Source organism: Triticum dicoccoides, chromosome 3A, assembly GCF_002162155.2.
Source record: "Triticum dicoccoides isolate Atlit2015 ecotype Zavitan chromosome 3A, WEW_v2.0, whole genome shotgun sequence".
Lineage (NCBI taxonomy): Eukaryota > Viridiplantae > Streptophyta > Magnoliopsida > Poales > Poaceae > Triticum > Triticum dicoccoides.
In genome coordinates this window covers 110,675,568-110,747,656 of record NC_041384.1, presented here as the reverse complement: position 1 = coordinate 110,747,656, position 72,089 = coordinate 110,675,568, and the positions used below count along the sequence as shown (strand labels likewise).

The 72,089-nt window shown below is 45.4% G+C and overlaps 2 protein-coding genes across 4 annotated transcripts; both read left to right on the top strand.

Moving 5' to 3' along the window:
- Positions 1 to 26,527: 26,527 nt before the first annotated feature.
- Positions 26,528 to 40,842, top strand: LOC119267449 (probable RNA-dependent RNA polymerase 3). 2 transcript variants are annotated; one of them, XM_037548831.1, is made up of 14 exons: positions 26,531 to 26,887; positions 28,330 to 29,035; positions 29,164 to 29,299; positions 29,781 to 29,864; positions 30,625 to 30,814; positions 35,240 to 35,456; positions 35,851 to 35,944; positions 36,024 to 36,158; positions 37,307 to 37,351; positions 37,455 to 37,526; positions 38,160 to 38,266; positions 38,648 to 38,796; positions 38,976 to 39,396; positions 40,729 to 40,842. In XM_037548831.1, the coding sequence occupies exons 1-13, from the start codon at positions 26,644 to 26,646 to the stop codon at positions 39,209 to 39,211; spliced, it is 2,415 nt and encodes an 804-aa protein (XP_037404728.1). In that variant the 5' UTR covers positions 26,531 to 26,643; the 3' UTR covers positions 39,212 to 39,396; positions 40,729 to 40,842. The 2 variants fall into 2 exon arrangements, with proteins under 2 accessions (XP_037404729.1, XP_037404728.1); XM_037548832.1 differs by lacking the exon at positions 40,729 to 40,842 and having other exon boundaries at positions 26,528 to 26,887; positions 38,160 to 38,226; positions 38,976 to 39,117.
- Positions 40,843 to 41,884: 1,042 nt separating this feature from the next.
- LOC119267450 (probable RNA-dependent RNA polymerase 4) lies at positions 41,885 to 46,356 on the top strand. 2 transcript variants are annotated; one of them, XM_037548834.1, is made up of 5 exons: positions 41,892 to 42,001; positions 42,993 to 43,141; positions 44,302 to 44,449; positions 45,613 to 45,788; positions 45,922 to 46,356. In XM_037548834.1, exons 2-5 carry the CDS (start codon positions 43,016 to 43,018, stop codon positions 46,189 to 46,191), a joined length of 720 nt encoding a protein of 239 aa, XP_037404731.1. In that variant the 5' UTR covers positions 41,892 to 42,001; positions 42,993 to 43,015; the 3' UTR covers positions 46,192 to 46,356. The 2 variants fall into 2 exon arrangements, with proteins under 2 accessions (XP_037404730.1, XP_037404731.1); XM_037548833.1 differs by having other exon boundaries at positions 41,885 to 43,141.
- The last annotated feature ends 25,733 nt before the right edge of the window (positions 46,357 to 72,089 follow it).

The following is a 72,089-nucleotide window of genomic DNA, read 5'->3' as shown; positions in this document are numbered from 1 at the left end:
TCCAATTCCAATCCATAATCATTCGGTAACGGTCATGCCGCACTGGTCGCAGATCTTTTTGTTGATGTCACTTCATCCTGAAATGTTTCTGTAAGTACACATGACTAGGGCAAAAATATAGTTACAACAGTGAAGCGAGCAAGACAGACTATTTTGTACATGACAAAACAGGACTAACAATAATGTTACACATCATGAAGCATAAGCAGGTGATATTTTAAAAATTATAAAAACGGTAGTCTGTGTAGCCTGCATACAGAAATCTCTCTTAGCTCACCAGAGGAGCATGATGTTGGGGCCAAATCCAAAACACAGACAAGTTACAAATTTAGACAACACATTGTGTATAAGTAAGCAAGCAGTTGGCCATTCTATAGCTCAATTAAAGTCTTAGGGAGCATGATGAACAATAGAGGGATTCATACAAACCTACTACATCAAGCAAAGCTATGCAATCATTAGCCTAGTATAAACTAGATTGTGAGCCTCATGCAGTAATAGTTGGTTAATAGACTTCAAAGCATCAGGCACACTTAGCGAGAGTAATTAAATGATAAGGCTTTTAATTATGTCAACTAATAGTTATACAAGTACCCAACATCAGGCATCATTGTTTGGGCATCTCATTAACTGAGGACAAATAAAGCAATTGAAAAGAGCAAATTAACTATGCCTGAAACAAACAAGGAATTGAACTATTGAGTTGGATACAGTGACTTACCTTAACTGGTTGAACAGGCTCAGCGCTGCTCCTACTTCTCTTGCAAGGCTCCTTCCTAACATCTTGTACATGGAAACCCTCAATCTTATCTTCATTGCACCCACTTTGCAAGGTGACACAAACTAGTTACTCGTCTCCTTGGAAGATAAATATGCATACTTTCTAGTCTGTGAACAACACAAAAGGATGAGATTATAACAAAATAGCACCACATAATGAAACATGCCACATCTCTTGCACTTGCACAGAATGAAATGAGCATTTACTATGTGTCCACTATGTAAAAACTAGGCATACCTTCAAACTGGATCTCCAGGTACTCTTGGAGAGCCTACTTTAGTGTACAACCAAATATTTATGTCACCTATGAGTTAGACAAGCCCCCATTACAGCATCCCTTAGTGTTTAAATCGTTGGCAAGCTCTGTTAGAGTGTTAGGTCAAGAACAACAAGTAATCAAAGCAAACGGTTCTGGTATGGCTGGCTGATGCAAACAAGTAATTGAATAGATGTATCAAGAAAAGAAGCAAAGAAGGAGGCTTAAAGACCATCACTTGACTGACCAGATTTAAGGGGCATTTAAACATCATGTGCAACATATGAACTAACATAAACATTGCATATTCCAGATTCTACAATGGAATGCACATGTATTAGGTTATGCCATGCATGATGATGCCTAAATATACACTATAGCAGGCAAGAGTGATTCATCATTGCACGTACAATTGAATTGCAGGTTAAGGGCCAGTTCTATTCCGCCTTTTCAGAGCTTATTGTCAAAATAAGCCATAAAATATGTAAAAAAAAGTCATTTTTGAGTTATGGGCTTGGGCTTAACTTATTTCGCTTTGGAGGGGGTGTTTCGGGTAGAAGCTCACTAAAAATTGAAGGGAAGGGGAATAGTGAAATCACTCTGTTGTCTACCTATATTACACTCAAAATGCAATTGTCCTGCTCGCTTTCATCTCCTATCCTCTTTCCCTCTACCTCGATCCCCTGCCTGCAGCGCTAGGGTTCCTCCAGCGAGTCGTCGCCACTGGTCCCATCTGGCCTGGTCCTCGATGATGCTTTGTCCACCTAGGCTACATGGCCGGCGGGTAGGGCCAAATCTCCCCTGCTGCTCCTCCCTCTGGCACCGCCCCTCATTCTCATGGTCTCTAGCAGCTGCTCCACTGTGGTCCATCCAACACACTACTCCAGCGGGCGCCACACAACTACGACTGTGCCACACTGCGGCAGAAGGCACCTTATTCCCCATCCCCTCCTCCCAGGCCATGGCCTTGAGGTGCTGTTGAAGGATGAGCTCATCCAACAAGGTGAGGATCTCCTCTGATTTTTTGCCAAATTTTCATTCTGATCCACTATACGATGAATTTCTATGAGCTGCCTCTGTTGCTGCTATATGATGCATTGCTATGAGCTCCTCCGCCTTTTGCTATATGATGAATTGCTATGAGCTGTTGCTATATGATGAATTGCTATGAGTTGTTGCTGTTATATGATGAGTTGCTATAAGCTGCTCCTCCTGCTGCTATATGATGAATTGCTATGAGCTGCTTCTGCTGCTGCTATATGATGAATTGCTATGAGCTGCTCCTGATGGTGCTATATGATGAATTGCTATGAGCTGTTGCTGGTATATGATGAATTGCACATTGTTGTTGCTGCTGTAAGATAAGTTGCTATGAGCTTCTGCTGCTATATGATGCTTTCAGGTGGTGCTACTATATGATAATAACCAACCACTTGGACCATCAAATTTTAATAAATAATTGTTCTTCATTTAAATGTGGGTCATGTATTCTTCGTTTAAATTAGGCAATGGGATCTCTATGAAAGACACTGACCAAAGTAGATTGTGCCAAGTAGATGGTATCTTTGTATTTGCATTTTGAACAAATAGTGATTGTCTATTTTTCTATCATATTAATTACTGCAATGGGTTCAATTTGTGATGTTTGCAAGTCAAATTAATTTTCATATGGGCAGAAAAATGACAAAATATAATGCAATCTAGACTTTTCACTAATCATACCAAAGATAAGCTGAAAAGGAAGGCAATGAAAAGAACTCGTTGGCTTATTACCTTGAGCTTATATTCACATGTGCTTATTTTCTTAGGATAACTCATAATAACTGTCTCTAAGAAACTTGGCCAATAGAACTGACATACAAATAACATGTCATGATGATTGCAATGGAGGAGTGAACTACCATAGCACACTATATAGGCTCACCGCTGCCTCTCCTTTTTCGTGATGTTCCATGAAATTGCCACATACATCTTATACTTTTTCATTGTGTAACCCTATCTGCAAGTTGACACGGCTAATTTGAGACATCTCTATATGATAATACATTTCATATCCCTTGTGCATATTTAAACCACCAATTAACGATTGTGTGTAGCATAAACTAGCCATGACTCTGTGTGCTGGACTAGCATGCACTCTAAGAAAGCCTAATGTAGTGCACTGGAATTCCTACATGACACCTACGATTTTGTGTAATGTACTACCTCTGTTCCTAAATATATGTCTTTGCAGAGATTCCAGTTTGCACCACATACAGATGTATATAGATGCATTTTCGAGTGTAGATTCACTCATTTCGCTGCGTATGTAGCCTATAGTGGAATCTCTAGAAAGACTTATATTTAAGAACGGAGGTACGAGGTAGTGTCATGTATGACATCCACATATCTAATTTAGGAGCCAATAGTAGAAATCATTGTCTGTACAAAGGGATTACTGGTCAAAAATCCTAGCAAAGCACACTGGCAGGCACACAACAATACAAGAGAGAGACGCACTTACAAGATCATAGCAATGATGACGGGAAAATGGCGGGCGTGAGACACGCGTCCACGTCATTGATACAGAGTTAATAATTTAAATGCGTAGATGCATAATAAAAATAGGATCAAACATTGCAGGTACTTTATTTCCAGAACTCTTACATTTACATAAAAATTATGTTAATTACATCTCCAAAGAGAAAACCCCTGATTAAGAATTCCAACATATCTATTACATAAGATTGCAACACATTCCTATTACAATATGCTACAAGAAAATTCCTCCTCGCGATCGTCGATGCACTCCTGCTTGGGTACTTGAAGTTTGCTTTCATGCAAGTACTTCTCCATAATTTCATGTTTGATATGTTGGAGTATATATTTTCCTAACATGTTTAATTGTGGTCAACCTCATTTATATGATGGTGCAGAATGAAGGTTGGTTTTGGCTAGGCTTAGTTTTATCCTACGTTTGGTATATAGGATATGTATATATTTTTCTTTGGGAATTTTATATGACATCTTTGGTTTTGGTGGCATGGATACATGTGACATGCCAATTTTGATAAGTTTTGCATCATCACATTACTACTATCACCGCGCGACACTGATATGATGCCCATGTGTAGCGTAATGGACTGAAGCTTTCTGACACAATTTTGATGCTTTTTACAGTGCATATGATATGTGCCATATTTTGTTGACTTTGACTTCACACGGTATCAAAACTAACCACGCGGTGCGATGATATGATGCACATGTATAGCTTGACCCGAATGGAGTTTGTTTATGATATTTTTTATTTGTTTAAAGCCTATGTGGGCTACATGAAATATGCCTTTGCATGAATTTTGTATGCATATGTGGATGTGGAGTGAACTTATTTTTTATTAAGTTCTGCTTTACCTGTATTACTACTAACACCGCGTGGCACTAAGATAATGCCCGCGTGCAGCATAACCAAGCAAATGTTTGTGGAGCAATTATGATGTTGCATGAGTCATTTGACATTTGTCATTTTCATTTATGTTTGTACCTTACATGGCATTATTACTAACTCCACATAGTGTCACATCATTGACGCTCGTGTGTAGCATAACCCAAGTAAAGTGAGTTTGTGATATCCATTTATGCGATGCTAATAGTTTAGGCTCTTATAGCATTGGAGCATTTCATGCCATGTTTTATTTGACTTTCGACCAAATATGTGGCCTGAATATTCTGTTTAGTTTTCTCTCACTTGTATTACTACTAACACTGCGTAGCATTAAGTTAATGCCCGCGTGTAGCGTAACCAAGTAAGATTGGGTTTTTTTATGATGCAACATGTTTTATAATTCATCTTGCATGATTTTGATTTCTAGGTGTATATCATGAACACATTTTTTAATTAAGTTTTTTTTCCTGCTCGTATTACTACTAACACCGCGTGACATTAAGATAATGCACGCGTGCAGCGTAACCAAGTGAGGGAATATATTTTTATGCTTTTGTTTGTATTGCAACTAGCATGACACATAATGCCCGTAGTGTAACCAAACAAGAGATTATCATGAGTTCAGTTTAGTGCGTTCGTAATTTCATTCCAACTTAGTCATATCCTTTTTTATGATGACCAAACTAAGTCAATTTTATGAGGTTTTCGCACCTATCACACTCTCTTGATTCGTATCCATGTATAGAGACCAAACCAAGGAACGAGGTGTTCGTCTTAGCTTGTATCGCTAAAGGGACCGAACCAAGACGGGGATCAATAGGACAAAGCACACGTGACATTTAAAGAAACCGTGCTTACAAGAACCATGCATGCTCCTTGACTCGTACCGCGATGGCTGAGCCAAAGGAGAAAGTTTGGGATAGATATAATACGCTCCTTGGTTTGTACCGCGATGGCTGCACCAAGGACAAAATTTTAGGATGGATGCAACATACTCTTTAGTCTGTACCAAAATGACCAAACCAAAGACAAAATTTGAAATAGATTAAACCATACACCTTAGCCTGTACCGCAGTGGCCGGACTAAGAGCAAGAATTTTTTGGGAGATAAAATATGCTCCTTGATTTGTATCATGATGGCCGAAACAAGGACTAGAATTTTGGAGAGGGAGGAAGCATGCTCCTTGGTTTGTACCACGATGGCCGAACCAAGGACAAATTTTTATGTAGATTAAACATGCATTTTGGTTTGTACCATAGCGGCCGAACCAAAGGCAAGAATTTTAGGGAGATGAAACATGCTCCTTAATTTGTACCATGATGGCCAAATCAAGGGCTAGAAATTTAGAAAAAGAAGGAGAAGAAAGCTCCCTGACTTGTACCACAATGGCCAAACCAGGGGCCAGAGGAGAGCCATGGAATCTCACCTTCAATCAACAAGACGCAACACGCCTGCCTCTTTCTCTTCTCTTCTTTGTGAGTTTGTATGTGTGTGTGATTTTTAGCAGAGAAAAGGAACGAACTGGATGCCGACCCTAGAGCAGTCCGGCATCCTGGTATTTATAGGGGAGCAGAGGCGCGCATGCTGCCTCTCCGTTCCCGTGGACGCTGCGCTTTGTATTTGGCCACGTCGCCATCATGCAGATCGTGGCAGAACGTGGGCACGTGGCTGGTTGCCAGCCATCGAACGATTCTCACTTCCTTTCGTGGATATGCTAGTCCGTATGCATGCAGATATTTTGAGAGCTTCTCTCTTTTTTAGGCTTGGAACACAACTGGGCTCGGCCGCCCCCTTAGTTATTTTAGTGATTAATGGTTGTCTATCTATGGGCCCCTCTGTGTAGGACAACGTTTGCATGGGCTTCTTACCCATTGTTTAACAAGAGCAGCTTTTTCATATGAAGGGACTGTGTTGATTTGTTCCAAGAGATTAATGATTGGTTGTGAGGGCCACACCACATACGTTCATGCATGTACGCTGCCTAGCCTGCATGCATTAGCACATAACGCATGCTTGTGCTAGCTAAAGATTTAATTGATGCTAAATTTTCTTTAGTCACCAATTATATTGTCTATGCATTTTGTTAATATGCCGTGATATTTTGATGGCCAACGCCGACGACGCGGCGCCTGTGGGTGTTGTTCCTCCTTCCCGCAGGGTCGTCATGGTACTCTCCGGCCTTGTCCGTCTTCGAGGTTTGTCTTTGGGTGAAAGCCTTTTGCGCTGTTGTAGCAGGGTCGGCTGATGTCGTTGTTCTCGGGTCGCTTTTCCCTTATGGTCGTCATCTTGAAGACTAGTTCCCCTTCACGCTTTCCCTAGGGTGGACATGCAGAGTTGGTCGCAGGTAATCCTCCTGGTCCCGACGGTCCAGTGCGTCAATGGGTGCGCCTATGTTTGTTTCTCGCTATGACAGAGAAGTCGGAGCTGCGCGCGGCGGGCCCCCCGCGACAACGATGATTCCATGAGGGTGGTTTCAGCGGACAGTGCTCTCCGGAGATTGCGATGGACTAGGTCGTTGCGAGGCTTGCAATTTTCTCTTGCAATGTACATCAACAAAGTTGGAGCTGCCAGTCGTCGATGTCTTGGTTAATTGAGTTGTTGATTGATTTCTTTAAATTAACTCTTTTCATTATCGAACACTTTATTTTTACTGTTTTGAATTTATATTTTATACATTTATTTATCTCGGTCAAAATCCATGTCAACAAATGCCCCTCGAGGTCTGGGTTCAAAGTGAGATTTTTTTTACTCGGGCCCAGAGCTCGAAACTATACATATTTTGTTTAAAGCACTTCCGGTGAGTATAATGGGTTTATGATTTTTTAGACGACCGTGTGCCAGCTACGTACAGCTTTTTAACCATATGCTGCAAATGTGGAGGCTAAAAATCAGGCCACGTCTGGCTTACCCGGCTAACAAACTTTATCCTATGCCTTCCTCAACTCTTTTCCCAACAAACAAACTCATATTTCTCTTGGACCATCGGGGAGACATCGGAGACGAGGCTCAGCTCAATTCCGTCCGGACTGTGGCCGCAGCCTCGTACGTATTAAGATTTCCTTTGCATGATATTGTATACTGATTCACTAGTCTCTTGATCAATTCATTGGTTGACTACTCTGTTACTCCAATCGCCTAGATTGCTTTCAATCCTTCAATCCCCGCGATGCGTCCCCGCTGAAGCACGTGGTGACTTGAACCAGGTGTGATCAACTTTCTTTTCTCATTGAGCTTTTATACTTCAACGTCTAATGTGTCCGCTCATGTTTTCCTTGTATCTTTTTATCCTGCTGATGATGCAGGAGCCAGTGATATTTGGGTCACGGCTTGGATAGATCCGGCTTGGTGGACTTGCCTTTTGAACGGTATGACTATACCTTCCTTTGTGGTCGCATCTCTGTTCTTATTTATAGTACTGTCAAAGACGCAATTTCTGGTACGTATGGAAATTCGCGGAAGGTTATATATACCAATGTATGAGGCTCGTAATGCATTTGATCTATATCTATTCATCCGAAAATTGTGATCCCACGGTCGGCGTTCCGGGAAGCCTTTATCCGGGCTTGGTCCGTCGTTCGACTCGGGGATATTTTTTGTGAATTAGTAGATTGTTCACTGTTGGCGCTCCAGGAAGCCTATATATGGGTTTCATCCTTCGTTTAACACTCATTTTTTTTATTTTTTTTATCATGTATGTATATAAATTAGACTTGATCACTGTCGGCGTCCCGAGAAACCTATATATGGGCTTGGTCCGTCGTTCGACAGTGATTTTCGATCACCGTCGGCGTTCCGGCAAGCCTATATATGGGCTTGGTCCGTCATTCGACGGTGATGATTTTTTTTATTTGCCATATATGTATGAGTTTGATGACTCGATCACCGTCGGCGTTCCAGCAAGCCTATATATGGGCTTGGTCCGTCGTTCGACGGCGATGTTACTGTTCTTTTGGGGATGAGGAATATTTTCAATCACGCGCACCTGTTTTGTGTTTCTCATATTCTTTTTTATGCATCAAATTCAAATATTGAAATGTTTTTTTATTGTAGATACTATCTCTCGTTGCAGACTGCGTACCTCGGGATCATCTCTTCCACCTTGGTATAATATTTAATCTTGCACTTTCATGTACTATTTTTAACTTTCTGTAATTTCATACGTATACCGACATGCATATTTTCCTTGCATATAGATGGAGGAAGCCACGACACCATCTTCGTCTGAATCATGTAGAATACCTTTATCACAGTTGGCCAAAAACACCTATTTGAATCTGATATTAGTAAGCTAGCCAATCCAGTGATTACGAAGTTATGCGTACCACACGGCCATCCTGAGCTTGGACCACGTGGATGGACGGCAGGGCCATCTTTCTCAGCTCGTTGTTATCAACCTCCCACACCTGGGCCCAGACTTGATGAAGCTTCAACCCTTGGGACACATATGATATCCAAAGGTTTAGGCTAGGAGAATCATGCGGTTGAATACGCTCCAATGCCTCTTGGGTATCTTGAATGGGGTACTAATGTTTTGAAGAAATATCATACCCATCTGAAGGGGAGTGAGGAAGGTGTGGATTACGTCTATGGAGCCATTTATTGCTCTTTAGGCGGCTATTCTGTCTCCCCTTCTCTTTTATGGTCTTTATTGGAGAGATGGGATCCCAACACCAACACGTTTTTGTTCTCGTCTGGCGAGCGTACAGTCACACTTCTTGATATGCATCAGATCGCGGGGTTGCCCCTTGATGGTGAACCTTATGAAGAATATGTTCCCCTAGCTGATGAGTTGGATCCTTCGACTCTTTTGTACCCCAACTTCCTGCCTCGGCTCCTAGAAATTTGGACCAAGCTTGCTGTGGGTGGCAAAGTAGGTTTCAAGAAATGGTGTGACTTCTTTCACAATAGTGGAGTAAACTCCTTTGCTACCAAGAGCTTAGAAGACCAGCGCGTGTACACTGCGGCTTTTCTTGCCATATGGCTTTGCCGCTACGTCGTTGTTGGTGGTGGGCCATATATTCGCCCTGGGGTATTAGTGATGGCGGCATGGATTTCCCTAGGATGACGCATCTCTTTGGGCCCACCTGCTCTTTGCTCCCTTTATTACCCACTTCGGCGAATTTGTACTCATCCGATTGGCCCCTCATTCATACATAGGATTTGGCCGGTCCACTACCTTGCTGGATGGATGGGCGTGTACCTCAAGAAACCCTATGGAAACAGAGCAAAAATGCCAAATTTCCCGAGCTCCAGAATTTTGGTGGTACAACCTAATATGGTGAACACCATGTTTAAGTCGCCACGTCATTTTACTCCTAAAGAGGCACATGCTTTCCTCGATGACTCTAAGAATATTGTTTGGAACCCCTATTCTCTCACTATGGAAGGTGTGTTCAAACCCAAGAGGGCTTTCTTAATTTCTATTCGTCGAGGCATGCTGCCGTGGAGGCGTGGTACTATCACCGCCGATGTGTGTATAGCTGAACCATATCACCCAGATCGAGTGGCACGACAGTTTCGTCTTGACCAAGTTGTACCCTTTTCTCCTCTAGCGAGCCTGTATACTCAAGACGAAATTGGAATTTCCTATGCTTTTTGGTCACACCTATTATCCTTGGCCCCTGAAGAATTCCACTATTTTCCTGACGATGATCGAGTTGGGAACTCTTCTGTAGCATGGGCTAATTGGTGGAAAAAATTTCTAAAGCCTTTCGCCGACATTCTGGACCAACTTTGCAATGGCAACATGACTGAGAAGACCCCTTATGATATAAGGATAAAAAATAAGCGTGTACTACAACACAATATCAGGCCTCGCCCGTTGTCTGATAAAGATTTTATGGTGGTAAGGAGAGTATCTATGGAGCACCGTGACCAACATGTTCAGTCCCTTGAGAAGGCAGAAACGCCTATTACAGATCAATGGAGACTGGTCCTCTATAATTATTTAAATGATGTTGTTGCTGCTCAACCGGTGAAGTCTAAAGAGGTGAGCTCAAACACATGTGTGTCCATATTTCATTATGTCTCACGTACTATTTAGTACTAACTTGAGTTCTCTTTTTGGTTTTTTTTGCAGCTACGGCGAGGTAACGTAGTGAAACAGAATGCCATAGCTGGGTCCTCCTCCGCTCATCCGATATCAGTGGATAATGGTATCTCAGACACTGCCCCATCCGCTAGCGGAAAGAGACGCAGACAATCTACACCGCCTCATGTGGAACAGGAAGCAAGGCTGCCTTTGAAGCGTAAACTTGATTTCGCCCAAGCATCCAATTTTTCTGAACCAATAACATTGGATGGTCCGTCCTTAGATGTTGAATTCAGTAACTTTGTTAGTGATGAAGATTTTAGCCATGTTCTCACGGGAGAAAAGGACCATGGCCTTGGTGACCTCTTCGATTTATCCGTCGAGGATTGTACCTTTGGCGAGTGTGGCACAAGTCGTCTACCTGAAAGCACCATTTTATTTAAGATGTACCTGAGAGGGTCTGCTCTCGATACAAGGTGTACAATATGCTCTAACATGTAATGGCGCAATTTTTGTGCTGCAAACACCAATGCGAGACATGTTTTTTCCATGTCCGGATAGTTGCACTCAGCCCCCACGAGGGTGCGACTAAGGTAATATAGGGACATTTCTTTTCCGGACTCACTATTCTATGCTAAAAGAGCTCCCAACGACATAAGCATGGCTGCCGTATATAGGATCAGAGGATGCTCCTTAACTGGTGCACCCATGATAGGTGGGTGTATAAGGTATTTTTTTAATGTCCAAGCATGCATTTTGGCATGCTTGGTCCCACTCGAATGAGACACCCTTTTTCATGAGACGTGAGAATGGTTTACATCTTCCTGATAAGTTTGAGATAAATCTCCTGATATATGCCAGGTGACCTTGGAAACTCTTTAGTTCATGTAGGTTTGTGGTGGCGGCATTTTAACGATCACTTTTACTTTATCTGGGTCAATTTGGATGCCATTCTTTGTGTCCACAAAACCAAGAAATTTTCCCAAAGAAACTTCGAACGTACATTTCATGGGATTCATTTTCAAGTTATGTTCCCTCAGACGCTCGAAAACCATTGTAAGATGTTTCATATGGTCTTCTTCACGTTTTGATTTTACCACTATGTCATCAATATAACATTCAACGATTACATATAACAACCCATCTAATACTATGGTCATCGCTCGTTGATATGTCGCCCCTGCATTTTTGAGTCCAAATGGCATGACCTTATAACAGAATATGCCTTTGGGCGTTCTGAAAGCCGTTAGCTCTTCATCTTCTGGCGCCATTTTTATTTGATTATATCCAGAATATCCATCCATAAAAGAAAATATTTCATGGTTCATGGTAGCATCGACGAGTATTTCGGATATAGGTATAGGAAAATCATCTTTAGGGCATGCTTTATTTAAGTCCCTAAAGTCTACACACACAGATATTTGATCATTTTTCTTTTTAACTAGAACATTATTGGAAAGCCACTTATGATATTTAACTTCCCTAATGAATCCAGCAGCTATAAGTTTGTCGACCTCAGCTTCTATCTTGGGGAGTAGCTCGGGTCGAAATCTCCTTTGTGTTTGTTTCACTGGGGAACATCGTCTTGCACGGCAAGTCGATGCACCGCCACTTCCGGATCCAAGCCTGGCATTTCCTCATAAGTCCAGGCGAAGACATCTTTGTTCGCGGAAAGGAACTTATGATATTCCTCTTTCTTCTCTTTGGACAGACGTGCGCCAATAAAAATCGGCCGCGGATCCTCGACTGTCCCAATATTTATTTCTTCCAAGTCATCAATAGTTGGCTGATTACCATCCTCCATTTGTGGGGATGCCTCAGTTGGGTCTACAAATTCAGTCGAGGTCATGCCAACCTCATAGCCCAGCCCATGTCTTTTTTCCTTCAAAGGCTGGCCCTCATGTAGAGCTTCGAGTTGTTCTCGGGACAACGCCTTTTCAAATGGCGCTCGCTGCCCCCGGCCATCGCACAACGACGGGCCAGTGAGAGTATCATATCCCATTCTCTGCATCATATACAAAACTCGGTTATCGTACAGAGAAATAGGCAATGACTCATCATCTTTATTTTCCAAGGTGATATGAGCCACATTTTTATTTTTATTTTCACACTCATGCGACTTCTTTTTATCTTGCTCAATTTTCCAAAGGAGGTAAGAGCATAGGCATTTGGTACCTCTTTTAACAGATGATTTATCGATGACACGGAATATTGGGTCACCCTCTTTCCTTTGGTCACTTGGTATATACTGATAAATCTTTCGGCTAGATGAGGATTCTGCAGCATTTTTCTTTACCATATTTGATTCAGGTACTACTACAGGCCTTGGCTTGTGTACTTTTTCAACAGGCTCAAAGTAGAATTTAGCATCGGTAGAAAGATTCAGCTACGGCGAATGGTCTCTTATCTGCAAATATTCTTACTATTTCTCCATATTGCTCTTTGTACTTGACACACTGATGGAGTGTAGATGGCACAACCTGATTTTCATGCAACCATGGTCGGCCCAACAGTGCATTGTAAGATGTTGCTGCATCAATCACATGGAATCTCACGTATGTAGATAATGCTTCCATTTTTAGTACCAAGGAAATGGTACCCATGGCCTCTTGACCTGACTGGTTAAAGCCATGAATGACCACATTTGACCGACTCAAATCCTTAGGGGAATATCCAATCCTTTTCAAAGTACGCAAAGGCAACAAATTTATGGCGGATCCACCATCTATCATTATGCGATTTGTTGGCAAGTTGTCAATCTCACCAAACATAAGAAGAGGTCTGTTATGCTTCTTTGCTCCTAACAACATGTCCTCATCCGTGAATGTAATATTTAACACATCATTTAATTGGGCTTCAGCCTGTGAGACTTCCACTCTATAATCTTCAGGAAATGACAATGTTGTAACTAGTGCCTTACGTAAATCCGAGGAAAGAGACAAAGCATCATACACAGAAAGCATAGCTGGTATTTTCTTCAAATGAGAGATTACATCATACTTGACCGACACCTTAGAAGGCGGGTCAATTGTCTCATTCTCAGTTACATCTTTGTTCCTAGGCTCCTTTCTAGGTGGAGGATGTGGATCAGCTAACTGGCGACCTGATCTAAGGTGGACCTGATCCACTTCTGGCGCATCTTCTTCGGGGAAGTGAAGAGACTCGCTATCATCCTCAAACACACCTATAGTGAGAACATTGAAGGTACGTCTCTGTTGGAGCAGTGTGGAGGCACAATGCTTCCTAGGAAACCACCAGGGCCACCGTATTCTTCTCACGTCCTCGCACAATGCAAGATGTTGTGAATCCACTACAGGTGCCCTTGAAGGCGGAAACCGAACCTTTACAAACAAGGTTGGGGCTCTCTCTACAGGTGCACTTAATTGGAGGATCCCAATAACATCACGAAGCTTCACCACAATGGAATGTGGCTCCGAGGTGACCTCTTCCATCTAGGGTGCCCAAACACCCAAAGGTAACAAGATCCAAAAGAGATTAGTGGGCGGAATCAAATATCTCTTGGTGGAAGTGTAGATCGAGGCCCTCTCCTCCAAGCTCTGGAAGATCAACAAGTTTTAATGGCTAGGGAGAGGGATCGGGTGAAAATGGAGCTTGGAGCAATAATGGAGAGCTTTAGGGATAAGAGGTGGGTCTTCTTGGGGAAGAAGACCCCCTTTATATAGTGGGGGCAAATCCAATCGTTATCCTGCTTTGCCCGCACTTAAGAGGTACTACTGCTTAGTGCGGTAGTTCCAGGTGTAGCAAGACAGTACTGCAGTACGAGAGCGATACTACCACCCCCTGCGCGGTACTACTGCATCAGTTCTCTGGTCAAAGTGGAACAATGGAAGTGATGCGTAAGCAGAGCAGAAGTACAGTGTCAAGAGGTACTACCGTATAACTTCTGCTAAGCAGATCCATGGGTAACAGAAGCACCAAAATAGGCGGTAGTGGTTTCGGTGGTAGGACCAAAAGTACCGCGCAAGCGGTACTACAGCCCTACTACCGCGGTACTACTTTTAAATATCCCAGGCCATAGAGAATCGGTGGATGTGGGGTAGTACTAGCGTGGAAGTACCACACGGGCAGTACTACCGTTCTACTACTGCCCTACTTCCGCTAATTAAACCAAGACAACAGGAGCCTGAAAACATGCGGTAGTACAAGCGGCACTGGCCTGCGGCAGTACCGATGAAGCGGTACTACCGCTTGGGTGCTGTCAATTTGCCCAAGCAGAGAATAGATGGATCCTTCATGTTGCGGGAAGAGTATGTGGGTGCATATGGGGTTGTCTACATGTTGATTCCACCCAAACCTTTCCAAAGCGGACTGCCTCTTAATAGTATGATTTTCCTATGACTCAAATCCACCAAAAAGAAACACTGGGAAAACCGTCTTCGCTCTCTATCACCGAGAGGAATAAAATCGTCTTGTGCCATATATAAGATTATCTGAAATGCTCAATGCACACGGTTAGTTCTCAAATAACATTGTCATCCATCACCAAAACTATTATAGAGAAATATGCCCTAACAACGGCGATCATCTCCAACAACACTGCCGTCTTCATCAACACCTGCACCACCTTCCCCCATCTGTAATCAACGGTCCACTCTCCCACAACCAGTTGTACCCCTACTTGAACATGGTGCTTTATGTTATATATTATTATCCAGTGATGTGTTGCACCTCTATTATGTTTGAGCAGATTCCTTTTGTCCTACGGGTTGATTGGTGATCATGATTGGTTTGAGTTGCATGCTTTATTTTGGTGTTGTCCTATGGTGCCATTCGTGTCGCGCAATCATGTGGGGTCACAGTTGCAGGGTGTTGCAATATGTCAATGATTTTCCTATAGTGAGTTGCGGGAGTGACAGAAACCTAAACCCGAGTTCGTGAGTTGCTGCGTATGGGATCAAACGGGATTTTTTACTTAATGCTATGGTCGGGTTTTACCTTAATGAAGCTTTGGTAGTTGTGGATGCTTGCTATAGTTCCAATCATAGGAACATATGATCCAAGCATAGAAGATATGTTTTCTTAGGCCTCTCCCACACATAAAATGGCAATAATGACTATCGATGTAGTTATCAATTGCCTAGGGACAATTTCGCACATACTACCAGCACTTTTCAACACTCGTTATATTTACTCTGTTGTTTATTATTGAAACAACAACTAACTTTTGTTTCACTTTCTTTATTATCCTGCAAACCTATCCCATTACACTTGCAAACTAGTTTTATGCTTGTTCTAGGTAAAGTGAGTGTTAGCATGCGTAGAGTTGTATCGTGGTCGATAGAACTCGAGAGAATATTAATTCTACTTTTAGCTCCTTGTTGGGTTCAACACTCTTATTTATCAAAAGGCTACAACTGATTTCCCTATACTTGTGGGTTATCAGTGGTCCACCAGTCATGGACTGCCTGTCGGTACCTAAGAAATTAAAAACCACTTCCCCAAAATATTCAACATGTTCTCTACGCATTGCGCCTCCTCCCCAAATAAGATTAGGGTCCCTCTGCCTCCCGCCGGTGTTGATGCCGGTCCGCCTCGTCTCCAGTGGTCTCGGGGCCATGGGGGCGCGGCGTTCCCTGGCCCTTACCAGCGGGAGGGATTCATTTTTAGATGTTTAGGGCCTCTTTGATTCATAGGATTTCCAAAATACAGGAATCGGAAAAATATGGGATTAGAGTGGCATGTCATCTTGAATCCTGCAGGATTGTATGAGTGTTTGATTTTGCATAGGATAAACGTAGGATTCTTTAAAAGATGTTTGAGTGGATGGAAAAATTCCTATGAAATCTAGTGCAAATGAATCCTATGGAAAAATTCCTATGGTTTACAATCCTACGAATCAAACAACCTACATAGGAAAAATTCCTAAGGATTAAAATCCTCCAAATTTCCTGTGAGGATCCTTTGATTCAAAGAAGCCCTTATTTAAGTTTTGTTGGGGTTTGTGTCCTACTCAGAAAGGCGAGACGACACCGGCTCCCTGAAGATGGAATAAGATTCTCCCCGCCTAGTTCCTGTTCCGCTGGTGCGCCTAACATCGTCGGTGGGCGTGTGGAAGTGTATCTCAGATCTGTCTTTGGTGGATATGCTCAGATTTGGTCGTTGTCCGTCTTTTGTCTTTAGGTTGGATCCTTTCAATCTATACTATTCTTCATCAACTACGATTGCTATTCTGCTATGCTGGTCCTATGGGTTCTTAGCATGATGACTTCCCAACTGTCTACTACAACAAGTTTTGGCTGACTCTGGCGAGGAAGGGGCGATGACAGTGACGCGTCTTCGGCTAGCTTCAATGCTTGTAGTCGTCGCTAGGTGGTTAAGAGCAACTCCAACGGGGCGACCCATTTCGTTCGTTGGCATCCGTTTGGGTCGGCGCGGACACAAAAGTCGGCCCAATGCGCCGACCTAAACGGATGCCTGTCCGCTTTTCGTCCGCCTGCCGACCCATTCCCGACCCATTTTTGAGCCAGATTTGCGTCGGCGTGGACACGAGACAGACAGGCGCGTGCCTTCTCCTCCCGGGCCCGCTAGTCGGTGGCAGCCTCCACCATTTCCCTCAATCTTCCTCCATTTCCTCCCAAAAACCCTCTTGCCCACGCGCGCTCCCGCCCCCCCCACCATGGACGATGATCCTCAACGCCGCTGCCAACCTCGCCTCCCTTGCCTCATCCGGCATGACAACCGCCCCTCCGGCAAAGGCAAGCCTCACGCCCCCACAAGACCGCCGCCGCGCCCAAGCCGAAGAAGACGCTGACACCCGAACAACGAGCAAGGGAGTCGGTCAAGAGGAAGGGTCGGAGGCACCGGCGGACGCGAGGGATGAAGCCATCGCGGCGGCCACCGTCACCGCTGCCGCGCAGCAGGAGGTCACCAACGCCCACGTCGCGGTGGCAACGAGGGAGGAGCTCTATATGCTAGGGTTAAACACTAGCCAGCACGGCCTCGTCAACACCACCGTGGCCGCAGCCAGCACCGGCTCATCCGCGTTCCCCCGGATGGTGCCGCCCGACCCGCCCCGCGCGCCGGCTTGCACCTCGATGCCCGGCTTCCATGTCTACCAGCAGGGCTCCCGCCTCTCCGAGGAGTGCTCGCCCGAGGTGAGCATGGTGGCGCCTTCCACGCCCGCGCCCATCGACCTCAACGCCACACCGGTGGCCGGTGGCTCGTCATCCGGAGGCGCGAGGAAACATGCGTGGCAGATGCCAGCCTCTGACGACGATGACTACATGCATAACATGATCTTCGAGGGTGGTGCGCCGGCCGCTGGCGGTGCCGTCGGGGCTGGCTACGATCCGGATGAGACACAAAGCCAGGACAGCCGAGGGGCGTTCACGCCGTCCACCTTTGATCAAGCTTAGGTGGCCTTCATGCATGATCAGGTCGGCCTTGACCTGGACGGCTTCCCACTCGACCACGAGTTTCTGGAGGACTACGGGCAAGAGGAAGAGGACGAGTGCGACATCAAAGGGGGGCCTTTGTTTGAGGACGAGCTCGCCAACCAAGCCGGCGGGGTGAAGCCGAAGTGCAAGAGCAAGCGGACCAAGGCATACAAGGCGGTCGAGGACAAGCTTCTTTGTGAGTGTTGGAGAGACATAAGGCAAGACCCCAAGACGGGCACCGAACAAAAGGCATCAACCTTTTGGATTCGTGTCCACCATGAGTTCCATGAGCGCAAGAAGTTTCCGCCGTACCAAATAGTAAGCACGCGCGGGTGGGTGTCCATTTCGAAGTGATGGAGGGTGATCCAACAAGAGTGCAACAAGTTTTGTGCCACTCCTAAGAGCGTTAAGGCCCGCCCCGTGAGCGGCATCGGCATGCAAGACATGATATGCTAGCAAGCCGCCCTCTTTTGTGTCATCCCGTTTATACTTGCGTGTTCATTTGCATACCATTTGACCAATATGCTTGCATGAAATGCATTTGTAGGCATTTCAAGCTTTGGAGGCATTCACGGTCCAACACAATGGCAAGTGCTTCAACCTCTCCCATTGCTTTAGGGTCATCAAAGACGAGGAGAAGTTCAAGGGGCAATACGCCGCCCTCAAGTCGCATGGGAGGAAACAAGCCATGCAGGAGGTTGGGGGCGGCGAGAATGCACGATCGCGAGGGAAGACCAACTCGAAGGAGGACAAGCGGGATGCGGCATCACCCGCCCTGATCGCAAGCGTGAAGGGCATGATGAGCAAGAAGGACTCAAGGAAGGAGGAGCGCCGGCATTACAAAGAAGAGCAAATGAACGCCTTCATGGAGATCCAAAGGAGGATGCTTGAGATGGACGCGGAGAAGCAAGCCAAGATGCTTGAGATGGAGGCGGAGAAACAAGCCAAGATGCTAGGGATCGAGGCCACCAACGCCAAGACCAAGGCGAAAGAAGTGGCTCTTGCGAGCATGATGACCGGGGTGGAGATCATGAAGGTGGATCTCAACACCGTGTCGCCAAGGAAGAGGCCGTGGTTCGAGAAGATGCAGGCCGACATGCTCAAGTTCGATGACGAGTGATCTATGGCGGCAAGCGCCATCCTTTTTTTGTATGCCGACAGGTGTGCTGGCATGACCACGGGGCCTCGATGGCGTGGTCGAACTCAAGTCCCATCCTTTTTTATGTGCTGGCATGTGTGTCGGCCGCTCGTGAGTGCGCCAGCATGATATTCTGAAGCCGACATTGTATGCCGTCGCTGGCATGGTGCCGACATGAGACATGGCCGCCGGCATGATTTATAGCCGCGGGCCTTTTTAAAAAATTGCTTGTGGACATGAAATGAGTCGGCGCATTGAGCGCACTGCCGATCCATATCTAAAACATGACGGACGCCGGGCGGGCGGCCGACCCAAACGGATAAAAAGTGGACTAAAACATCGTCCGTTTGGGTCGATCCGTTGAAGTTGCTCTTACGAACTTGGATGTAATTTTTATTATTTCTTACGTTTGTTGTATTGCCATAATTAAGGGTGGATAGATCTACTCTAAGGCTAGTCATAGTGGGAGTAACTTAGCGAGTAACATAACGCATTTTATTTTTTTTGCTTATGTGGCAAGTAGTTAATGAAAAGTAATAACGTAATATGTTATTGTAACATAGCGCTTTCCAATATAAGATGAGTCTACAAGATAATTGTCATGCATTCACGAGAAGTGCATCCTGAACGCAGCGGCAGCTGCACGCACCGCATCCACGGCGCTCGTGTCTTCATGATTCGAATCAGGCAATGTGCTAGTTAGAGTATTGCCGAACGCTGGCTTTCGTTTTGTCCGGTATATGCGTATTGGGAGACCACATCTGACAGCAGCACCTGACACAAGGCAGCTGGCTGGCAGTAAAGATGCAGAGGGGGTGTACCCATCGGGACGACGGCGAATAGTCAGATGCAAAATAAAATCGCTCAGTTAAAAATATATGTTGTGCACTTAGCAGGCAGTCAGGCAGAGAATAGATTGGTGAACTTTTCTAATCCAATCCGGCGTTTAACTGAACTTTCACCGTGGGGCGAGAGGAATAATGTAATCACATCTGTCTATTTAACTCTTCAATTAACACATTAATCCGGCGTTTAACATTAGTTTAAAAACTAGACGGGGTGCATGCAGCAGGCAGCGTGTTGGTTATATGTTTCGTTTGGCAAGAGAGCGAATGTAACCCCACCCATGAAATTTTAATTAAATTAATTATTTATCCACATGTTGTTAAGCCCAAAGCAGCGTGGAGGGGTGCATGCATGGACCACCGACGTGCGCAGAGAGAGTTGCGCACTGCCGTGCACGCCAGCGGTCGCAAAGTCAAAAAAGATGTCCCATCCTATGTCAGAAGGCTGCTTCACACCCGCACGCTGTACAGCCACCCTGCATGGCTGCCCATTTGTGTCAGATGTGTACCGCGCCGTGCGAGCCCACAGAGCACAGATGGCCCCGGTATTTGGTTGTATGTGGCGTTGTATCCATCAGTTGTAACTTTTTCGCTTATTCTATGCGCGCATCATCTCGGCGCAGCGGGCGGCTGGATATCTGCGTCCAGCTGCCGCTGCGTGCAGGAAGTCCGCTCTCATGCATTCAGATCCTTCAAAACCTGACAGTGGAGAATCGGTGTAACCGATTCAGTCCCTGTGGATACAGAGGAGAGACGGGCGTGAGTGGGTGTTGCGTATCGGGCCTGCGTGCCAGTGGTTTGGGGACTGTAGGGCCCATTTGTAAGAGGGTGTGGAGCTGTGTATTAATATGCAGACTCTGGTTGTACTATTAAGAAAAGAAAATGGATATAATCAGAACTCTTCCCATCCTTATCCTCTGAACCTCCGCCCCTGTTCGTCCCCTTCTCATCCCTTTTCCTAATTGTGATTCCTTTCTAAGAGAGGGACATCACATATTGGTAATCAGAGCTTTGTTCCGATCCGTCGCGCGCTTCATATTTCCGAGATTTTAGCGGTAACATCGACTAACTGGTTGGAGTTCGTCCTCCGAACCGAACTCCTGTAAATCCGAAGTTAGCGTTCGCTTGATCCAGGAGAGGCCGCAACGACTCCGGCTCATAGCAAACCGAGTGCCCAGACTAGATTCGTGCTTCAAAGCATGGAGGAGATGAGGAAGGCGCTTGAGGAGTTGATCCAGAAATCAATGGGGAACATCACCACGAAATTTGAGGAGCACTCAGCGGAATTGAAGAAAGAGGTCTCCGCCTTGTCCAAACAGGTGGAAGATTTTGGGGGTGACCTCGACACCGTCAAGCGTCAACACGCTGAGACCCTGCGCGTCTCGCCTCCCCTGCGTACTCCGTTGCAGGCCGACAAGGGAGTTCCCCGTCTCCCCAACAACGGGCCACCCCTTCTCCCAGGCCACGCGTGGCCACTAGCAGCTGACGAGCAGTTCGACCGTGGGGCGGATGCTGCGGCACCGGACCATGGGGATTGTCGCGCGAAGCCGCCCAAGCACAATTTTCCGGTCTTCAACGGCGACCACCCCTTGTTGTGGGTGGATCTCTGCTATGTCTACTTCGACATGTATCGTGTCCCAGCGCACCACTGGGTCAGCACTGCGTCACTGTATTTTGAGGGCCACGCGGCGCTCTGGCTGCAGGCATACAAGCGTCAGCATCGCTTGTTGCGTTGGGACTCATTCATCACTGCTGTCACTGACGAGTTTGGCACCGATGAATTTGATGGCCAGATGTCCACACTGCTGCAACTCAAGCAGACCGGCTCCGTCGTTGAGTATAAGCAAGCCTTCGAAACCTGCATGTATCATCTTCTCTCAGTGGATTCCACGCTGAGTCCCCGTTGGTTTGTGTCGCAGTTTACCTTTGGTCTCAGTGATGAGGTGCGTGCTGCGGTGCGGCTCCAGAAGCCGACCAGTGTCACACGAGCTGCTTCTCTTGCTCGCATCCAGGAGGAGGAGAATCTGCACAATCGTCCTCGAGGGCGTCCTCCAGCACCCACGAAACACCCGCCAGCACTACCTGCGGCTCCATCCATTTCTGCCACCCCTCGAGTGGATGTGCCTCCACGCCGCTCTGGAGATGACTTTGCGCGTGAGCGACAACTGCGTGACTTTCGCCGTGCCAATGGGTTGTGTTATAAGTGTAGTGACAAATATGCCAAAGACCATCAATGCAAGAAGCCAGGACAAATTCTGATGATTGAAGTGGGTGATTTTGGTGAGGTTCTCTCCGAGGATACTATACATGCTTTGAATCTGCTTGACAAAATGCCTGAGGCTCAATGTTGTCAATTATCTGTTCATGCTTTGGCTGGGACGGAGGATGTTGAAACACTCCGCCTCCGGGCTATGGTTGGGGCCCAAGTCATGTTGTTATTGGTTGATTCTGGGACTTCTCATAGTTTTGTCAATCCTGCCTTTGTTTCTCGTGCGAGTTGTGACATTATTCCGGTGAATCCAGTGCGTGTTTGGGTAGCAAATGGTTAGTTTATGAGTTGTACCTCTGCTGTTAAGAATCTCTCATGGTGGTATAATGGCACCACTTTTTCTGACGAAATGCGCATTCTGGACTTGGGAGGTTATGATGCAGTGTTGGGCATGAATTGGTTGAAGAAATTCAGTCCTATGGTCTCTGATTGGGCAAACAAGCGACTGATAGCACCCAAAGATGGACAATGGATCACTCTGCAAGGTATGCAACTTGGGGTTCGTCTGAATTGTTGGAGATCAGTCCTGAACAATTGGACAAGTGCATCTCAGGCAATGATGTATGGGCTCTTGCAATACTAGAATCAGTGATGCCACCTGATGTTGCTTCTAAGCCAACGGCCATTGCTCCTGATCTACAAGCATTACTATCTGAATATGGTGATATCTTTCAAGAGCCGAAGAACTTACCTCCACACCGCGCATTGGATCATGCTATCACTCTTGAGCAAGGTATACCCCCAGTCAATGCTCGTCCCTATCGCTATTCTCCTTTGCACAAGGACGAGATTGAGCGCCAGGTCGCTGAAATGTTATCATCTGGAGTTGTTGTGCCCAGCATGAGTCCATATGCGTCTCCCGTCCTGTTAGTCAAAAAAAAGGATGGCCAATGGCGTTTCTGTGTAGATTATCGCAGATTGAACAGCATCACCATAAAGAATAAATTTCCTTTACCAATTATGGATGAATTGGTGGATGAACTTGCCGGCACTAAGTTCTTCTCTAAGCTCGATCTGCGGGCAGGTTATCATCAGATTCGAATGAGAGAGGATGATGAACCCAAGACGGCCTTCAAAACACATCATGGGCATTTTCAGTTTCGAGTAATGCCCTTTGGCGTTACCAATGCACCGGCCACATTCCAGTGTGTGATGAATTCGGTATTTTCTCAGTACCTTCGCAAATTTGTGATTGTCTTCTTAGATGATATCCTCGTGTACAGTGCTTCCTGGGAAGAGCATCTTCAACACCTTCGGCAAGTCCTGGAGCTTTTGCGACACAATCAGTTTTTTGCCAAGCTATCTAAGTGCTCTTTTGGTCAAACAAGCATCAATTACCTGGGCCATATTATTTTGGACATGGGTGTCGCCACCGACCCTGAAAAGACAAGTGCTATGGAGAAATGGCCTGTGCCAACAAATGTTTCTGAACTGCGAGGTTTTCTTGGACTCACAGGCTACTACAGAAAATTTGTACCAAGGTATAGTTGGATCACTAAATCTCTTACACAGTTACTTACCAAGAAGGGTTTTTATTGGAATGAGCAGGCACAGCAAGCTTTTGATACTCTGAAACAGGCCATGGTTAACACACCTGTGTTGGCCTTGCCGGATTTTCAAGTTCCCTTTGCTGTCGAAACAGACGCTTGTGCTACTAGGATCGGTGCAGTCCTCATGCAGCAAGGGCATCCGATAGCATATTTGAGCAAAGCTCTTGCTGTCCAAAATAGCAAGTTATCCATCTACGAGAAAGAATTTCTTGCAGTCATTATGGCCATTGATCATTGGCGCACCTATTTGCAGCGAGGGCCTTTTGTTATTTTCACTGACCACAAATCCTTGTGTGCGTTGGGTGATCAACAGCTGGGTACTGAGTTACAGCACAAAGCGATGTCGAAGCTAGTGGGCTTACAATTTGAATTTCGCTACAAGCGGGGTGTGGATAATAGTGCTGCGGATTCCTTGTACAGGGTTGGCCATCTTCTTAACTGTCAAGCCCTTACTTTGTGTCAACCTGATTGGCTGTTAGAGGTCCTGCATACTTATGATATGGATAGTACTGCTCAGGATCTTCTCAGTCACTTGGCTATTCTATCACCCGATAACAAGGGCTATGCTTTGGACAATGGTCTCATTAAGTACAAGGGTCGATTGTACATTGGTGCCAGCTTAGCTTTGCAAACCAAGCTCATTGATGCTTTCCACAACAGTCCTGTGGGAGGCCATTCAGGCATGCAGGCTACTTATCAACGCTTGCGCAAGTTGTACTACTGGCCAGGAATGAAGACATCAGTGGACAATTTTGTGCGCCAGTGTCAAATTTGCCAGCAAGCTAAACCTATACACACCAAACCAGCCGGGTTACTTCAGCCGCTGCCAATACCTGAACGACCCTGGGATGATTTGACCATGGATTTTATAGAGTCTTTACCAAGATCGGAGGGTTATGACACTATTCTAGTAGTGGTCGATCGTTTTACCAAATATGCCCATTTTATACCTCTTCGACATCCATTCACTGCCAGTTCTGTGGCCAAAGTTTTCTTGGATTCCATCATTAAATTACATGGTGTTCCACTTTCCATTGTGACCGATCGTGACAAGATATTTACCAGTGCCATGTGGCGTGATATATTCACAGCTTTGGGCTCCAAATTGTCCTACATCACTGCTTACCATCCTCAGACGGATGGACAAAGTGAGCGTGTTAATCAATGCGTTGAGCAATATCTTCGTTGTGTTGTGTATGACAAACCTGGCAAATGGCGTTCATGGCTTCCCATGGCAGAATTTTGGTATAATTCAAGTTATCATACCTCTGCTGGGTGTTCCCCATTTCAAGCTTTGTATGGCAGAGTGCCTAACTTTGGTGCAATGCCAAATGTCACCATGGCGGATGACTCACAGGCCAAGGATTTCCCTATACCAGATAGTGTCCATTTGGAGCAGCTTCGCGGTCATCTCACTCAAGCTCAAGCTCGAATCAAGAAGCAGGCGGATAAAAATAGAGTGGATAAAATGTTTCAAGTTGGGGATTCCGTGTTGCTCAAACTTCAACCTTATGCTCAGTCTACAGTGGTGAATCGTCCTTGTCCCAAATTATCCTTCAAGTTCTTTGGCCCTTTCAAAATTCTGGCCCAAATTGGTGCTGTGGCGTACAGATTGGAGCTTCCCGATGGATGTCAAGTTCATCCTGTTTTTCATGTTTCTCAACTCAAAGCATTCAATCCCAGTTATGCTCCTACATTTCAAGCCATGCCACCTCCTCAAGCTCTGCTGGACTCCGCTTCACGACCTTTGGCAATTCTACAGCGCCGGATGGTTCAACAAGGTAATGCAGCAGCTCCACAAGTGCTCATTCAGTGGTCTAATTTGCCTGAAGACTGTGCAACCTGGGAAGATTATTATGTGCTGCGCCAGCGTTTTTCTGAAGCTGCCATTTGGGAAGGCGATGGAGCTCAAGGGGGGAAAGATGTCATGCATTCAGATCCTTCAAAGCCTGACAGCGGAGAATCGGTGTAACCGATTCAGTCCCTGTGGATACAGAGGAGAGACGGGCGTGAGTGGGTGTTGCGTATCGGGCCTGCGTGCCAGTGGTTTGGGGACTGTAGGGCCCATTTGTAAGAGGGTGTGGAGCTGTGTATTAATATGCAGACTCTGGTTGTACTATTAAGAAAAGAAAATGGATATAATCAGAACTCTTCCCATCCTTATCCTCTGAACCTCCGCCCCTGTTCGTCCCCTTCTCATCCCTTTTCCTAATTGTGATTCCTTTCTAAGAGAGGGACATCACAATAATAAACGAAGCCGTCTATGACACTACTACTATGTTATTTTGCATTATAAAGATAGTAATTTAGACTAGTGTCATATGCATGACACTAGTATAAGTTACTCCCTACTATGACCAGCCTAAAGATGATTTGATGAACCGCGCTCGAGTTGCCCTTGCGTTGCTCACTTGCTATCAACAAAACGTGCAAAGGAGGAGCGCACAAATTCATTCGAAAAGGGCTCCTGCACTGCAGAGGAGATCGTCAAGCTGCTGTACCACCAATGAGTGACTTGCATGGGTCAAATGGAGTTACAAGAAAGTCACCGCTTGACTGCTTGAATTGACTACTCACGCATTTTCTACTGGCCTATTCTAGCTGCTGCACAGACTGCCAGACGAATGGACTACTCGGGCTGCAGCGTGGACTATACTGTACTTGCTATCTAGTGGCAAGCAGCCATTCCCAAGCGTGTCCAGGTCCCGCCACGTGGCACAAGGGCCCGGTCCGCCGTCCCATCCACGCCGGGCCCACCTGCCGCACCAGCTCCTTCCCCTCGAAGCCTTGAAGCGGTATACTCCTCCGACCAGTGCTCGCGCCCCTGTTCCCATACTCTTTTCGAAAAAGCTTCGGCAGAGTGGGGAGTGGAGAGGGAGAGAGCACGCCCCACCGCCGAGCCGCCGTCTCCCCTTGGCTCCTCCGCCTCACCCGAGCGGAGGACCTAAACCCTAATGAGCACCCCCGGCCCGGCCTCCCCAGCGCAAATGCGCGCTCCGCCGGCCCTGCCGCTCCCGGCCGCGGTGGATCAGCACGCCGGCGAGGCGGCCGCGCTGCGGGTGCTGCGGCTGATCGGGGAGTCGCGGAAGCCCGTCCGGAACTTCTCCGGCTATATCATGTGGGTGGCGAGGAACGCGCCGGATGCCCCTAGCGCTAGCGCCGAGAGCGCCGTCTACGCCTTCGGCCCCTCCAGCGGAGGTGCGGATTGCTTAGCTGCTCCGGACTTGCCATTTTGGGTCGTTTTGAAGGGAATCGTTTCTGTTTGATTTCCCCCTTTTTTGGGTTTACCGAAAAAGGGTTTCCCCCGCTTTGTATTTCAAAGCAAACCACCATGATACATATTGCAATGTTGGGGCGAGCAGTACATCAAGGCCAAAGAAAAAAAAAGAAATAAATGCCAACAACGGCAGCCGGCCAATCGGAGCCGACCAGCCAAACCACCGCCCAACCATGCGCCATCACGGTTGCGCCGCCACCAACGCCGTCTCGCTGCGAGCACCACCACGAGGCCAAGAAGACCGGAGAGAAGATCCAAGCGACGGGAGCAGCAGCACCGAGGCCGAGCGGGAGGGAACCACCTCCACCGCCGTCGTGCGGGAGGCTCGCACCTCCGGCACCATCGCGGTAGCCGTCCGGACACGGCAGCGGGGCATATACCAGGCCACCCCTGGCCCGGCCAGGCCCGAAAATGGGCCCGCTAAGCCCGGCCGGCCATGCTGCAGCAGGCTGGCGTCGACGCCACCAGCCCCCGCCAATCATCGCCGCTCGCCACAGCTTCCTGATGGCCACGCCACGCCAGGCGCCGGCCCGCCCAGGCCCAGTTGGGGCCCGAAGGGCCCAGATCTGGGCCGGGCGGGCGCCGCCAGCCCGTGGCGCCGCCGCCCAGAGCTCGCCCCCGCCGCCGCACAGGAAACCCCGCCGCCGCACAAGACCGCCGCCGCCTGAAGACACCGCCCGGAGCGCTCCGTCCCGCGCCGGAGAAACCCTAGACGGGTAAGGGCCAGGGGCCGCCGCCGCCAACGTCGCTCGGGCCAGGCCCGCGGCGGGCGCCGGCGACGGCGGCAGGGAGGAGGTGGAGAGAGGGGGAGGGCTCGCGGGGAAGGGGGGAGGCACGGCCGGCCGCCCGCGGGGGCGGCGCGGTCGCGGTCGAGAGGAGAGGGGATCGGTTCGTGGTGTGATCACTGAATGCCCCCCTTTTTTGGGTTTCATTCCACTCGTGGCGAGCTTTTGGGTTTTCTCTGTGCTAAAACTTTTACATTTTCAGCGGAATGGTGTTTCAGACATCCTTTTTAGTACTGATTTTGTTTTGTTCGAACTTACTGATATTTAGCACAGTATTTTGCGAGGGGGGGAACGCCTGTTCTTGGACTGAAATTTAACTCTACTTGGCTTGCGTGGCTACAGCGATTGCTGCTTCGAGCAATCAAGCACATTGATCGACTTCCTCTTTGCCACCTTATTGTTTTGGAGCTTGTTGGGTTCGAGTTCATCTGATCCGTGCGTGTTCTGCAATAAAAATGCCTCTGACATGCCAATCTACACCTTTCTCTGAATCAATATTCTCCTGGTTATTTTTCTTCGTTTTACCACCATGATACCACCGTTACAGTACTCTAATCATGAAGTCTTTCATCCAACAGATGACTCTGTACTGGGACCAATGCACGATGATGATGTTCAAATGGACGATAACGCTCCAGGCAGTGAATTGGCTTTCAATCTATCAAACCATGCCATGATCGAGGTCCAAAGCCCTGCCCGTCAGAGGCCTCACGGTTTACATAGCAACAGCAACGGGAGCCCTGTTGGGGCAGTTGCTTGCTTGTTGCCGAACCCAGTTGCAATGGAGGTTGATAAACCTGACTGCGATGTCCCAGAAATGTTACCCGTGATGCCAAACCAAGGAGGAATGGAAGAGTTTGTCGAGCATCCGTCTTTCAGGATGCAAGACCAGGTACAACCGTTGCAGGTTGACAGTCCTACCCCGCCATTGGCCCATGCGGTGCCAGACCATGCTATGGTGCAAGTTGGGAGCCCTGGCCTCGGCATGGTGTCTGGGTTGCAGCATCAGGTGGGGTTTGATAGCCCGGTCCGGCAGATCATTCCTACGTCTCCAAGGATGGTTTCCACCCCAAGTCCAGTGCGCGAGATCACAAGGCGTGTGCATCAAATGGGGTGCCCATCAGGAACTGTGGGGGTCCAAGCATCACCAACCATGGAGTGCATGATGCCAGCAGACCCTCTTGTTACTGCAAATGCATCAAGGGCAACCGCGAGCCGTCAGTTGTTAGCGCTGGGAGAGCTAGAGTTTGTTCAGATTTTCATGATATATGTCTATCTTGCAGGGTAAGTCTTAGTTTGGTTTATATTTTCCTTTAGCGAACAAATAAGCTACTGTACAAGGCGTGCACCTATTGTTGTGGATATCTGTTGTCTTCATTATATTGTTACTGATCTCTTGCCCTCATTTGTAGTAAGAAGATGGAAGATGTGGGTGTACTACATGAGGACTATATTAGGTCCTTGAATTCACTGCCCATGGATCGTTTTGAGTTGGAAATATGGAACAAATTTGGTCACAAGTTTCTAGCAGAGTGTGACAGGAGACAGGTTTTGTTCTCTCATTCATTATCTATTATGTTTACTACTGGCTGCAACTATCATGTATACAGCTAACACAGGATGACTCACGCCCCCACCCACCCAATATTGTTACATGTCCATTTATGGCATAGTTTCTTCTATTTTGTTGGATATATCCGTTCTGTGCTCTGCCTCTGACAACTTCCTGTTTGTTAATTGTGGATATTTAGTCAGTTTACTTAAAAGCCAAGAATTTCTTACCTTTTTATCTTGCTGACTCATGTATAAGTTTAATGAGAATATATGTTTAGACCATAGCCCATATTATGCATCTCAAACGCACCCGTAGGCTCATGTTGCAATAGCACCCACCATTTGATGCCTATTGATATGTGAAATTTATAGTCCCCATTTGGATAAGTCAAATATATTTGCCTTGTTCGCATGTTCTCTCTCTGTAAATGCCAGCACGCGTCTCATGGAATTATCATTGAACTGATACTTGTAGAATCTTGATTGGGACCCAAGCAAGACAAGAGTGTACCATTGCCATATCGAGCAAAGAGGCGATTCCATAGTTACGGTTTTCAAGGTTCAGAAGTTTACTTTGTTATCTTGAGCCTTTGTATCCATTACCCTAGGATACACATCAGTTTTTCCAAATCTCCTAATTAGAAAATTATTTGGTGCTCACGGGTGGCCTATTTTGTAGAAAGTGCTTGATTTGATGCTCCATTAGTCTGAGAATTCACCGATGTAGTGTGTGCAATGTTATTAGTATGTGCAAAGTTTAAATATCATCATGTACATTTCAGAAACAAGAATGTGGGCACTCATGGGCACCAAAACAGTGTTCTGTATATACACAGCTGTCGAGTGGTATTTACATCTTGTTAATCTACCCCCTCCGTCCCATAATGTAAGACGTTTTTTTAAACTAGTGTAGTGTGAAAATATGTCTTACATTATAAGACGGAGGGAGTAATATCTAACTGAACATTTTAATTTCTCAGTCATTTAATAAATTGAAGAAATTAGTTTGGATGGTCAAGTTCATGTGTCATTTCTTCTCTAGCGTTGCAATACTGGAGAATATTTATGAATTTATCTGCCTATTCTTTTCTATTTTAATTTCAAATTGTCAACTGCGATTTTTGTTTGGAGGATCTTACTTGAAAGTCATTAAAAAAATGCTAGTCTTAGTTGTTGACTTGCTGTGAATAGGCAGTAGACACCATCTGTAAAATGTTCTTTTTTGTTTTCTTCTTAATTATTCTATTTTCCATATTGAGCATTGGTTACCAGTATATTGAGATTGCATATAACTTCATTTTCTTTTATTTTGGTTTCAGGGGCCATATATAGAGAACACAAGGACTAGTCTACAGAAAGTTGTTGGGGACGACAATGTTCTTGTTGTGAACTTTTCAGATATATCTAGGCACACCAATGCTGGTGATAACTTCGAAACCGGCTGTCACTTTTACCATCACGTTTTTGAAGATGGCATCATCTTGGGTTTGCGTCGCTATCGCTTTTTGAGTAGGTTTCATTATCTTGGAATGAAGGTTAAATTTTTTACTAGACGTAAATTCCTTGTTTTTCCTCTTGCTGGCGCCTATCTCACCTAAGCACATGCCTAGCAGCGTTTTTTTTATCATCACTTAGGAGCAAGGTTTTTGAGTCACAACTTGACGAGTCGCTGCGAGCCCTGCGGCTCGGCGTATAGTCGACGGAAGTCGCTGTATAGTCGCCATAAGTCGCTGTATAGTCGCGAGTCGCCCTGATTTTTGGAAAACGACTTGGTGATTAGTCGGCGACTATACAGCGACTAATCAGCGACTCAAAAACCATGCTTAGGAGTGCAGCATCCATTTGGATCTATTTTGCAGTTTGGTTAACATGTTTTTTCCGCTTTCGTGGCTATTTTTCTGCAGCAGATTTTAGAATAAGTTTAGCACAACATAGTTCAGCAACCACAAACTGAACCTCAGTAATTGGTGTTTTTTTAGAACCCACGGGAGCTATGCACGCCTATAAATTAAGAAACAAAGTAATTGCTTGTTGAAATATTTACTCCACTACTATTCTACAATCATACTGAAGTCAATTGCAGCTTCCACAGTTGGAATATTGAGTATACCAGAGTAACTGATATCATATTCATGTTGAACGAAAATGAGTCTCTATTTACACTACAGATTAGATAATAAGATCTTTAGGGAGAACCGGAATATTGAACTTCATCTAGACCACAGTTTCCCCACCTGCATCTTCTTCTGGTTTAACCCTTACTTCACAAACTAGATTGGTCGTGCTAGCGTACACTAGAAATCCTGTGGAAGTAAAGCTAAACAACCTTGGCCCTATCACATCTCACTATCTCGATCAGCTCTTCAGTTTAATCCTGGCTTGTCCACAGTTATTAATAAAATCTACTATACCATATGTGAGACAAGATGGTATACATGCTACGGTACTAAGGACCAAGAGAATTAAGCATGGCAAAGAGGAATCGCACAATACATGATCAATCCAAAATGTATGCTATACGGCCTTCTGTTTTTTTTTTTTGGTAAGTTTACTACATGGTGTCCATGTAGTAGTCATAGTGCATTAAGTTTTTGAGTTTGAGTTCAGTCCTGTTGAGTCTGAGTTCCTATATGTGCTATTTAAGCCAAAAAGAATCGTGACTTTTGGTCCAAGCACTACTGGAATATTCCTATACGCCAGTTGTTCGGCTCTTCGCCGAGAGCCAAACCACGGGCACTCGGCAAACGTGCAGACGCGAGAGCCACACTTGGCAACCATGGCTTCATGGCAACTAGCTAATGTTGCTGACACGGAATCACGGCGAACAAACTACGTTCGGCAAACGGCGCATACGCCGAGAGTACCACACGGCAAAGAGAAGCCATGTGGCATGCCCATTCACAACTGACGGCGCTGTCACTTCCCGCTATCTATACGGAGAGCCATGATGTTCCGCTCGGTAAAAAACCTGTCACAGAAACATTCAGACCTGCCATGTGGACCTACTGGACCAGTTATCAGTAAAACTTTCAAATTATTTGTTAAATTTTGAAAAACAATAATATGACACTCAGTTGACTGATACCTTTGCCAAGAGCTGCGCTAGACATACCACCGTTGACTGATAGCTTTGAAACTGACTGGTGAGACCCATTGGCCCACATGCCAGAGGTACTTTTACCGAGAGCCACCTCCCTCGGAAAAGAATGCCACGGATGGAGTGCTGACGAGCCATTCTTTTCCGAGAGTGCCCTTCGGAAAAGAATGTCTCTATTGGAGTGCCATTCTTTTCCGAGAGCGTCCCTCGGAATAGAAAACCACTACGTAGTTAAAGTGCTCAGGCGACCCTTTTCCGAGAGCGAGGCTCGTGAAAGTGAGTGTTTCCGAGTGTTGCTCTCGGTAATATGTCCCATTGCTTCTGTTGTGAAGCTATTTCTTATCTAGTCCCTGCATCTGAAAACAACTAGATACATATTATGTCTATATCTTCAGTGCAGCAAATGTTATCATATCAAATGAATGTAGGAGCTAGGAGCTCCCTAGAAATTTCTGGAGCAACACATCACACACAGAGGCATAACTCAAACTAGTTCACATAAGGTAACTCAAACTAGTTCACATAGGCCATTGTTTCATACAAGTTCATAGAGCAAAAAAATTGCTCGAGCGCATCACACACAAGTTCACATATTCATACACAGGATTAATTCATTGAAGTTCACATATTGCAGAACACATGCACATCACACATAAGTTCACATCTTCATACACCGCCTTGAGGAGGGGCATCGTTTCCATGGGGTTAACCTTCTGGAGGAGGAGGAGGAGGGGCATCATTTCCACCGCCTTGAGATTTTATAAGAGCCTATAAGATTAGAGTCATGTGAGCATTGTTCATCGCTATATAATGAATGGGCCAAATTTAGAGAATGTTCTACCTCTAGTCTTTTCTCGAGCAGTTTGAACCTTCGTTCATTTCTGCTCGTTCCTTCTCTCTTCTCTCCTCCTCAGCCTGTCGCCTTTGCTCAGCTTGCCGCCTTTGATCCTCTTCAGCAGCCCACCGGTCCAATAAAGCCTGTAATATGGCATTAGGCTCATATAGGTTGCAAGGGTGGTATTTCGAGACATGGACATAAATGAATGGTTATGATGCTAACCTTGAGATGCGTGATCTCACGTGACGCGGCGGTTGGGCGATTCTGTATGGACGGAGTTGAGCTTGTGCTCGACGCGCATTTTTGATGGAGCTTGCGATCACCCCATTGCAAAGGAGGTGGCAGCCATGGTCCTTCCCCTCGGCAGCAATGATGAGCAGCTCAGGATTAAGTGGCTTGGACGTAGGTTCGGCGTCCTGCCCGTGCATCTCCTGGAAGACCTCTTTGAAGGTCCCGTACCTCTCCTTCGTCGAGAGGCTACAGAACTCGGCGCCATCCTTCCCCTTGTGGCCTTCTTTCCAGGCCTCTAGGATGTGGACTGGGCGACCAAGCTCCGCCTCCTGCAAAAGTAACCATCAAGCTTAATGAACGGAGATGCACCGTGCGAAAAAGTTAACATCTTATTCCACATACCATGTGTTGCTTCAGAGTGGTTAGGTTGCGGCTCGTTCCCCTGGACATGTGCCGGGCCAGGCATTTTCGCGCGATCGTTCCCCTTCTCCACATGTTGCGCCTACCATGCTGGGTCACACCACATGTCAACCAGGGCCTTCCAACAATCTTCCTTGATCTAGGGTTCCCTCACCTAGTCAGACATAATCAAATCATTGACTAATGCATGTAACAAGCGGCGGATGACTCAAAGTACTAGCAACCAATGTTGTCACTTACCACCGACAAGTATTCTTCTCTCCAAGTTAGTCTTGCAAGCAGATTTCCTCGTCATCTTAAGCCCCTTGTCATCGAGCGACTGGCATTGCATCACGGCCCTGTACCGCAGCGTGTGCTTGACGTTGAAGAGTGTCTTCCGGGCTGATTTCTCAGCAAAGGCAGCACTCAGCGTATGTTCTGGGACCCGGTAGTCAGGTGGTTGACACGTGACTGTTTCCTATTGGCTTGCTTTGCCGAGCGTGGCTGCCGGCAAAGTTGGGGCTCGGCGTAAGGCACGGGACCCGCTTGTCAGGTAGTGGACATGTGGCTATTTCCTACTGGCTGGCTTTGCCGAGCGTCGCTCTCGGCAAAGATAGTGCTCGGCGTATGTTGTGGGCTCCACCCGTCAGATTCTTGCCGCGTGGCTGTTCCCTATTGGCTGGCTTTGCCGAGCGTCTCTCTCGGCAAAGTGAGTTCTCGGTGTACGGTGTGGGTCCCGCCTGTCAGGTCCTCGCCACATGGCTGTTCCCTATTCGCTCACTTTGCCGAGAGCCGCTCTCGGCGTATATTGTTGGACCCGCTTGTCAGGCGGTTGCCACATGATAGCTTCCTATTGGCTAGCTTTGCCGAGAGCCACTCTTTGCAAAGAGATACCACATGGCAACCTCCGTTTCCGTCTGTCGTCCGTGAGTCCCTTTATTTTGCCGATGCATACTGTTTGGCACTTGGCAAAGAGTTTGCCGAGTGCCTGTGTTCGGGCCCTCTCAGCAAATTCCTGTTTGCCTGAGAGGTGTACGCCGGGTGGCCTTTGCCGAGTGTTTCTGGCACTCAGCGTTGGTGGCGATTCCAGTAGTGAAGCAATAAGATAATCCCTCGTCTCTGATTCTTTTGCCCTTTCTCAACCCTTCCAAAAATTTAATTCCTGAGTTCCTGACCTCCTGCAAAGAATATCATGCTGAAAACGGCACCGACTTGTCAATGCCGTTAGTGCTACTATGGATCAAGTCAGCACGGAAAATTTCTGTACTGTTACTGCTACTATATCTTTGTAAAAAAGGTCATTCGTCATTTATAACTACAAATTGATTCAGTTGTATCATGGTCTTGACTGGTATGCCTTTATCGTCAGTTCACAAAGATGGAGGGAGGGAGAGGAGAATAAAAGCGGAAAAAAATAAAGAGAGAAACAAGAAATGCACTTCTTCTGTTAGGTGCTACTTTGTTCGCACCGAGTGTGACTGGGACAAGGGTGTGCCTTATATCCTCTCCAACAGAACAATTGGTGATGCCCGCAAGCTTTTTATGCACGTACACACTGTCCCCAGTGTGGCAAAATATGTGGCCAGGTTAGCAATCTTATGTACTTCTGCTACCCAGTATCACTAATAATGCATACATTTAATCATAAATTCTAGGATATCTCATGTTGTTACTTGTTAGTAAATCTTGTGCTCTTGCTTTCTGCATTGGACTGCTTACAAAATAACCAAAAAGAGGTGCCACACTGTGAAAACATGAAGTTTGATTATATTTGGCGATACATTTGGTGCAAGTCATTGCCCACTTCTCTTTTTTGCTTGTTTCTTTCAGTTGTCCAAATATTACTGTGCATGGATTTTACAATGCCTTATACGATGGAGATGAACATAAGATGTTGTTTCACCTTTTGTCATTGTCTGTGGTTGTAGCCATTCTCTTTTGGGGGGGTAAATTTATATAGTTGGTTTATGGGAATGACAGGTTTGGTTTGGTATTGTCCAAAACTATTACACTACTCGATGGTGAAGACCTATCAAAAATTGACGTTGTAATTGTTGATGATGTACCTTGCAAGGTTACTATCTCGTTCCTTTGATGTTTTGGCTTGCTACTAGAATATATTGTTATCTTGTATACTCAATGAAATATTTCAGGATAAATACGGAAACATTGTTCTCAAGCATAGGGAGGCTTTGATCCACACTGACGGGACTGGCCTAATATCAGAAGATTTAGCTAAGAAATGCCCTACATATGTATTTAAGGGGAACCTTTTGAGGATACATGATGTGAGTGTGTGCTTCCCTGTCCCCCATATTGAATTCATGCTCCGGCCAGTTGCTCCAAAAGTCTGAACTGATGGAGAGAGGCGGGCAATATATTTCAACACCCCATTGTGCATCTTGTCAGAAAATATGATTTTTTTTATTTCTCACTTACCATATTTGAACTATATATCAGGTCTCTGAAGGTTATGGTTTTGTGAAGATAATGATAAGTCATTTGGGCAAATTTTGATATGCCAAAAGAAAACTTGGATACACACATGGCCCAGCTCCTTTTAGTAATACAAAGTTGACACATAGTTGAATTTTGAATCAGCGCCGTTTGAAGCTTTTAGCTGTTTCACCATGCTATGCTTTAGGTTCTTCCATAGAATGCATTCTGCACTCGGGCACTGATTATAGTGGAAGCTCACTGGCACCCAATATCATCGGTCACACCAACTGTTCTCTCAGTTGTGAAAAGATTGGTGGTACCTTATTTTACTTTGCAACTCACTTAAAGCATCCATTATGAGTTGGACGACACTCGACTTTTCACCCTAATGAGCTTAATAATATGGCACACATCCTAATGAGCTTAATAATATGGACATTTGTGTTAGTAGTGGAACATCACGTTCTGTACTTTGATAAGACTGTCTCCACTAGATCCTACTCCCTCCGTTCCAAATTACTCGTCGCAGAAATGGATGTATCTAGAACTAAAATACATCTAGATACATCCATACCTGCGACAAGTAATTCGGAACGGAGGGAGTAGATGATTGTGTCCCTCTGCTTGTTTAATCTCATACTGAACTTAAAGAACCTGGCATGTCGACCATGTTAGATCAGCAAACACATCATCCGTAGATTGTGATACACCATACGTACCATTGGTTGCAAACTTGCAATATATCATGCTACAACATCAAGTCCATCACATTATTGTTTAAAAGAACGACAGATTTAAGACGAGATGAGAAATTTGTGGACTCTACTAACAAATAGGTGTTAGTGGTTAACATTACCCCAAAAATCATGTTTTGGAAATAGCTAATAATTATCAAAATTGTTGCTTGCTATTTCTAGCTAACTCTGCTTTTCACTTTTTAGTTTTATTATTAATTATTTTGGTACTATTATTCAATTCTATGTTATAACTTACACAGGATAGTGTGGATTCAAAGGAGGATCAATTTGACATCGATGATCATGTAATCTGTGGAGTAAACAATATCATGATCTTTTCTCAGTTATTTTTCAAATGCTCCATTAGATAACTAAGCAGTGTATTGCTCTTCCCCTTCCTCTCTCTAGCCTCTTCTTATGCAGGTCCGTATGTTCTATAATGGACTTGCTGTAAAGGGAACCCTTCTTGTTATTAGAAAGGTATATATTTATCATGGATGGCTTGAATTTATTGTTGTTGGAGTGTTATCGTTTAGAGCAAGTATAATAAGGTGCTTATAGCCCGCTTACGCGACACTTTTGTCTATATGGAGGAGAAAGACAAGAAAAAAATGAGGGGAGTGGTTTCTCATGCAAGAGCTCACCTCTACACGTGCTCCTAGGCAAATGTAATAAATATGGAGAAAGAGAACGCGAGAGGGTGTAACGAAGGACTAGTATAATAGCCAACTTCATCATATGAATGACTATGTATGATGTCTATAAAACATGACAGCATCATATGGCCATCAACTGGCTATACTATTAGCCATGCTCTTAGCAAATTAGCAGTTCCAGTGAACAAATGGTTGCATGGAAACATTACCTTCATTTCCTATCTTTCCTATTTGCCATTTTATTGGTGGTACCTTTTTCCGCACGTTCAATTCTTCTGGCCCACAACTTATACAATACCATGAGTTATTGACAGCCTGAGAATCCAATACTAGTAATATAATTGAGCAATCACATCAATTATTGGTTTTCTTTTATATCATTTTTGTTCACTTTATGTCGGTCAAATTTTGAACTTTTCTTACCATTTTTTAAGAATATATTTCTTATGTATTGCAGCTTCCTGAAAGGACTATCCATGTACGACCATCAATGATAAAAGTAAACTCAGATCCTAGTTTATCAGGTGGGCACTCCTTCAACTCACTGGAAATTGTTTCAACGAGGTAAGTAACCTGGATATGCATTTACTGGATTTAAGTATGAGTAGGGGGGATATCTTGCATAGGCCATAATTTAGAATTTTAGATGCGATCATTCAACTACTTTGGTTTAGCAAGAACTGGGAAAGTTCCCATAAAATTGTGAAAGGCAGTTCTTTACTTGGTACATGTTTTGTCTTCAATTTTATAGTATTATTAAGGTCACCCACGCTTAACTAACTGATTAAGCTTTCTGTGAATCAGTTTGGTAGCTGAAGTCACAGAGTTAATTTCTTTGTAGTGGTAGTGCTACGGTTTTGATAAATATTGAGAAATTTTTCTTGAGCATTCTCTACAGCTAATGAAATTCTTGCCTTTTGTTGGCACTTCACAACATTTTTCCAGCAACCGACCCAAAAGGGCATTGACATCAAGGTTTTTAATCACGCTGCTTCAATATGGAGGGGTTCCAGCGGATTGTTTTATGGAGCTCCTAGGGAAGGCACTAAAAGATGTTGAGAAAGCTCGCCATAAAACTAGAGATTCCCTTGAAGGTTAATTTGAAATATCATGAATAGAGCATGTATTTATGCTGCATTTTGCTATAAATATGGGATATGCTGCATTTCTTTGATGTTTAGGAATTTGTTACTTTTAACATCTCAAGTATGCATTTACCTAGTGGCAGTTATGCCTTTACTTGCAATTTCTATTAATGTGATCCCTCTTACAGTTGCATTTAACCACGGTGACATGGATGATTTAATGTCTGCACGGATGATCCTTTCTGGAATTCGACCAGAAGATGAGGCATACTTACAGTACCAGCTTACTACAATGACCAAAGAGGAAAGAGAAGGATTCAAACAAGGCAGGATCCCTGTCAATCAGTGTTATTATCTGATGGGCACAACAGATCCTACAGGGACACTAAAGCCCCATGAAGTCTGTGTGATACATTGTTTTTAAGGCGTCCCGCCTTGGACGCTTAGGCGACGCTTAGGCGATAAGGCGCCCCCCCCCAGCGCCTTACAAATATGCCCGCCTTAGGCGCTTAGGCGTCCGCCTTAGGCGCTTAGGTGTCGCCTAGGCGATAAGGCGCCCCCCCAGCGCCTTAGGTCGCCTTACCGCCTTAAAAACTATGGTGTGATATTGTAAGTGGTCCAGTAACCCACCATATCCTTTCTATTGCTCGGTCTTTCCTTTATCTCTTCCTTATGCTTTTCAATTTTTCCGACTGCCATAATCTTATAATTTTACATAAACAGGATATTGGTTTCTCTGGATCTGTTTCTCATGTTACAATTTGTTGTAGAAGGGGAATGCAGAACTTAAACATTATTCTGTTTCTGTTTGTAAACCAGTGAGTCGTTAGATAATGCATTGAAATTGAGCTTAGACTTTAAGTATTGGTATATTGCTCACCTTTTCTGGTCAGCTTAGACTTTTGGATGACCTTTCCACACCCACCCCCTCTCCCATAAAAAATAATAATATTTTGGATGAACTGGTGCTTGCAACTCAACGTGTACCAGGACCAGGATCAAGAGGTGTTAGTTCAAATCCTTAGTAACTAAGCTTTAAGAACTATAATTGCAGTTCACTGACTTCACTCTAGTCCATATCTTAGGCTTGAAGGAGCCTAGACATGAGTGTGACTGTAAGTATGTTGCTCACTGTTCTTTATCATCTAGCTTAAGCTTTTAGGTGAACTAGTTGGTGTATGCAACTATGCACCTTCATATGGACTAGAGGTTTCTGCTTTTGTTTCATGAATGCATTAAAGAACACACTTCGTACATCAATTTGATTTTTTTCAAGTCCTTCAATAGTTTGATGATCATCCTGCCCTGTAAGGAGAATGTCTGACAAGGAAGCAACAACTTCAGGATGTACCTTTTTTATTTAGACTGGTCAGAACATGGTTTTAATAAATGCATGGTCTGATCTTGTGGATGATATGTTTTCATGCTGGATTAAGTATGTGTGACTAATTACATATTGCCAGGGCACAAAATATGTGGGACTTTGGTAGGAACCGGATTCCTACCAGGGTGTGGTCTCAGGTTGTAGGGGTGGAAGGAGGGATGGCGTGGAGGAAGGCGTGGTCGCCGGCGCTGGGGCGCCATCGTTGCGTGTGCGCGCGCGAGAGGGAGAGAGAGCAGGGGCGGCGGCTAGGGTTAGGTCTCCCGACTCCCTAAGGAAGCCGAGCAAATATGATTGCTTCTTGCTTAATCCCAAGACGGGTCCTTACACGAGTTTATATAATCCTCCTAATAAGATAATTGGGCTAAGCCCCTAATAACGATAAGATAAACTGGGCCACAACTAACTGGGCTAAGCCCCTAATATGTCGATCATAACAGACTTCTAGACTTTGGTAATGTTCTAGATTTAATTATAGACCATACCATCCTTTTGAAGGGATTTAGAAGGTTGAAGTGTTCGTCTGTTCCTTTTATTACTAATCATGTCTCATCAAACAGGGACCATGGCCCCATTTCTGGAGAGGTTCTTGTCTACAGACATCCTGGGCTGCATTTTGGTGATATACATGTCTTGACAGCTACATATAGTGAGGCTATACAGGATTTCGTGGGAGACTCCAAGTATGCTATTCTTTTTCCTGTTTCTGGACCACGATCTCTAGCTGATGAGATGGCAGGTGGTGATTTTGATGGTGATATGTACTGGGTCTCGAGAAACCCACAGGTTGGTCATTGTTTCTGACATGTTGCAGTGAACTGTTTATTTTTGCTATCCTTGCTAACAAACATAATCCTTTGGAGCATATTGCACACTAGTTTATTAGGGAGTATATATTTCATCTATTCCTAGAACATGGAATTTGGGATGCGTTGCTGATTTTATTTACACAGGGTTTCTGCAAGTTGAATTCCGTTCCTACTTACTACACGCATTGCTGATTTTATTTATACAGGGTTTCTGCAAATTATGTAAAATGCATATTTGTTCTCACTTCAAAATAAAACAATGATATTTAAACGTTACCATCTAGTGGATAAATATAACATCAAATAGCTAATATTGTTTTTGAAAGTTGCATCATTCAGGATATAGCCTATATTTACCACTCATTTCCTATAATCTTTCCTGGTATTTTTAACAGAAAGGTACATTTGATCCAAATGTCTTGACTTCTTTTAACTCGGTTAATGATACAAATTAGATTTTGTGTCCTTCAGGGTTACCTTTTTTGTTCTAAAATATAAAATACCTTGCCTTGTGTTTTCAGAATTTTTAGTGTATCTTTGAAGCATCATTTTGTCAAGTAAACTGCCCATCTTTTCCCGTCACCATGAGCTTTTGGCTGTACTGGTTGGTTCTCAATATGGTATCAAAGCTAAGAGGTCTTGAGTTCAAGACTTGACTCGTATATTTCTTTCGACAGAACATACAGCCCACTTGCAGTTCACGTCTTATTGTCTTAGGCATCAGAGAGTCCGACTTGAGGGAGAGTGCTGAAGTATAAATGTTGAGCTTTTGGGTGGTGCATGATACTCAATACATTTGGCACCAAATTGTTTTGGACTTTTGGTATGACATCATACTCTGTGCAGAATTGTAACTATCATTAAAATGACCTTTTCAGTTACTGAAGTACTTCAAACCATCGGAACCATGGGATCCAAGAAGCCCTTTAAGGAAGGCTAAACAAGAGAAGCCTCAGGATTATGATGAATCCAAGCTAGAACACATTTTATTCCGTGAATTTTTTAGAACTAGGTTTACACCAAGGTATTATTTACTCGTAATCCTTAATTTTTTTGCATGGGCACTTAACTCTGCTATTTCTGTTATGCATCTAAGCCCGCAGAGCGTCTTGGCATTGAAAGGCCATTGAAATTTTGAGGCGTCATAATTTAAGGCCAAAATACCTAAAATGTATTGTTCGAGTTACCTAAACTGTATTTTTAATATACAATGGTTGTCTCATTTACCAAGTCTGGACATAAACTGACAGGATCCAGGTCTTGTGGTGAAGATCGTACAAATCGACATGTGTACATCTATAATGAAGTCAATTATGATTAATAAGTGTTGAAGTGTATATGTGGATTACCTAGCCCTTTCCATTAGTTCGGACTTTTGGTTGCGTTGGCTAGTGCATGAAGCTTAACATGGTATCACAGCCTAAGGTTTTGTGTTCAAGTCCTGGTTTTCGCAGTTTATTCAAAAATTGCTGCCGCCCCCTCTTATGTCCACGTATAGGCCTCTTGAGCCATACCTCTGAGTCTATTCACGTGTTGACTTCCCGCGTCACATGTGAGAGGGGGTGTTGAAGTGTATACATGGATTGCCTAGCCCTTTCTATCAGTTCAGACTTATGGTTGCGTTGGCTAGTGCATGAAGCTTAACAATAAGATTCTACCACATATTGATTATACCTTCTTGGACCAAGATCATTGTTATTAAGAACTTTACATCATAATCATACATTAAGTTCTAGTTATAGATAAATTTATTAAGAGAAAAGGAACAATGTTGACATATGCTACCGTTTCAAAATATTATGTCCTATATTTACAGTGTCCAGTAAAAAAAGTATTGGTTATTTATTTACAGATAACATCACATATATTTTGATATTACATCTGCTCAGCATGTAGTAATTTCCTAGTTTTGCCATGACCATTTTGTAGACCCTGTATTATATATGAGCTATGCAAGTTATGTGGACTAACGTTGTTTGAGATTTTTCCTTCCTTCAGTTATGTGCTGGGTGCAGCTGCAGATTGTTGGCTGGTATATATGGATCGGCTACTGACATGTGAAGTTCAAGAAGACAAAAAAGAATGGGAGTCGATAAAGGCTAAGATGCTTGAATTGGTTGACATTTACTATGAGGCTCTGGATGCCCCGAAAAGTGGGAACAAGGTTTGAAATCCTGTGTTGATACACTATAGTTACTGTGATTTTTACTGTTCACCTGCTGGTATGGGATTAAACATCCAAAAACGTTATGTGTTATGGAATTAGTGGTGATGAGTTAGTAAGGATGGACTTTAATTGTGTTCCAGTGCAATTATTTCTTTAGTTGAGTACTTGAGTCGGGATATAAGGAAATTGATCAAAGCCCTCTATAAAAAAGGTAGCTAGTATTTGGGATTAAGAAAAAGAATGTAACAACCCTCCCTTCCAGTTGCTAATCCCTATCCTCTATAATTTTTTAACCCCTACTACTGCTACCCTTCTTCACAACCATGATATGAACTCGTGGATGATGTATGGTAGAAAAATTCGATATAAATACTACTTCCGTCCTGGTTTATTGGTCCTCTTCTTTTTTTGTGTCAAAATTTGACCATACATTTAACTGACAAAAGGTCAATGCATGTCATAAAAAATTATATCGTTGGATTCGCATTTGAACATAGTTTCCAATGATACTATTTTTTGTGACATGCATTAACATTTTGTTAATTAAATCGTTGGTCAAAATTGGATACAAACTACTAAGGGGACCAATAAACCAGGACAGAGGTAGTACTGTGCAATGCGTATGATGATGACGTATCTGTACATGTGGCCCAGGGGGGTCTGGAACACACCTATCCTGTCGTAACAGGGAAAGACTTGGCATGGATATGTCATGTTCCTTATGGATTTGGCACTTAAACCAACTATAAGGAGATTTTCCCTTAGTTGGCTCCATCTAAGCCCAATCAAATCAAAGAAAGATCACAGCTTACTCTTCTAAGAGAAGACGTCTATATAAAGGACCCAGAGGCCTATGCAGGAGGTATCTTACAATGACAACTCAACTCAAATCACAACACAACACAAAGTTAATCAAACACCGATGCAATTTACTAGTGTACTTTTAGCTAATATTGGTGACTGGATATGTGATGTAGAGTGACGGTGTAGGTTACATAAAAAACCTGCATACAGTGGATGATTCTTTGTATGCTTTCATCACCAGGACGTTAACCGTCTTTCTTAATAGTTTCATTTTGATTTGCAACAAAATGTATATTACATACTCTACATTGTACTTCAGCTAAACATTCTTTCTTCATCCATCTTCCAAATAGATCACTATGCCTCGTCATCTGAAGGTTGAAGTATATCCGCACTTTATGGAAGGGAAAGGGTTTACACCTCCCTACATTTCCACATCAGTGCTGGGCAAAATCTATGATTTAGCAAAGTCGCATCAGCCTGAAGCAGTTCACCCAATCAGTAAGTTGATATTTCTAGTTGGTTTCTCTATATAACCTCTTATTTAGCTAGCATATATGTTTCTCATTTGAAACTGATTTTTACTGATCATGTGTTATATATGTACAATCTGCAACGGTTGCAGAGGAAAAAATGTGGAACTTATAGTACAATTATATAATCGCACAGTAGCCAGACTAGGGGCATTTGTGCTGAGCTGATAGCTTTTGAGAGATTATATGTAATTTTATAATGTCTGTTCACCATTAGTTCCTTGATTTGCTAGAAAATCAAATTTAGGCTCAATCAACTGGCAACACGATAGTGGAATCTTTGGGCCGTTGTGATGCATGTCTGATGTGTTCCGATGATATTAATTTTTACCTAACTAGGTTTGGTGGTTGCCAGTTTCCAGTATACAGCTGACCTCTCTTTTGCTCCTACGTGCCTTGGTTGCACTGAATTTGCAAGTGCTGAAAGTATCTCTGTCAAGCAATTAGGCAGTTTCAAGCAGAGATGAATCCTGGTCATCAGGCCACTATGAGTTATGGAAATTCTGGATTTAGCATAACACCATTGCTGACGTAGTTTGATGCATTACAATAGGACTATCGAGGATAAGTAGTGACCAGGCAGGCGTTTTGCAAACTTCTGTATAGGCTGTAGGGTGAAGATGCGCACCTCTGGGCTTTCAGTAGTGCTGTGCTGGGGCAGAAACTCACCCGAGTCCAGGTATGCGGAGTAGAGAGAATAGGGAGAAGATCTCTTTCATGGTAATTCTTGGTTAGTACATGCATAGAAAAAAATATCATTAAAGTTGCATAGTTTGTTATACAGCTACAACAGTTAGATATCTCTATCTGATTAATTCACAGCGGTGGGAATCCGATGGTTTTAGTCCCTATCCATTAGTTTCTAGGCTGTTTATGCATTTCCAGTTGTGTCTGTTTGGGTGAGAAAGATGCACCCTAGCCATGGCTGTGCTAGGAGTTAAGCTGGGAACATAAATTAATAAAGCTTATAATCTGGTTAGGAATAAGGTAAGATCATTTAGCACTTTCATGCCAACTATCATCAGCAATGTGGTAAAATTTTAGACTCTGATACTCCATAAGTTTTGTATATATACACTCTATCATCATGCCGTTCGTCTTGTTGGCCGTCTCCATTCTGTTCTTCTTCAGATATAACTCCACTGACATGCTTCACCGAGGAAGTAGTAGCCGAAGAACGCAACACGTGGGGTCTCCGTTACGACGAGTATCGGAGAGCGAGCACATTGCTATTGGACAGTAATCGCCCAATCTCTAAAGAAGAGAAGAAGGCGAGGTTCCGGGAGCTGGACCAAAAATACAAGCAGGTAAAGCGTGGACCAGTCCACTGCTGGCTAACAAACTCGTGAGAACATCATATGCATTTTTTTTTTCGCGAGATGAGAACATCATATGCATTCCCTGACTGGCTCGTGAGAACTGGGTTGGGCTGCAATGCAGATGCTGTACGACGCGGCGGAGCTGGAAGAGAGCCAGAAGCACCCGTTCGCCGTCTACAGGGAGGCCTGCGCGATCTACCAGCTGGTGTACGAGCACGCGGCGCGGTGCCGGTGCGACGACGAAGGGAGGCGTGTCGAGAGGTGCGGCTTCGCGTGGAGGGTCGCCGGCCGCGCGCTGTGCGAGTTCTACGTGATCAAGCGCCGCGGCGACAGGGTGGTCGCCGACATGCAGGTCCTCCGCGACGCCTTCAGGAAGGATCGCGGTGCGTAGCATAGCATGCATGCAGCCATATAGCGCTAGGCAGAGTATAGCTCTAACTGCATATCTGATTATCTATGTATGTACAGTACGTAGTAGTAGCAGCAGTGTGGGGTACGCGTACAGACCTGTGTACAAGTTTGAATTGCTGATGTGATGCATGTGTATTTATGTGTACATGCGTGTAGTTAAAGACGTTCTTCTCTAGACGGAGAGCATGTCCTCTGCCTGGGTAACCCTTCCGCGAAAACGGAGCCTGTCTCTCAACAGCAGTTGGCCGTCCATGTTGCTCTCTAGGATACGCCCGGAAAGGTTATACGTAGAAAAAAGCGCCCGCCCTGTTTACTATTCGGAACACTAAGCAAATATTCCAGAGTCATCTCACCCGCCCTGTTTGACTCGAGTGCCTTCATTATTTCATCATGATACCCCAACAGTTTCCAAACTTCCGTGGCCATCGGGCATTCAAACAGTAGGTGTTGAATAGTTTCTGGACCTAATTTGCAGGAAGGACATTCGGCCTTGATTTTAACACGTAGATCAGCTAATATCGTACAACAGGGAATGACACTCTATACCACTCTCCATATGGAAATTTTGATTTTCGATGGGCACTGGAGGCTCCATAAAAAACCCCACTTCGTATTTGGTGATGATGAGCTACTACTAGTAGTAGCATGTAGATTATTCCCAAAGTGGTGCTCCCAAACAGCATCATAGGCGGACTGAACCACGAAAGCTCCTGTTTTTGACAAATTTCAAGCCAAGAAATCTGACACCTCATGTACAGGTAGAGGAATTGCAAGTATTCTTTGAGCATCAACATGGCAAGAAGTCTGATTCACCAAATCTGTATCCCAATCTCCAGAAGAGGGATCAATGACGTCTGAAACGCGGGATAGAAGTTGACTACCTCTACTCTCAAATCTCTTTTTTTTGTCCATCACCCACTCTCCAAAACATTATACTCTATCATGTATAAAAAGGGGCTTAAGCCCCGCTTTATATATAAAGCAACGATACAACCCGGTACAAACTCACGCCACCATAACACACGCGCAAACCCAAGGCAGTATACATAGGCGCTGAGCGCAGCAACACCACCCCCAGCACTACAAGAGCAACCGGGGTCCTCAGTTGTGAACACGCCACCGCGAAGAGATGAAGCCGCATATGACGAACTGTAGGCTTCAAGGCGGTGCCTTCAGAAAGGGAACGACACCGGAATGCCGCCACCGCCTGACCCAAGGGTCAGAGTTTCCCCTAGAGAAACACGACGGACAGTGAGGGCCGCGACGACGCCCTCAAAAAGGGAACGAGCTTCGCCGCCGCCGGTCCGTCAGAAGATAGAACAGGTTTTCATCCCGACCAACACTCACCGCCACCGAACGCCACACCCTGTCTACCATGTCGCCCACACGGACATGGTCACCGGGCATCACTAAGCCACGGGCTCTGCCCATGAGCACCACACTACCACCACCAGGGTCGTCGCCCCGGCATCCAAGACCTTGACACCACGTCACCCGAGATCCGCCACTACCCCAACCAAAGAGACGAGTGAAAAGGCCCCCCTTTCACACCACTGGGAGGCCCCCAGCGCCGAGACCCAAAAGGCCGGCAAAAACTAGCCTCCATCAACCCGTCTACTGCACCGGGCCCGAGACAAGCTCGGTCCTGCTGTCGGGCATGAGACGAGTACGGTCTCGCAGCACCGGGCGCGAGACGAGCAATGGACCGCAGTCGGGAGAGGGTCGGCCCTTCGATGAAGGTAGTGCCCGGACGATGACGAGAGGCATCGAAGGACGACACAAGCCGCTCACCGACGGCCCGACACCGGAGAAGTCCAACTGCCGCCGCGGAATGACCCACACCGCCGCCATGAGCCACCACCACGCCGAGGCAGCCCACATCCACGTGGGACCCCGAGGGGCAGCCCCAAGCCGCCCTACAACAACTGCGTCGCGCCGTCGAAGTCGCAACCCACCCCCGGCCATAGACTCACAGTGCCCCCGCCACCCCAAAGGAGCGGCCTGGCCGCCAGCCGCCCAGCCACTGCCTTAGCTAGGTCGCCGCCGCTACCCACGCCCGCCGCCGCCCGACCACTCGGATCTGGGCTAGGGGAACCAGATCCGCCGCCAGCGAGTCCCCCAACCATGGAACCCCGGGAGTCGCCTCAGGGAGGGGGAGCACCACCACCGGGGTGTCAGGCCACCGGGGGAGGGGCAGGGCCCGGGGAGGGCCCGACGACCCACGTCGTCGATGCGGAAGGTCGCGCCCCGCGGCGTACACCTCCAGCGCACGGGAGAAAGTTGCCTCGCCGCCGCCTACGCCACGCGGCCTTTGGCCGATGACGCCACCGGCGACGGCAAGGGGAGGGAGGCCGGGGCATGGGAGAAGAGGCGGCGCTAGGGTTGGCTTCCGGAGTCGCCCGCAGGAGCGACTCGGAAGCGGAAATATTTTTTCCATGCCATCTTCTTTGATCAAGAAGCCTTCTTTTTCAATTGAACGTTCATAAGATCATCCTCAGGATAATATTTTGCTTTGAGAATTAATGCACACAAGGAGTCAGCATTATCAATGAGCCACCATGCCTGTTTTGCCAGTAGTGCAAGGTTAAAATAGTGAATACCCAGAAACCTATGCCTCATTTTTTTCTTTTTTCTTAGGTATACACATTTTCCACCATTCAAATCTTTCTTTTGTGTGATGCATCATCACTCCACCAAAAATGAGATATCACATCCGTGATTCCTTTGCAATTTTTCTTAGGAATTTTAAAGACAGGCATCGCGTAGGTTGGTATGGCATGTGCAACAGATTTAATAAGCGCTTCGTTACCAGCTGAAGACAACATTTTTCTTTCCATCCTGTGAGCCTCAGGATCAACCGATCAATCAAGTATTGAAAACAATCGCTTGTATGCAAACCTTAGCTGGCAACCCCAAGTATTTATAGTTAATAGCCTCCGTCATGATATTAAGTATAGAGCAAACCTGAGTGTAACGCCCCGGATGTAACCTGCCATATTTGTACTCCAACTCTTGCCATTTTTGGCGTTAAGTTATGAGATTCCTTCGTGGTTGGGTTTTGTCTTCATTTTGCATTTTGTCCATGTCATGCATTCCATATCATATCATCATGTGCATCTCATTTGCATACGTGTTCGTCTCATGCATCCGAGCATTTTCCCCGTTGTCCGTTTTGCAATCCGACACTCCTACGTCCTTCGGCGCCCCCTTTTGTCTCTTTTCATGAGCGGGTGTTAAACTTTCTTGAAATGGACCGAGATTTGCCAAGCGGCCTTGGTACACCACCGGTAGACCGCCTGTCAAGTTTTGTGCCATTTGGAGTCCGTTTGATACTCCAACGGTTATCCGGGGAACCGTAAAGGCCTCGTGTGTGTTGCAGCCCAACACCCCTCCAAAATGGTCCAATAACCCTTCCAAACCCCTTCCGTGTCCTCCGCCGTCGGATCACGATCGCGTGGCCGAAAACTACACCTTTTTTGGCTCCCACCTCCTTCTAGGTATAAATATGTGCAACCCTCTTTAAATCCCGGACGAAACCCTAGCCTTCTTCCACCCCGCGCCGCCGGACACGTCCGCGTTCGCTGGTCGCGTCCACCAGCCACCTCACCTGATCCAATCCGGTGCTGCCACGTCGCCTCCACTGTCGCTGGAGCCAACTGTGCCTCGCCACGTCGCCTCCGCGCCCGCGCCCACTTCGCCGCACCCGCGCCGGCCCACCGAAGCCCGCCGCAGGCCCTCCCAGCCCGCGCACCCGAGCCGCCGCTCGCCGCCCGCTTGGCTCACCGCCTCGCGCTCCGCTCGCCGCCTCTCCCGCCGGCGCGCTCCGACGCCCCGCTCGTCGGCCACCGCCGTTCGTTGGCGCGCAGCCGCCTCGCCCCGACGCCGTCTCCGCCACGCCGCCCCGATGCTAGTTGGTTTATTTGGTGGAAGATCATATGTTCAGATCCTATATGCATATTAATACCCCTCTGATTATGAATATGATTATGCTTTGTGAGTAGTTACGTTTGTTCCTGAGGACATGGGAGTAGTCTTGCTATTAGTAGTCATATGAATTCGGTATTCGTTCGATATTTTGATGAGAAGTATGTTGTCTCTCCTCTAGTGGTGTTATGTGAACGTCGACTACATGACACTTCATCATTATTTGGGCCTAGAGGAAGACATTGGGAAGTAATAAGTAGATGATGGGTTGCTAGAGTGCCAGAAGCTTAAACCCTAGTTTATGCGTTGCTTCGTAAGGGGCTGATTTGGATCCATATGTTTCATGCTATGGTTATGTGACGCCTGGATAATTAAGCTACAGTAATTCTCTGCTAATGATGCCACGTCACTTCGATTACTATCGCTAATCTCGTGTTAGTTCGAAACCGATTCAAATTCAAATTCAATTAAAGGCAAATAATAAAAGTTTTCAAATATTAAAACCAAATTGTTCGAGTTATGCCAAATAATTTATAGGTGATTATGGTGAAGCACCCATACTTTTATACAACGTTTAAATGCTATAAGATAACTAAAATAGTAGCAAAAACTTTTAATTAAATGCTTTTAAATAATAAATAATTACACAACTATTTTAGATTAGGTAGCTAGTTAATGTGGCAGTGGCATATTTGGTAACATCAAATTAGGTGCCATTTTGGTATTTTGCTAAATCAAAAATAAAAGAAAACTAAGCTAAAACAGAAAGGAAATAAAATAAACAAAAGAAAAAGAAAATACAAAACTAGAAAAACAAAACTACCAAAAAAAGAGAAGGAGAAAGCGAACACCCCTTGGCCCAACTGGGCCATGGCCCAGCCGGCCACCCCCTGGCCTATAGGCCACCCCCACACCCCGGAAACCCTAACCCGTAACCCCCACTCTCCCCACTTCCCGATCCACGTCTCCCCTCACCACCACCCGATCTGGATCGGTGGATCGGGGGAGCAACCCCGATCGATCCCCTCCTTCCCTCTCCTCATCCCAGCCCGACCTGGGCGCTGCGCCGCCCCCGACGTCTCTGCTCGCGGTCACCCGAGCCTCGCCGCCCGAGGACCGCGCTGCCTCGTCCTCATCATCGCGCCATCCCCGTCTCCTCTCAACGTCAAGCGCGGCCACGCTCGAGGACCCCAGCCGCTTCTCGCGACATCCTCTGCTCGTGGGAGGACCATTGCGTCGCCGGCCTCCCAGAACGCCACCCCGACCCCCTCGTCATGAGCTCCCGCGCCCCGCTTTCCTTTTCCCCTGTCCCGATGCCGTGCGCACTCACCCGCTTGACCCCGCGTGCCCGCCATCGCCTGGCCGCACCTTCCACGTCGTTGCCCGCCGCCGACTGCCGCAGTTGCCCACCGCTGTGGGCGCCCGTCGCCCCGACGCGCGCGCCCGATGCCTCGCTCTTCTCCTAATGCTTCTGCCGCTGCTGCTCGTTTCTTCCTCCGTCGTGCGGCGCTAACCACCCGGTGCTGCTCCCTGTCCGCGTGCGCGCCGTGGCCGCGCCCGGCTGCGCTAGGGTCGAGCCTGCTCTCGCCCGGCCGCGGCAGCGCCACCCATCACGGCCTAGCGTTTCCCTCCGCGGCCATGGCCGAGCCCCTGCCGGGGCTGTTTTGTGCGGTGACATGATTAGGGGGATAATCTCCCATTAGTACCTAACCACCCCACCTTTACTTAATGACACTGGGCCCCATTGGTAAACTAAATAGTTAATTGAACATGTTAAGACTATAGTCAATGACAGGTGGACCTGACTGTCTAATTAAAAGAATTAAAATCATCTAGAAAATATAAAGTCAATGACAGGCGGGACCCATGTCTACTGTTCATTGTTTGACCAGTCAATGTTGACTTGGTCAAACTGGGTCTCTGGCCCCACCTGTTAGCCTAATGAGCATTCTTCTGGGTACACTCTGTGTACCCCTAGCAATTTAACAATTGTATTTTCGAATTAAATTAAATTCAGGAATTTTCAGAAAATGAATTAAATCTTTAAAAATTAATATAAAATAATCTGTAACTCGGATGAAAATACTTTGTACATGAAAGTTGCTCAGAACGACGAGACGAATCCGAATACGCAGCTCGTTCATCCGCCACACATCCCTAGCATAGCAAACATGTAACTTTCCCCCTCCGTTTCATCTGTCCGAAAATGCGAAACATTGGGAATACTTCCCGGATGTTTCCCCCCTTTGCCGGTATCGCCTATCCCTACGTTAGGTCACCCCTAGCACAATGTGTTGCCGCATCTTGCTTTGTGTACATTGATTGCTCTGTTATTTATTGTGTTCCCCCTCTGTTACTTCTTTCCGATAGACTCCGAGACTGCTGCCGATATCCGTGTGTTCGGCTACATTGAAGATGACCCCTCCTTCTTGCCAGAGCAACCAGGCAAGCCCCTCCCTTGATCACCAGATATCGCCTACTCTTCTCTCTACTGCTTGCATTAGAGTAGTGTAGCATGTTACTGCTTTCCGTTAATCCTATTCTGATGCATAGCCTGTCATTGTTGCTACAACTGTTGATACCTTACCTGCAATCCTACATGCTTAGTATAGGATGCTAGTTTATCATCAGTGGCCCTACATTCTTGTCCGTATGCCATGCTATACTATCGGGCCGTGATCACTTCGGGAGGTGATCACGGGTATATACTATATACTTTATATACATGACACAGGTGGAGACTAAAGTCGGGTCAGCTCGTTGAGTACCGGCAAGTGATTCTGATTAGGGGGCTGAAAGGACAGGTGGCTCCATCCCGGTAGAGGTGGGCCTGGGTTCCTGACAACCCCCCACTGTTACTTTGTGGTGGAGCGACAGGGCAGGTTGAGACCATCTAGGAGAGAGGTGGGCCTGGCTCGGGTCGGCGTTCGCGGTTATTTCAAGATAACACGCTTAACGAGATCTTGATATTTGATCTGAGTCTGGCCACTGGCCTATACGCACTAACCATCTACGCGGGGACAGTTATGGGCACTCGACGTCGTGGTATCAGCCGAAGCCTTAGTGACGTCAGCGACTTAGCGGCGCGCGCCGGATTGGACCGCGTAACACAACTTCCTTTGTAATGGAGGTTGGTAGGTCTGCTCTCCAGCCGCCCTCGCAACGTGCAGGTGTGCAACGGGCGATGGGCCCAGACCCCTGCGCCATAGGATTTAGACCGGCGTGCTGACCTCTCTGTTGTGCCTAGGTAGGGCTGCGACGTGTTGATCTTCCGAGGCCGGGCATGACCCAGAAAAGTGTGTCCGGACAAAGGGGATCGAGCGTGTTGGGAAATGTGGTGCACCCCTGCAGAGAAGTTGATCTATTCGAATAGCCGTGTCCCTTGGTAAAAGGACGACCCGGAGTTGTACCTTGACCTTATGACAACTAGAACCGAATACTTAATAAAACACACCCTTCCAAGTGCCAGATACAACCGGTGATCGCTGTCTCACAGGGCGACGAAGGGAGGATCATCAGTTAGGATTATGCTACACGATGCTACTTGGTGAACTTACCATCTACTCTCTTCTTCTGCAGCAAGATGGAGGTTACCAGAAGCGTAGTCTTCGATTGGACTAGTTATCCCCCTCTTATTCCGGCTTTCTGCAGTTCAGTCCACATATGATACCCCTTTTCCATTTGATACCAATTCATACATATGTAGTGTAGCTCCTTGCTTGCGAGTACTTTGGATGAGTACTCACGGTTTCTTTGCTCCCCCTTTTCCCCCTTTCGTACCCGGTTGTTGCGACCAGATGATGGAGTCCAGGAGCTAGAGGATCCCGAGGATGATTCTACGTGGAGTTCGACTTCGAGGAGTAGTTAGGAGGTCCCAGGCAGGAGGCCTCGCCTTTTCGATCGTTCCTACTTTTGTGCTAGCCTTCTTAAGGCAAACTTGTTTAACTTATGTCTGTACTCAGATATTGTTGCTTCCACTGACTCTTGAGCCTTCGAGCATTTGTATTCGAGCCTTCGAGGCCCCTGGCTTGTAATATAAAGCTTGTATTATTTTAATTTGTGTCTAGAGTTGTGTTGTGATATCTTCCCGTGAGTTCCTGATCTTGGTTGTACACATTTGGGGCGTCACAAGTTGGTATCAGAGCCGACTGCCTATAGGAATCCCCCTTCCAAACTCCTTGGACAAAGTTGAGTCTGGACTTTACAAAACTTTTACTAACATGGCTGTGTGGCCCATGGGCCCACGTCACCATTGGGTGGTATTAGGATCTTTTATTCCTCGTCTATACTCTGGGATTCTAATCTCTCTTCTATTCGGGTTAAATGATTTTGCTGAAATCTAACTCTAGGTTCTTGTTACCACTTCCAGCCGGAGAGCCCCTTCATTACAGATGATCGACCGCTTCAACAGAAGATTCTGACAATACTCTCCGATGTTTCCCTGAGACCCTTGTGCCCTTCTCCGTTGCAATTCCATACCACCGATAAATCCCTATGGAAAGCTACATACACTTGTCGTCCATAACTTCATTCCCAGTTGATCTTGTTATTACAAGATACCTCTGAAATCCCCTCTATTGTTCCGAGAATATTTTGTGCCTACTGCCTTGCAGTTCCTTGCCACCTGGATACCCCTACAGATAATTTCTCGCCCTTATCGAGTATCTGATCATCCCCAGTTGTTCATGTGTTTCACGATTGTCATCGAAATACTATTCGATCCTCCAAAATTTCTCAGTAGCTTATTGCTCTACAATACTTGTCTGCTTGCATTATGGATGCTTTCCATATGTCTGGCAATATTTGTTAGTATCCTTAGACACCGTGATTTTAATCCTATTGATTCAACATGAGTGCGAATGCACGCAATCGTCAGTTGATCCTTTTAAATTATCTTTCCGGCTCCGACGTCATTTTAAACATGAGCTGGATCTCGGCCAATCAAATTGTCGTCGATTGTGCCCCTAAGTCTATTCAACTTATCCATCCTTGATCAGAGCGTCTACTTCTGATCCTTCGATTTGGAATCATAATTCCTTTGCATTTAAGCTTCGAATTATTTAGATGATTCCATAACCTGTTGCCTTTGCATTCTTTCTTCTTCTGGTTGAGTACATATGCTCATATCAGATCCCTTATGGGCCACCAGATCCTTTGTTGAATGATATCCGACAACGTCCTTCATATTCAATAACCTTGTGAGCCTTTCCTTGGATACATAATGCCTTTGGTAAATTGTATCCTCTGCTTTCTCAACCATGCCTTGCTTTCGAGCTTGAGTTATTTACTTCTGCAGTTTGTGGTATATGTTCCTAAGATGCCCCGATGGGTTGAACCAACGCCTTCCCTAATCTCTGTGAACCCGAAATATTTCATGGGTCATACTTATCTGGTATTGCACCAGGTAAAACTTTCAACAACTAATGTCATTTTCTAAATACAAGGAGGTGAATGGAAGGTTATGCATTGAGGAAGTGGGAGTCGACCTTGAACCTTTGTGTTCATGCCCATGGACACGATGTAGATCCTATCATGGAAGCTTCTTGTAACAATAACTAATTCCTTGATATAATATCTTTAGTATCGGTGAATTGATCCTTTGCAATCGTGGTTCCGACCATATGTTCTTCTTTGATCCCATTTCTTGGGCAAGTTTAAGCACTTGTCTTCTGTGGATCAATACACCTATCCAACCTTTACTTTGATCTTTCGTCGAGTATTACACCCTGGTATCTCGAGATCATCACGGGACTGCATAACTTCTTATGAGTTCTCCATCAAGTATTACATTCTCACTGATTCCAATTTTTCACGGGCTTTGAGTTATTAAGCACTCAAAGACACCGATAACTGAACCGAGTCCGCACTATGGTTCAACAACTTTTAGTAATCTTCTTTACTTACGAGTTTGTACTCGATCACGTCATTCCTAGCCTGTTCGGCTATATCTTTATCGTGATGATTTTAACTATGCTACTTGGTCCTCATTCCCGGAGCACCACTTTTGATGATGAGCTAAGCTTACGTCGATCTTCCTCGCCATATCATTACGCCTCGAACAGCAAGCTTGATTCCAATCTTTTGCTTCGTCAGTCCTTTTGTTTGATGTAGTCGCTGTTCGGTTACCTCTCGACAAAATTTGTCATGATCATCGTCAACATTTTGACTCCTTCCAGGATATCAATCTAATTCATGATGATAAGTGACATCCTCATCCCTTGGTAATTAGAGTTACCATCGGCAACATTATTACCTTCCTTTCATCACAAACTTGATCATGTTATGAAGCTCCTTGCTAACCAGCTTATGTTATGTTCTACCTTGGAGTATTACCATCTTTTATGTCCAGGATATTGTGAGAATTGCTCCACCTCTTGAGAATTCTTGATATAGTAATACTTCTCGCCATCTCCATTCTTTTTCTGATCCCTGTGTTGTTTCTAACCTGAATACCGACAATTGAACTACGATGCGTGAATTCAAAACTTCTACCAACCCTATTGTTTTGAAGTGAATGGCCGATAGTTTCATTATCGAATCACCATTCTAACTTTGATCCTCCTACTTGGTCCATATTTCCAGGTGCATTTCGTTCAATATTTAATGGTGGAAATCCATCCTTTGGAAATCTTGATGAATTTTCGCTGAGTCCATCAGCCACCTCCTCATCCTCTCCTTGGTTTAATGATGAACTCTTGTTTCGGAACTCGCTTCCATAGTTCATTTCTCGATGATCTTACATTGTCATCTCGTCAATTTGTGTTGCACCTTTTCTTCTCAGGCGTCCCGAGTCTGAGGTATCCTGGCACTAATCAGTTTTGAATCTCGGTCAGATATGATGGCTGGGACATATTTCCAAGAGTTATAACATTGATCTTTTATGACCCGGTATGGTGATGTCATGCCCAGCACACCTGGCCGGAGGACCTACTGTTATAGTTTCCTTATTAGCAAGGTTATCCATTCTTCCATGAGGAAATTGTAATACTTATTCTACAAGTTATTCCTAATGAATCCATTGAGTATCCAAAGTCCGACCTTTGCTTGAAGATCATGTCAATGCTATCTCGAAGCATGTCTGTGGTACTCCGATTTTCGACAAGAACATTTGAAGCCCAATGCTAAATGTTTTCTTGCTCAATTATCCAAACACCGTTGTATGGGTAATATCATGAAATCCCTTCCCCTTACCTTAATGGTTTTCTACTTTCTATCCTGACATGGACATCATGCTCCGCTTGTCCTTGGAAAGGATATATCCCTGAAATATGTGTTTTAACACTTTTTCCTTTCCATTGTTCTGTTTAATATGATAATCATATTTTACTTTCCATTGTTTGTTTGAACCTTTCTTGTGATCTATATGATCTAAGCAGCAATATTCTCCTGCTTATGTAAACATCTCAGTGTACAATTCTGTCAGCAAGAACCTGTTACTAATGTTGATGACATTCCAGGTAACCACCGATGCACGAGAACTTTGCCTATTGGTCCGCCTCGTTCAACGAGCAGGAAAATGGTTCTCTTTATCCCTCGCCCTTGGTACCGATATTGTTGCCGACATAACGGATAATCTCTTCTCGGACATGCCTTGCTATCATGATCATGCAAGAAGATAGCGCCCTCCCTACTTTTAACCCACATGGTGGGCCCATAACCCACAGTTCCACATGATCGAAACCTGACTCTCCTATACATACTTGTTTTGAAGTTATCCCTTGTGCTTGGTTTCGTATGTAATTCGCGAGCCATCTTCCTAGTGATCTATTCTGGCATCAGACTTTATACTTATTCTCATTGCCATGAACCCCTTTCACCTTCTGATTAGGCACCGAACTATTGCCTGCTCGCTCAAAACCTCTCAGGGTATCCTACTTTGCTCTTGACAATTTATTAAGTTTCAAATCGAGAGTTATTTTCCGCCACCTTCCCAGGTGTTATCTACCAGATAAGCAACATTGTAGCATTTCGTTCTTCCGAAGTTACCCCTTGTCCTTCGTACATACGATGAAGACTACCAACAGAAGATGACGACTTCATCATGACGACATGAAACAGAGAAGTGAAGACATCAACGCTATGGATCAACCTCTTCGAGAAGAGCAAGCCAGAATGAGAAGACCCGCTAGATTCGTTACCAAACCTTTTCCCCTTTCACTACCTCTTAAATCTTGGGACGAGATTTCTTGTAGTGGAGGAGAATTGTGACGCCCGGATAATTAAGCTACAGTAATTCTCTGCTAATGATGCCACGTCACTTCGATTACTATCGCTAATCTCATGTTAGTTCGAAACCGATTGAAATTCAAATTCAATTAAAGGCAAATAATAAAAGTTTTCAAATATTAAAACCAAATTGTTCGAATTGTGCCAAATAATGCATAGGTGATTATGGTGAAGCACCCATACTTTTATACAATGTTTAAATGCTATAAGATAACTAAAATAGTAGCAAAAACTTTTAATTAAATGTTTTTAAATAATAAATAATTACACAACTATTTTAGATTAGGTAGCTAGTTAATGTGGCAGTGGCATATTTGGTAACATCAAATTAGGTGCCATTTTGGTATTTTGCTAAATCAAAAATCAAAGGAAACTAAGCTAAAACAGAAAGGAAATAAAATAAACAAAACAAAAAGAAAATACAAAACCAGAAAAACAAAACTAGCAAAAAAAGAAAAGGAGAAAGAGAACACCCCTTGGCCCAACTGGGCCATGGCCCAGCCGGCCACCCCCTGGCCTATAGGCCACCCCCACACCCCGGAAACCCTAACCCGTAACCCCCACTCTCCCCACTTCCCGATCCAGGTCTCCCCTCACCCCCACCCGATCTGGATCGGTGGATCGGGGGAGCAACCCCGATCGATCCCCTCCTTCCCTCTCCTCATCCCAGCCTGACCTGGGCGCTGCGCCGCCCCCGACGTCTCTGCTCGCGGTCGCCCGAGCCTCGCCGCCCGAGGACCGCGCTGCCTCGTCCTCATCATCGTGCCATCCCCGTCTCCTCTCAACGTCAAGCGCGGCCATGCTCGAGGACCCCAGCCGCTCCTGGCGACGTCCTCTGCTCGTGTGAGGACCATGGCGTCGCCGACCTCCCAGAATGCCATCCCGACCCCCTCGTCATGAGCTCCCGCGCCCCGCTTTCCTTTTCCCCTGTCTCGATGCCGTGCGCACTCACCCGCTCGACCCCGCGTGCCCGCCATCGCCTGGCCGCACCTTCCACGTCGTTGCCCGCCGCCGACTGCCGCAGTTGCCCGCCGCTGTGCGCGCCCGTCGCCCCGACGCGCGCGCCCGATGCCTCGCTCTTCTCCTAATGCTTCTGCCGCTGCTGCTCGTTTCTTCCTCCGTCGCGCGGCGCTAACCACCCGGTGCTGCTCCTTGGCCGCGTGCGCGTCGTGGCCGCGCCCGGCTGCGCTAGGGTTGAGCCTGCTCTCGCCCGGCCGCGCCAGCACCGCCCATCACGGCCTAGCATTTCCCTCCGCGGCCATGGCCGAGGCCCTGCCGGGGCTGTTTTGTGCGGTGACATGATTAGGGGGATAATCTCCCATTAGTACCTAACCACCCCACCTTTACTCAATGACACTAGGCCCCATTGGTAAACTAAATAGTTAATTGAACATGTTAAGACTATAGTCAATGACAGGTGGACCTGACTGTCTAATTAAAAAATTAAAATCATCTAGAAAATGTAAAGGCAATGACAGGCGGGACCCATGTCTACTGTTCATTGTTTGACCAGTCAATGTTGACTTGGTCAAACTGTTTGGGTTTCGTAGTAATTTCAAAAAATTTCCTACGCACACGCAAGATCATGGTGATGCATAGCAACGAGAGGGGGAGAGTGTGATCTACGTACCCTTGTAGATCGACAACAGAAGCGTTAACTCGGTTGATGTAGTCGTACGTCTCCATGGCCCGACCGATCAAGCACCGAAACTACGGCACCTCCGAATTCTAGCACACGTTCAGCTCGATGACGATCCCCGGACTCCGATCCAGCAAAGTGTCGGGGAAGAGTTCCGTCAGCACGATGGTGTGGTGAAGATCTTGATGTACTACCGTCGCAGGGCTTCGCCTAAGCACTGCTACAATATTATCGAGGACTATGGTGGAAGGGGGCACCGCGCACGGCTAAGAATATGATCACGTGGATCAACTTGTGTCTCTAGGGGTGCCCCTTGCCTCCGTATATAAAGGCTCAAGGGTGGTGGGGGGCGGCCAAGAGGAGGCGCGGTAGGAGGAGTCCTACTCCCTTCGGGAGTAGGACTCCCCCCTTTCCTAGTTGGAATAGGATTCGCGGAGGGGGGAAAGAGGAGAGAGAGGAGGAAGGGGGGCCGGCCCCCTCTCCTTGTCCTATTCGGACCAAGGGAGGGAGGGGCGTGCGGCCCATCTCTGGCCACCTCTCCTCTCTTCCACTAAGGCCCACTAAGGCCCATATACCTCCCGGGGGGTTCCGGTAACCTCCCAGTACTCCGGTAAAATCCCGATTTCACCCGGAACACTTCCGATATCCAAACATAGGCTTCCAATATATCAATCTTTATGTCTCGACCATTTCGAGACTCCTCGTCATGTCCGTGATCACATCCGGGACTCCGAACAAACTTCGGTACATCAAAATGCATAAACTCATAATATAACTGTCATCGTAACCTTAAGCGTGCGGACCCTACGGGTTCGAGAACAATGTAGACATGACCGAGACATGTCTCCGGTCAATAACCAATAGCGGAACCTGGATGCTCATATTGGCTCCTACATATTCTACGAAGATCTTTTATCGGTCAGACCGCATAACAACATACGTTGTTCCCTTTGTCATAGGTATGTTACTTGCCCGAGATTCGATCGTCGGTATCCCATACCTAGTTCAATCTCGTTACCGGCAAGTCTCTTTACTCGTTCCATAATACATCATCCCGCAACTAACTCATTAGTTGCAATGCTTGCAAGGCTTCAGTGATGTGCATTACCGAGAGGGCCCAGAGATACCTCTCCAACAATCGGAGTGACAAATCCTAATCTTGAAATACGCCAACCCAACATGTACCTTTGGAGACACCTGTAGAGCTCCTTTATAATCACCCAGTTACGTTGTGACGTTTGGTAGCACACAAAGTGTTCCTCCGGCAAACGGGAGTTGCATAATCTCATAGTCATAGGAACATGTATAAGTCATGAAGAAAGCAATAGCAACATACTAAACGATCGTGTGCTAAGCTAATGGAATGGGTCATGTCAATCAGATCATTCAACTAATGATGTGATCCCGTTAATCAAATGACAACTCTTTGTCCATGGTTAGGAAACATAACTATCTTTGATTAACGAGCTAGTCAAGTAGAGGCATACTAGTGACACTCTGTTTGTCTATGTATTCACACATGTATTATGTTTCCGGTTAATACAATTCTAGCGTGAATAATAAACTTTTATAATGATATAAGGAAATAAGTAATAAGTTTATTATTGCCTCTAGGGCATATTTCCTTCAGTCTCCCACTTGCACTAGAGTCAATAATCTAGATTATACTGTAATGATTCTAACACCCATGGAGCCTTGGTGCTGATCATGTTTTGCTCGTGGAAGAGGCTTAGTCAACGGGTCTGCTACATTCAGATCCGTATGTATCTTGCAAATCTCTATGTCTCCCACCTGGACTAGATCCCGGATGGAATTGAAGCGTCTTTTGATGTGCTTGGTTCTTTTGTGAAATCTGGATTCCTTCGCCAAGGCAATTGCACCAGTATTGTCACAAAAGATTTTCATTGTACCCGATGCACTAGGTATGACACCTAGATCGGATATAAATTCCTTCATCCAGACTCCTTCGTTTGCTGCTTGCGAAGCAGCTATGTACTCCGCTTCACATGTAGATCCCGCCACGACGCTTTGTTTAGAACTGCACCAACTGACAACTCCACTATTTAATGTAAACACGTATCCGGTTTGCGATTTAGAATCGTCCGGATCAGTGTCAAAGCTTGCATCCACGTAACCGTTTACGATGAGCTCTTTGTCACCTCCATATACGAGAAACATATACTTAGTCCTTTTAAGGTACTTCAGGATGTTCTTGACCGCTGTCCAGTGATCCACTCCTGGATTACTTTGGTACCTCCCTGCTAGACTTATAGCAAGGCACACATCAGGTCTGGTACACAACATTGCATACATGATAGAGCCTATGGCTGAAGCATAGGGAACATCTTTCATTTTCTCTCTATCTTCTGCAGTGGTCGGGCATTGAGTCTGACTCAACTTCATACCTTGTAACACAGGCAAGAACCCTTTCTTTGCTTGATCCATTTTGAACTTCTTCAAAACTTTGTCAAGGTATGTGCTTCGTGAAAGTCCAATTAAGCGTCTTGATCTATCTCTATAGATCTTAATGCCTAATATGTAAGCAGCTTCACCGAGGTCTTTCATTGAAAAACTCTTATTCAAGTATCCCTTTATGCTATCCAGAAATTCTATATCGTTTCCAATCAGGAATATGTCATCCACATATAATATCAGAAATGCTACAGAGCTCCCACTCACTTTCTTGTAAATACAGGCTTCTCTGAAAGTCTGCATAAAACCAAATGCTTTGATCACACTATCAAAGCGTTTATTCCAACTCCGAGAGGCTTGCACCAGTCCATAAATGGATTGCCGGAGCTTGCACACTTTGTTAGCTCCCTTTGGATCGACAAAACCCTCCGGCTGCATCATATACAACTCTTCTTCCAGAAATCCATTCAGGAATGCAGTTTTGACATCCATCTGCCAAATTTCATAATCATAAAATGCGGCAATTGCTAACATGATTCGGACAGACTTAAGCATCGCTACGGGTGAGAAGGTCTCATCGTAGTCAATCCCTTGAACTTGCCGAAACCCTTTTGCGACAAGTCGAGCTTTGTCGACAGTAATATTACCGTCGGCGTCAGTCTTTTTCTTGAAGATCCATTTATTCTCAATTGCTTGCCGATCATTGGGCAAGTCAACCAAAGTCCACACTTTGTTCTCATACATGGATCCCATCTCAGATTTCATGGCTTCAAGCCATTTTGCGGAATCTGGGCTCACCATCGCTTCTTCATAGTTCGTAGGTTCATCATGATCTAGTAGCATGACTTCCAGAACAGGATTACCGTATCACTCTGGTGCGGATCTCACTCTGGTTGATCTACGAGGTTCAGTAGTATCTTGTTCTGAAGTTTCATGATCATTATCATTAGCTTCCTCACTAATTGGTGTAGGTGTCACAGAAACAGTTTTCTGTGATGCACTACTTTCCAATAAGGGAGCAGGTACAGTTACCTCGTCAAGTTCTACTTTCCTCCCACTCACTTCTTTCGAGAGAAACTCCTTCTCCAGAAAGTTTCCGAACTTAGCAACAAAAGTCTTGCTTTCGGATCTGTGATAGAAGGTGTATCCAATAGTCTCCTTTGGATATCCTATGAAGACACATTTCTCCGATTTGGGTTCGAGCTTATCAGGTTGAAGCTTTTTCACATAAGCACCGCAGCCCCAAACTTTCAGAAACGACAACTTTGGTTTCTTGCCAAACCATAGTTCATAAGGTGTCGTCTCAACAGATTTTGATGGTGCCCTATTTAACGTGAATGCGACCGTCTCCAAAGCATAACCCCAAAACTATAGTGGTAAATCAGTAAGAGACATCATATATCGCACCATATCTAGTAAAGTACGATTACGATGTTCGGGCACACCATTACGCTGTGGTGTTCCGGGTGGTGTGAGTTGCGAAACTATTCCGCATTGTTTCAAATGTACACCAAACTCGTAACTCAAATATTCTCCTCCACGATCAGATCGTAGAAATTTTATTTTCTTATTACGATGATTTTCAACTTCACTCTGAAATTCTTTGAACTTTTCAAACGTTTCAGACTTATGTTTCATTAAGTAGACATACCCATATCTACTTAAGTCATCTGTGAAGGTGAGAAAATAACGATATCCGCCACGAGCCTCAATATTCATCGGACCACATACATCTGTATGTATGATTTCCAACAAATCTGTTGCTCTCTCCATAGTACCGGAGAACGGCGTTTTAGTCATCTTGCCCATGAGGCACGGTTCGCAAGTACCAAGTGATTCATAATCAAGTGGTTCCAAAATTCCATCAGTATGAAGTTTCTTCATGCGCTTTACACCGATACGACCCAAACGGCAGTGCCACAAATAAGTTGCACTATCATTATCAACTCTGCATCTTTTGGCTTCAACATTATGAATATGTGTGTCACTACTATCGAGATTCAATAAGAATAGACCATTCTTCAAGGGTGCATGACCATAAAAGATATTACTCATATAAATAGAACAACCATTATTCTCTAATTTAAATGAATAACCGTCTCGCATCAAACAAGATCCAGATATAATGTTCATGCTTAACGCTGGCACCAAATAACAATTATTTAGGTCTAATATTAATCCCGAAGGTAGATGTAGAGGTAGCGCGCCGACCGCGATCACATCGACTTTGGAACCGTTTCCCACACACATCGTCACCTCGTCCTTAGCCAATCTTCGCTTAATCCGTAGTCCCTGTTTCGAGTTGCAAATATTAGCAACAGAACCAGTATCAAATACCCAGGTGCTACTGCGAGCATTAGTAAGGTACACATCAATAACATGTATATCACATATACCTTTGTTCACCTTGCCATCCTTCTTATCCGCCAAATACTTGGGGCAGTTCCGCTTCCAGTGACCAGTCTGGTTGCAGTAGAAGCACTCAGTTTCAGGCTTAGGTCCAGACTTGGGTTTCTTCTCTTGAGCAGCAACTTGCTTGTTGTTCTTCTTGAAGTTCCCCTTCTTCTTCCCTTTGCCCTTTTTCTTGAAACTAGTGGTCTTGTTGACCATCAACACTTGATGCTCCTTCTTGATTTCTACCTCCGCAGCTTTCAGCATTGCGAAGAGCTCGGGAATAGTCTTATTCATCCCTTGCATATTATAGTTCATCACGAAGCTCTTGTAGCTTGGTGGAAGTGATTGGAGAATTCTGTCAATGACGCTATCATCCGAAAGATTAACTCCTAGTTGAATCAAGTGATTACAATACCCAGACATCTTGAGTATATGCTCACTGACAGAACTGTTCTCCTCCATCTTGCAGCCATAAAACTTATTGGAGACTTCATATCTCTCAATCCGGGCATTTGCTTGAAATATTAACTTCAACTCCTGGAACATCTCATATGCCCCATGACGTTCAAAACGTCGTTGAAGTCCCGGTTCTAAGCCGTAAAGCATGGCACATTGAACTATCGAGTAGTCATCAGCTTTGCTCTGCCAGACGTTCATAACATCTGGTGTTGCTCCAGCAGCAGGCCTGGCACCCAGCGGTGCTTCCAGGACGTAATTCTTCTGTGCAGCAATGAGGATAATCCTCAAGTTATGGACCCAGTCCGTGTAATTGCTACCATCATCTTTCAATTTTGCTTTCTCAAGGAACGCATTAAAATTCAACGGAACAACAACACGGGCCATCTATCTACAATCAAACATACATAAGCAAGATACTATCAGGTACTAAGTTCATGATAAATTTAGGTTCAATTAATCATATTACTTAAAGAACTTCCACTTAGATAGACATCCCTCTAATCCTCTAAGTGATTACGTGATCCAAGTCAACTAAACCATGTCCGATCATCACGTGAGATGGAGTAGCTTCATTGGTGAACATCACTATGTTGATCATATCTACTATATGATTCACACTCGACCTTTCGATCTCCGTGTTCTGAGGCCATATATGTATATGCTTGGCTCGTCAAGTACAACCTGAGTATTCTGCGTGTGCAACTGTTTTGCACCCGTTGTATTTGAACGTAGAGCCTATCACACCCGATCATCACGTGGTGTCTCAGCACGAAGAACTTTCGCAACGGTGCATACTCAGGGAGAACACTTCTTGATAATTAGTGAGAGATCATCTTATAATGCTACCGTCAATCAAAGCAAGATAAGATGCATAAAAGATAAACATCACATGCAATCAATATAAGTGATATGATATGGCCATCATCATCTTGTGCTTGTGATCTCCATCCTCGAAGCACCGTCGTGATCACCATCGTCACCGGCGCGACACCTTGATCTCCATCGTAGCATCGTTGTCGTCTCGCCAATCTCATGCTTCCACGACTATCGCTACCGCTTAGTGATAAAGTAAAGCATTACAGCGCGATTGCATTGCATACAATAAAGCGACAACCATATGGCTCCTGCCAGTTGCCGATAACTCAGTTACAAAACATGATCATATCATACAATAAAATTTAGCATCATGTCTTGACCATATCACATCACAACATGCCCTGCAAAAACAAGTTAGACGTCCTCTACTTTGTTGTCGCAAGTTTTACGTGGCTGCTACGGGCTTAAGCAAGAACCAATCTTACCTACGCATCAAAACCACAACGATAGTTTGTCAAGTTGGTGCTGTTTTAACCTTTGCAAGGACCGGGCATAGCCACACTCGGTTCAACTAAAGTTGGAGAAACTGTCACCCGCTAGCCACCTTTGTGCAAAGCACGTCGGGAGAACCGGTCTCGCGTAAGCGTACGCGTAATGTCGGTCCGGGCCGCTTCGTCCAACAATACCGCCGAACCAAAGTATGACATGCTGGTAAGCAGTATGACTTATATCGCCCACAACTCACTTGTGTTCTACTCGTGCATATAACATCAACACATAAAACCTAGGCTCGGATGCCACTGTTGGGTTTCGTAGTAATTTCAAAAAAATTCCTACGCACACGCAAGATCATGGTGATGCATAGCAACGAGAGGGGGAGAGTGTGATCTACGTACGCTTGTAGATCGACAACGGAAGCGTTAACTTGGTTGATGTAGTCGTACGTCTCCACGGCCCGACCGATCAAGCACCGAAACTACGACACCTTTGAGTTCTAGCACACGTTCAGCTCGATGACGATCCCCGGACTTCGATCCAGCAAAGTGTCGGGGAAGAGTTCTGTCAGCACGATGGCGTGGTGACGATCTTGATGTACTACCATCGCAGGGCTTCGCCTAAGCACTGCTACAATATTATCGAGGACTATGGTGGAAGGGGGCACCGCACACGGCTAAGAATATGATCACGTGGATCAACTTGTATCTCTAGGGGTGCCCCTTGCCTCCGTATATAAAGGCTGAAAGGGGGGGCCGGCCGGCCAAGAGGAGGCGCACCAGGAGGAGTCCTACTCCCTCCGGGAGTAGGACTCCCCCCTTTCCTAGTTGGAATAGGATTCACGGAGGGGGGAAAGAGGAGAGAGAGGAGGAAGGGGGCCGACCCCCTCTCCTTGTCCTATTCGGACCAAGGGGGGGGGGGAGGGGCGCGCGGCCCATCTCTGGCCACCTCTCCTCTCTTCCACTAAGGCCCACTAAGGCCCATATACCTCCCGGGGGGTTCCGATAACCTCCCGGTACTCCCGTAAAATCCTGATTTCACCCGGAACACTTTCGATATCCATACATAGGCTTCCAATATATCAACCTTTATGTCTCGACCATTTCGAGACTCCTCGTCATGTCCGTGATCACATCCGGGACTCCGAACAAACTTCGGTACATCAAAATGCATAAACTCATAATATAACTATCATCGTAACCTTAAGCGTGCGGACCCTACGGGTTCGAGAACAATGTAGACATGACCGAGACACGTCTCCGGTCAATAACCAATAGTGGAACCTGGATGCTCATATTGGCTCCTACATATTCTATGAAGATCTTTTATCGGTCAAACCGCATAACAACATACGTTGTTCCCTTTGTCATCGGTATGTTACTTGCCCGAGATTCGATCGTCGATATCCCATACCTAGTTAAATCTCGTTACCGGCAAGTCTCTTTACTCGTTCCGTAATACATCATCCCGCAACTAACTCATTAGTTGCAATGCTTGCAAGGCTTCAGTGATGTGCATTACCGAGAGGGCCCAGAGATACCTCTCCGACAATCGGAGTGACAAATCCTAATCTCGAAATACGCCAACCCAACATGTACCTTTGGAGACACCTATAGAGCTCCTTTATAATCACCCAGTTATGTTGTGACGTTTGGTAGCACGCAAAGTGTTCCTCCGGCAAACGGGAGTTGCATAATCTCATAGTCATAGGAACATGTATAAGTCATGAAGAAAGCAATAGCAACATACTAAACGATCGTGTGCTAAGCTAATGGAATGGGTCATGTCAATCAGATCATTCAACTAATGATGTGATCCCATTAATCAAATGACAACTCTTTGTCCATGGTTAGGAAACATAACCATCTTTGATTAACGAGCTAGTCAAGTAGAGGCATACTAGTGACACTCTGTTTGTCTATGTATTCACACATGTATTATGTTTCTGGTTAATACAATTCTAGCATGAATAATAAACTTTTATCATGATATAAGGAAATAAATAATAACTTTATTATTGCCTCTAGGGCATATTTCCTTCACAAACTGGGTCTCTGGCCCCACCTGTTAGCCTAATGAGCATTCTGCTGGGTACACTCTGTGTACCCCTAGCAATTTAACAATTGTATTTTTGAATTAAATTAAATTCAGGAATTTCCAGAAAATGAATTAAATATTTAAAAGTTAATATAAAATAATCCGTAACTCGGATGAAAATACTTTGTACATGAAAGTTGCTCAGAACGACGAGACGAATCCGAATACGTAGCCCGTTCATCCGCCACACATCCCTAGCATAGCAAACACACAACTTTACCCCTCCGTTTCATGTGTTCGAAAACGCGAAACATCGGGAATACTTCTCGGATGTTTCCCCCCCTTTGCCGGTATCACCTATCCCTATGTTAGGTCACCCCTAGCACAACGTGTTACCGCGTCTTGCTTTGTGTACATTGATTGCTCTGTTATTTATTGTGTTCCCCCTCCGTTACTTCTTTCCGGTAGACTCCGAGACTATTACCGATGTTCGTGTGTTCGACTACATTGAAGATGACCCCTCCTTCTTGCCAGAGCAACCAGGCAAGCCCCCCCTTGATCACCAGATATCGCCTACTCTTCTCTCTACTGTTTGCATTAGAGTAGTGTAGCATGTTACTGCTTTCCGTTAATCCTATTCTGATGCATAGCCTGTCATTGTTGCTACAACTGTTGATACCTTATCTGCAATCCGACATGCTTAGTATAGGATGCTAGTTTATCATCAGTGGCCCTACATTCTTGTCTGTATGCCATGCTATACAATCGGGCCGTGATCACTTCGGGAGGTGATCACGGGTATATACTATGTACTTTATATACATGACACAGGTGGAGACTAAAGTCGGGTCAGCTCATTGAGTACCCGCAAGTGATTCTGATGAGGGGGCTGAAAGGACAAGTGGCTCCATCCCGGTAGAGGTGGGCCTGGGTTCCTAACGGCCCCCGACTGTTACTTTGTGGCAGAGCGACAGGGCAGGTTGAGACCATCTAGGAGAGAGGTGGGCCTGGCCCTGGTCGGCGTTCACGGTTATTTCAAGATAACACGTTTAACGAGATCTTGGTATTTGATCTGAGTCTGGCCACTGACCTATAAGCACTAACCATCTACGCGGGGACAGTTATGGGCACTCGACGTCGTGGTATTAGCCAAAGCCTTCATGACGTCAGCGACTGAGCGGCGCGCGCTGGGTTGGACCGCGTAACACAACTTCCTTTGTAATGGAGGTTGCTAGGTCTGCTCTCCGGCCGCCCTCGCAACGTGCAGGTGTGCAATGGGCGATGGGCCCAGACCCATGCGCCATAGGATTTAAACCGACGTGCTGACCTCTCTGTTGTCCCTCGTTCTTGATTCAGCTTATTATGAATAAACATGTTTGCAATGACAATTAGAGATCATGGTTGCTTGTGCCATGCTTGATTAGCTATGAGTTATAATGATTTACCTTGTGTGCCAACATGCTATTGAGATGATTATGATGTGGTATGATGTGGTGGTATCCTCCTTTGAATGATTTAAGTGACTTGACTTGGCACATGTTCACGCATGTAGTTGAAACAAAATCAACATAGCATTCACGATATTTATGTTCATGGTGGATTATATCCTACTCATGCTTGCATCCAATGTTTATTAATTTTTATGCATGTACATGGCTGTTGTCGCTCTCTAGTTGGTCGCTTCCCAGTCTTTTGCTAGCCTTCACCTGTACTAAGCGGGAATACTTCTTGTGCATCCAATCCCTTAAACCCCAAAGTTATTCCAGATGAGTCCACTATACCTACCTATATGCGGTATCTACCTGCCGTTCCAAGTAAATTTGTATGTGCCAAACTCTAAACCTTCAAATAAACATTCTGTTTTGTATGCTCGAATAGCTCATGTATCAACCAAGGTTGTCCTTATCTTCCGTGTTAGGTGGGTTATTCTCAAGAGGAGTGGACTCCGCTCCTCACTCACAAGAAAATGGCTGGTCACCGGGATGCCCAGTCCCATGCTTTATGCAAACTAAATCAAAATTAATTGCAAACAAAACTCCCCCTGGGACCTGATGTATGTTGGAGGCACTCGTTGTTTCAAGCAAGCCATGGATTGATGCTTGTTGGTGGAGGGGGAGTATGAACTTTACCATTCTATTTGGGAACCGCCTATAATGTGTTTAGCATGGAAGATATCGCCATCTCTTAGTTGTTACATTGACAATGAAAGTATACCGCTCAAAATACAATTTATCTCTATTTCAAAACCGAGCTCTGGCACCTCTACAAATCCCTGCTTCCCTCTGCAAAGGGCCTAGCTGGAGAGCACAACTGTCATTTGCATTCATCACTATTAATTTATATTGGGTGTGACTATGATTGGATCTCTTTTACCATGAATTACAATGTCTAGTCAGTCCTTGATCTTTAAAGGTGCTCTGCATTTATGTTTTGCGGTCTCAGAAAGGGCTAGCGAGATACCATCTTGTTATATCATATTATGATTGTTTTGAGAAAGTGTTGTCATCCGAGATTTATTATTATGACTTGCTAGTTGATTATGCTATTGATATGAGTAATTATGAGACCTGAGAATTATTGCAAATGTGGTTAGTTATGATCTATGCTGAAAACTTGAATGCTGGCTTGACATAGTTACAACAACAAGAGCAAACAGAGTTTGTAAAAGTTTTTCTTTCTTTCTTTCAGTTTGTCAACTGAATTTCTTGAGGACAAGCAAGGGTTTAAGCTTGGGGGAGTTGATACGTCTCCATCGTATCTACTTCTCCAAACACTTTTGCCCTTGTTTTGGACTCTAACTTGTATGATTTGAATGGAACTAACCCGGACTGACGCTGTTTTTAGCAGAATTGCCATGGTGTTGTTTTATGTGCAGAAAACAAATATTCTCGGAATGACCTGAAACTCCACGGAACATCTTAGAAAAAATAATAAAAAATCCTCACCAAATATGAAGACCAGGGGGCCCACACCCTTCTCACGAGGGTGGGGGGTGCCCCCCTAGGGCGCGCCCCCTACCTCGTGGGCCCCCTGGATGCCCTCCGACGCCAACTCCAACTCTATGTATTTGCTTTCGGAGAGAAAAAAATCAGAGAGAAGAAATCATCGCGTTTTACGATACAGAGCCGCCGCCAAGCCCTAAAACCTCTCGGGAGGGCTGATCTGGAGTCCGTTCGGGGCTCCGAAGAGGGGGATTCATCGCCGTCGTCATCATCAACCATCCTCCATCACCAATTTCATGATGCTCATCGCCGTGCGTGAGTAATTCCATCGTAGGCTTGCTGGACGGTGATGGGTTGGATGAGATTTATCATGTAATCGAGTTAGTTTTGTTAGGGTTTGATCCCTAGTATCCACTATGTTCTAAGATTGATGTTGCTATGACTTTTCTATGCTTAATGCTTGTCACTAGGGCCTGAGTGCCATGATTTCAGATCTGAACCTATTATGTTTTCATGAATATATGTGAGTTCTTG

Bases quoted from the DNA above. Each gene is read 5' to 3' on its own strand.
- LOC119267449 (XM_037548831.1), top strand. From the start codon at position 26,644: ATGAGCACCCCCGGCCCGGCCTCCCCAGCGCAAATGCGCGCTCCGCCG. The intron at 26,888-28,329 runs GTGCGGATTGCT...TTCATCCAACAG, and splicing joins CTTCGGCCCCTCCAGCGGAG to ATGACTCTGTACTGGGACCA. The intron at 29,300-29,780 runs GTTTTGTTCTCT...TGATACTTGTAG, and splicing joins CAGAGTGTGACAGGAGACAG to AATCTTGATTGGGACCCAAG.
- LOC119267450 (XM_037548833.1), top strand. From the start codon at position 43,016: ATGGATCGGCTACTGACATGTGAAGTTCAAGAAGACAAAAAAGAATGG. The intron at 44,450-45,612 runs GTAAGTTGATAT...GTTCTTCTTCAG, and splicing joins TGAAGCAGTTCACCCAATCA to ATATAACTCCACTGACATGC. The intron at 45,789-45,921 runs GTAAAGCGTGGA...GCTGCAATGCAG, and splicing joins TGGACCAAAAATACAAGCAG to ATGCTGTACGACGCGGCGGA.